Genomic DNA, 72,089 nt, shown 5'->3' with positions numbered 1-72,089 from the left:
AAGGAGTTCTCATATGATACTTGGTTGGAAAAGAAATAACAAGTCAGAGTCTGATCAACCATGTCCCTTGAAATTCTGTAAAATGGTTTCACTGCTGATCATCATGTTAACCAATATTCCCAACTCCTTATACCTCCCAACTGTGAGATCACCAATTGCTACCAATTGTTAGCTCCCAACTTGTTAAGTCTCGAAGTATCCTAATCCAATCTGTAAATATTAGGTCCCTAAGAGTTAGGTTCCAATCATAAACAGAATCGAGACTCGGAGTATCAAGAACCAGTGTTTAGGGATATGGAATGGGATATGGCGTTTTTCTTTCTTCCTCACTGTGAGTGTGTGATTCCATTTCGTGTACCTCACAAGTGTTTCACTCTTCTCTCCACTCATATATACACTCATTCTCACAAGTGTATCACTCCTCTCATAGCTCCAAAATCCAGTTGTACCTGCAAGAAAAATCACCTTAGTCATCCTTAAGGAGGTCACAAGTAGTGCAATGGGAGTTCGCAAATCCCCATCCTCGTTAGACTCGTCAGATGAATCTGAGTCATAATCTACAAGTTGCTAGTTTCCCTTTTAGGGTTCCAGATTTGAACTCTGGGAAGGCAAATAATGATCCAAAGAATTTAGCATAAAGATCAAAGTTCCCTTCTAATGTCTGTGAAGGCATTTCCTTGTGACTCATCAGGTAATGTCTAAATCATTGTCAACAAGTTACCGATCTGCACCTATGTCAGATCCACTATCTGCAGATGCATCCAGGTTTATTATTCCTGGGGAGGTAGACACTGACCACTAACATATGGCTATTGGATCAGTATCCTCTCCTAACACCTGTAAAGGCAATTGGTCCATTAAAGAACCTTGAACAATCGAATCTGACCGTAAAATGGTCGAAACTCTTATTTCCATCAACTCATCCTTTGTGTGTGTAACATTTCCTTGTGCATCAAGAATTTCTTATATTTGAGGTGGTGACACTATATTAGATACCCTGGCCGACAGGAGAATTTCAATAGACGTACCCTGTTGAGAGGATGAATCTAGTAACTATTTTTGTGCCTTTTCAGCCATTACATCTTTTTGAGAAGATGTATGGGGGCTAGCAGTTTCCTCAGTTTTAATACTACTCAACTTTGTAGGAGACAGAGCTGCTGGGTTGACTTCAGAACCTTCCTTATGTGGTGCACTAAGGCACTATCTCCCTAACGCTCATTCATACTTCATTTTAGTGGTAAGAGAGTGTTGGTTGGTTCTGTTTCTGTGTTTGTCTTTACATTCTGAGATAGAAGTTGTGGGTATTCAACCTCATGACTATCAAATGAAAGAAGGCAATTGGAGGCTGAACCTGTATCACAGAACATATGGCAATATAGAGATAAAATGCACTTAAGATCTATAATGAATGAAAATTATGCATTTAATCTTTTGAGAGAAATGATGTACAAGAGTGATTTCAAAATGATTTAAATGAAATAAGCAATCACTAAAGTAGAAAGAAGTTTGATTTTTCTCTTAAAACTGTTTGAGTGCACAAATCTGTTTTTATGCCTAAAAAAGATAAATGATTTGATAAGACACAGACTGATGACCTAGCAGTATTAATAAGAGAAAGAAATATTTGTCTTTTAATATGAATGGGTTATTGTAAAAATATTGATCTCTTAGGGTAAATTCTATGCAATTCTTATTCATGTCAAAAGCTCCATAATCTATCTTTATAAGAATATAATCAACAAAATTGTTTATTGATAAATATCCTTAATAAGACTGACTATGCTGCTGATTTCAAATTGTAGTGAATCTGTCATATATAGCAACTCATATAAATCCACTAAAACTTAAAATCTCACAATTATCTGCAACAAAATATTAACAATATATCATTGTCTGATACATGTCAAGTACTTTAGATACCAATGATTATGTTGCATCTTATTTTAATATTAAAATAAGATATCAATGAATTAAATACCAATTATCTATCAAATAGACATTAGCATTCAATTTCATATATCATACAATTGTTAACTCCTAACAACTGTAATATCTCAAACAATATTGGTTCGATAAATAAAGCAACATTAACCAACATTGTCTTGTTTGCAATCTTAGAAAAATATTCTAAGTTCCATATACTTTGATCCATTGAGTATTGCATTTATTATCAAAGTGTTTATGAATTTGCAAATAAAATATAAAAATTATTCTAACTTGACAACATATGGTTACTTCTAATAAAGCAATCAAACATTTTAACCATAGTTGTACTTAAGAAAAATTTCCACACTTTCTATATTAGTATAAGTGACTGAAGATAAACATTGATTACTTAGAGGAGTTCTAAGTAATGTCACAAATACTAATACTTCACAATTAGTTCATAGTTAAACTCTTAACTAAATATCATTAACTAATATAAGTCAAGAATTTACACACAACTAATTATGCTACAATCATGTTATGATTTCAGTGAATTCTTGAGATATAAGCATTGCTAAATTCACTAAAACCAAATCTCATAATTAACTTATAACACATAAGTTACAATCAATATGCTAGATATCAAATGTTGACAAATTTAGTTATAATCAATCATGTTGCTTATTTATTTTAAGTTAGTTTGAAATATGGAGCAAATAAAATCATTGAATTGCTTCAAATTCCATAATCCAAACAACCCAAAATAAATATTAAATAAATAAATACTAAATATCTATGAGTTAGATACTAGCACTTAAATATTTATAATTATCCTTGAGTAAGCACCAATAGGATATATGCCTTATATATGTGGCAATCACTCTTTGGATAATTAGTAAATTTTAGAAATACTTTATAAGCATATAAAATATCGAGAGTTTTATACACATCACTTAGAAAATACTTCAACTTTGAATATCAGTTATTTTTAGAAATAAGCATTGATTACTTAGAGCAAAAATTCTAAATAATATCACTAATATTAAAAATATCACAATTATTCGTACATGATACAAATAACTATGCTGCATATTATTTTAATATAACTTAAATTATAAGACTGATATAGAATCGAATTGTCTACAGTCATAATTTAAATCAATTAAAATAATATTCAAACTTAATGTTGTAATACTTAACTACCACAAATGTATATGATATTGTAATCATGATAATCAAGATAGTAGCACTAAGTACGAGGTACTAGATTAATGATAAATTCAAAAGTCCTTTAAATATTGAAGATTTAATACCTGTGAACTTATATGAAGAATTCCTTGCAGATGGGATTTCCAGCTAATATGCAATGAACGGTATCCCACACTTACAAACCAGTCTTGAAAAATTAACTTTAATAAGTGATTTAATAAGTGTTTCCGTGACTCTTTGACTAAAAGACATGCTCTCAAAAGTAATGATACCTGGTGTGAAGGTGCCTTGTCATAGAGTGTTCCACAGAGTTGTTGGATTTGAAGTTGTTTCTCATCATAACAGGAAATCAATCTTCTTCCATGAAGTTGACAGCTTCCTAAGATGCTTTTCATGTCACTTAGGTTGACAGCTTCAGAGATGCTTCTCCTGTCTTTCTTTCAACCTACGTAATCTATATCTATATAGCCAAACATGTTAAGCACAATATCTTTAGGGTACTTTACTCCAAGAGTTGATAGTCCCTTAAGATATCTAATAATCTTGTTAATAGCTATACGATTGGATTCTCTAGGATCCACTTGGAACCTTGTACATTGGCATCTTAAGAACATTACATGTTGTATATTAGCATTTGAGTAATCGATTGAGCTTGTCATACCTCTATAGCTTGTCATTATACTTGAGTTACAGTGATCAAGCTTTAGTGGTTTCTGTTGGTAAGTAGTCATGGCATGTTCGGAATCTTCCAAATTTTGTATCTTCAAAATATCCTTAACTTACTTGTATTGCCATCATTCTTTTGGTTTACTTATGCTCCTAAAAGAATTGTTCTTTTGGCTTTCTTGAGTACCCTAAAAGAATTATCTTAATGGCTTGCTTGAAGTAATTCCAAAAAGAATTGTAACATTTCCAACATGCTCCTCCATACCTACTCTGCAATAACTTAGCAAATAATCTTGCACAAGTCTTTGTTAGTAGACCAACATATAACATTATCATTATATCACTGCACATATAAAATCATATGTGTGTGCCTAGTGATAAGAGAGTTATTAATATGACGACTCTACTTGTTCATATTAAATTATAACTTTAGTTAGAGTGCCATACCATGTCCTTGATGATTGCTTGAGTAGTACACTAGTTCATACCAAACTGAAGTGAGATTGTGAAGAAGAGATATGCATAGTCCAATAGATCTGCAACTGCAAAGTCCATGAACTGTGGTGCATTAACTTCCTCTTTTGACTCACCAACCAGGAGTGCACTTGTACACATCTACTAGAGTCCAATTCCAAGTGTAATATGCATCAGGTTCTTGATATGTTGTAATATTCTCAAGTCTCGTCACTTGTGCTATCTGTTAGATACTGCTTCCTGATAATAACCTAGCATCCAGTTTGGCCTTGTCCCTCATAACAATGCCATTGTCATCCAGTATTGACTTCTGGTTATCCCAGTACCAATTACAAAGTTGTCATTTGGTTTGGATACCAGCTTCCCTTTAATTTGCTTGTTGACTAATTGAGCTCATCTTGCTCTGCAATCACCTAATCAATCTGAATCTATCAGAGCTTCTGTACCTTTCATAGTTTCTTCTTCAGATAGAAAACTAGAGAAATAATAATTCATACTCAGTAGCCCTGCTAATCATTACTCCACCATCCGGATCACTTAAGAACTAGACTATAGGAATAATATTAACATCAAACCCTTTGTCTCAGCAGATATGTTCTTCAGTGTCCTCTGATTTTCAATGTGGTGTTGTTTCTGACTAGTTGATCCTTCTTTTGCTCCCCCTAAGCTGTTGTTGGGAATTCCTTAAAATCCCTACCCTTGTTAACTGGCTTTATTAAAATAATGAGTTGTGTTATACACTGCAATTCCACTACTTCTATATGAATCATCAATACCATCAATTTCTCCTGTAACAGCTTGGAGCATTGAGTTGTTGAACTGTGCACTTAGACTTTCAATCATCTTCTGTTGATCAACCACAAATGCCCTGTAGGTTGTAGACTCCACTGATTTTGGTGGTCTTCATGTATACATCCCAATCAAGGCTTGATCTTACATGTTGCAAACTGTTTTGACTACTCCAGCCCTTTGGTATTTAGAAAGTCTTGATTATCTTGATATTTTCCTTGTATCTTTAATCAAGTTCTGGTTCTTCCTTTGTACCACTCCATTACGACACGGAGCTCCCAGTGCTGAATATGTCTCAAAATATTCTTGATACTACAGATATTAATCAGAACTGCTTCTTGAATTCAGTCTCATTATCTAACCACAAGATCATTTCTTTTACAGTTTCTTCCAGCTTGATCTTCTGATATGATCAATCACCATATGTGATGTATTGTCTTGAGAATGCACGAACAATAACTTTATGTTAAGAGTAGTCATCAATCATCACTAAGGTATATCTTTACTTTAATATGATGTTGTCTTTGACTTCTCTTCTTGACATGCCTCACATTTACCATCTTCTGTATTCTAGATAAGGCAGTCCTCTCACTAACCCATTTTCACAAACGAGTTCCTTGAAGTAATGTTCAAGGGTGAGTGCTTCCAATGCCATAGCTAAACTTTTGTCAGATGAAGCTTTACAGTAGAAACCATTGACTTCACCTTTCCTGATAGTCTAGTCACGAGCATATCATTTCCTTACTCTAAGAAGAGCAAGCTTCTCAGTCTTCCTGCTTCAGATGAGACACTAATCCTTCATTGAATTGACATTTTGTTCTTTGATGCAGAACTGTCTGATAAGAGGATTTGTGCCTTGATTCTCCAGCAAGGAAGTTGCTTCAATTGTTATCAATGACTCCAGTAATTAGTTGTTATCAGTGATAGCAATTGTTGAGTCCATGATGACATCCATTTTAAGTATAGCTTGTCCCGTAATGAAAACCTTTGATGTATCTCCAAAGATTATTGACAGAATAGCTTTTGTCAATCACATTTGATTGTGAGGCTCTTTCTTTGATCATGTGCCTTGAGTATGAATTACCATGAATACATATGAATCAATTAACCTGTTATGTCCTGCACTCACAAATGGATTAACAGTTCTTGGTACCCAACTTATCAGTTTGGGTCCAGTTGGATTATAGATTTTACTATAAACAGAGATACCAACAACTGCAACCTTATCATGCTAATTCTTGTCTTTGACTAACTATTTTCTCCATTTTAATACCCTTGAGAGATTTGTCTTAGGCTAGGGGATAAATGGTTCCAACCTTACATAAGGAGGACTAGCAGTCTTTGCCCTATTGTGATCCTAAACATGCTTTCTACAATTGATGCAAATTCTTGGAGAGGCATTCATGGCATAAAAATAAGTAAGTATTGAAATAGGAATACATGGCATTCATTCAGAAATATGACACATAAGAATTAAGCAATATAGGCATGATATGGAACAAATAGAATTAACAAATAAATCACTAATTCTATCTAGTCCAATCTTATTGATGTATCTCATCTAGCTATCTCAATCCAATTATAAACTAACACATCTTAACAAACAATTCAGAATAAATGAGCAAATCATATTATAATAAGATACAGAGAATAAGCAAAAAAAAAGGTCTTAAGTGCTGAAAAACATATATCTCACTAAAGCAATTAATCATGTTCAACAAATATTCAATCACATATTTAAGATCATCTAAAGTAACATGCACAAGTTAAACATCTATCCTAGTTACCAGAAAAATAATCTAGTGAACTAGTTCAGCATTATCTATGTGTGATGCTATCATGCTTGTGCGAGTGTTAAATATTTAAACATTATGATCTTATCATGTATTGAATATTGAGAGAAAAGTATTGCAGTGGTTCAAGAATTTGAAACCTGAGATATGTGAGTTGGACCATTTTCAGAGATTTCTATGAAAGCAAGATATTCATTATTCTCGTCATCTGATCCATCCCAACTCTTTCCCGTGCACTATAAGTTTTGACTGGCTGCTTCCCTAAGAAAACATTCCACCTTTGTCTCAAATCTTCAACTGAATCCCTACTCATCCTTGTTTGTCAAGATTCTTGTTCTGTTGTAGCAAAACCCCTGATAATTACTTGACACATATGTTGTGGCACCCTCCAAACTCGGGTCAGAATTTTGGGGTCCACACACGCACACCTTATTTATAACCTGCTTATAACAATCAGAAAGGTAATAATAATAAGCAATAACCCTACTTACCAACTACCACTGATCGCAACAGGTTAAAGTATGCACACAAGCCACACACACACACACTTATATTACAAACGCCCAAATCCCAACTATTTAAACTTACAACTGAATATTAAACATTATTCCAAACTTCACAAACGTAAACTATTCCAAAAGCTGTTAGCTAGCTTATTCCGATCAACCTGGAATCCTAGCTCTCGCGCTGGATTGGGGATCCTCGCTACCAACCGGTTTCTTCTTAACTGGAAAAGAGTATAAACAAAATCACACAAATGAGCAAACTAGCTCAGTAAGTCATATTGACAATATTGAGAATAAATAATGATCAAGTGAAATGAGTTAAGGTATCAAGTGAACAATGAATAATGATTTAAAATTGGATATTAGATTTTTATTTTAAAAACCAAGGTTGGGCTGATGATCAGTCACACACTAACCCCGAGCAAGGCACACAGTTCTGCTCTAATTACTGGATTCAAGGCACACATTGGCCTAACTTGACCACTAATCTGGTTTGACCACGAATCTGGTTCACAATTTTATAAAACAATCCAATTCTATCACAATAACTGAATAAACCATGTAAAGCAATAAACAGAATCATAAACAACATTGGATTTCCAATCATAAGATGGTTTCAATTTTCACCAGGAAATAATATGGCAATTACAAAGAATGGCTATCAGGTGGTAAAAGAATTGGATAACAAAAGAATCAAAGTTTCAGAGTTATAAGGATTTGGTCTTTCAATGTATAAGGTACAATGGTTTGAGTATGTAAGTAATTCTGGTTCAGTGTTCAGTATTTAGTTTGTATGTATTTATGGAGTAGTATCGTATATCTGTGGTTCGTATTCGGGTATTCAATATTCAATGGTTCAGAAAGAATAAGGTTTATGACTCAAAGATCAATAACTGGAATCAAGGTTTAGGGTTCAGTGCTTCAAAGAACTTGCAATATAAAACAGAACTATCAACTATTCACAGTATATCTCAAGAAAGTTCAGAACACTTGCCTTGTATTAGCTTGCTACACTCTACTAGCTTTCCATCACAACCTCTTATTCCTCGACTACTTGCTTCCCTTTCCTACGCCTTGCCTCTTCTGCTCACATAGCATAAGTATCTATCAATACTCAACTCATATGATTTTACTCGATATAAGCTTCTATATACCCTTCGTTTTACCCAAATCCGATTTACGGATTGAAAGATACGATCAAAACAGTCATATAACGTACACATACGCATTTAACGTGTTAATCACTGCACATATAACACATAACACGTAAGATATTTGATTGAAAATACTTTTAAAAGAAGGTTTGCTGTTAAAAGGATTTTTCAGATAATTAATATGGATTTTTAAACATTTTTCGGAATTTAAACGGGCCGTTGAACCATTTTTAAAACAATAAACAGGGTTCGGTTGGCCGATTCTGGCTTCAAAATAATTTTATAATAATTATCGAGCCTTGAAAATAATTTAGAATAATATTTTAAAACTCGAAACTATTTTTCAGAATTTTTAAATCAAAAATAAATAATTAAATCTAATTAAATAATTAATTAAAATCAATTAATAAATAATTAAATCAATTAATTTTCGAATTATTGACCAATTAACTAATTAATTATTACCTAAATTTAATTAACTAATTAATTCAGATTTATTTTTAAATTAAAAAAAAATTGGAATTAAAATAATAATTTTTAGAATTTTTCATAATTAAAAATGAATTTCTGTAATTAAAATAATTAGAAAATATAATTTTTTAAATATTTTAAAACAGGAATCCAATTTCTGCAAACTCTGGAAAGTTCAGGGACTGAACTTCATCTTTCCCAAAAGTTCAGGGATTAAACTGCAATTTTGCAGTTTAGCCCGCCGGAAAACGACGGGTTCGCCGGAGAACTCGTCTCTGGCATCCTCACACCACCACCTCCAGATATCATCTACTACTGACCAGGAATATAACCCAACAATCAAATTATTTTTATAACCCCAAAACTGGCCTGGAAATGGCCGAGAAACTCGCCGGAGCTTCGATTCGAACAAACCAGGAATCGTCAGTTGTTGTAATATACATGAATCGATTGCAAATTCAACAAGGAACACGATACAATCAACAAAAATATCTAATAACCCCTGGCACAAAAAGCCCCAAATTTCAATTAAAAACATTCATACAGATAAACCCTAATTTTGAAATTCGAAAATTAAACCCAATTTTCAACATGTTATTGAACTTCAAATCATTCATATAATATATCAAAATTATCAGGAAGAAAAGCTCTACAGCATGCAATCATCAAATCATCCAAACAATCATCCGAACAAAAATTCATAATTTTAATCAAAATAATTCGAAAATAAATACAAATATTGAAAATAAACCTTGATTTCTGCAGTTTTGAAACTTGTAGAATCTGAAAGAACACATCAAACCCTTCGTTTTGGTTACTCGAGCTTCTCAAACAGAAATCACTAACACCTTGAAATTGTAGTTTGATTCTTGAAAGGTTATATGAATATAGGTATTTTCTCTGTAAAATTATATAGTTACTGGCTGCAAATGATTTTTTGTACAAAATAAAATATGGTAAGGGCTATTTATATTTACGGAATATTGGTACCCCGTTGGATCATAACGGATATAAAATAGTACGTTTATTTATAAAAACAGATCCAAAACGGTACCGGTTTCGGGATAATTATCCAAATCTGTACAATTTGTACTACGGTCTTGGTCTCAGCGTCTGGTTACACGTATTACGAGGTGATAATTATAATAGTTTAATAAAAAGATCCCGTTTATCGAAAATACGAGTTTTATTGATTTACCGAAACAAATTTTGTATCGAAAATATTGCGCTGGGACCCGCACAGGACAAACCGTACACCCGATCGAAAAAGTCAAAACATGGAAAATGCTCGGAATATTACAATTGGGTTAGGAAGGAGTTCTCGGAAGAGTTTCGGGTTATAAAAACGTAAAAACGGGTGAAGTCGGCTGGTTCCCGATTATATAAAATGATTTTAAAATACTCAGAAAAAGAATTTATTAAATCCACAAACTTTCTATAAAATCATAAATCAACATAAAAATAAATAGAAAGATATGACAATTATCTATATTAATTTTGGACATATAAAAATTAAAATACTCAATTTATATTATTTTTAATCACCCAAACACATATACCACTTAACAAATAATTCACAGAATACATACTGAACATGCATAATATTTATTTATTAACCAAAATAATTACACGATATATCCCAGATATTACATCCTTCCCCCTTAAAAGGATTATGTCCTTAGAAACTCCTAAGAAAACAAATGAGGGTACTTTTCTCTCATATCACTCTCTAACTCTCAGGTTGACTCTTCAACCTTTGGGTTTCTCCACAATACTCTTATTAACTTTACCACTTTATTTCTTAACACTTTCTCTCTTTCTTCTAGAATCTCTATCGAACTCTCTACATATGACAAATCTGCTTGAAGTTCTATTGGCTCATACTCAATTACATGCCTAGAGTCTGGATTATATTTCTTAAGCATCGATACGTGAAAAACATTGTGAATGTGCTCCATGTGCGGGGGTAACGCCAACTCATAAGCTACTTTTCCAACATGCTTTAGAATCCCAAAAGGTCCGATATATCTAGGGCTCAGTTTTCCTTTCTTCCCAAATCTTGTCAATCCCTTCCACGGCGACACTTTCAGCAATACTAGATTTCCTTCTTCGAATTCTTTATCTTTCCTTGATTGGTCTGCATACTTCCTCTGACGGTCTTGTGCTGCTATTAATCTCTTCTGGATAACTTCAACTACTTCCTTTGTCTATTGCACCAATTCAGGCCAAAATATCTTGCATTCTCCTACTTCATCCCAATATACTAGAGATCGACATTTACGTTCATAAAGAGCTTCATATGGTGGCATCCCAATACTGGCATGATAACTGTTGTTGTAAGCAAATTCTACCAAAGGTAAATGCTCATCCCAACTTCCTTTAAAATCAATAGCACAAACGCGTAACATGTCTTCAATTTTCTGGATTGTTCGTTCACTTTGGTCGTCCGTCTATGGATGGTAGGCCGTACTCATATCCAGTCTCGTTCCCAAACATTCTTGAAAACTCTTCCAAAATCTCGAATTAAATCTCGGATCTTGATCGGATACGATAGACACAGGAACTCCATGACGAACTACGATCTCTTTTAGGTATATATGGACCAACTTGTCTAGGGAAAATCTTTCATTTATAGGCAGAAAATGAGCTGACTTGGTAATTCGATCACTATAATCCAAATGGCATCGTGATTGGCTTTTTTCCTTGATAATCCAACTATGAAATCCATGGCAATGTGCTCCCACTTCCATTCTGGAATCTCTAATGGCTGCAATAATCCACTTGGTCTCTGGTGCTCTGCATTGACTCTCTGATATGTATAACATCTGCTAACCCATTCAGCAATATCTCTCTTCATATCGGGCCACCAATAATTTTCCTTTATGTACATCTTTGTACTCACTGGATGGATTGAATACCTTGAATTATGAGCTTCCTGTAAAATTTCATTCTTCAATTCCATTACTGGAGGAATCCAAATTCTAGAAGAGAACCTAAGAATACCTTGATCTTCCTTTTGTGTGCACAACTCTTCACCTACCAAACGATTAATATCATGATCCATTATCTCCTCTTGACACTTCCTTATCTTTTCTAACAACTCTGGCTGGAAAGTCATATTATACACTTTTGCTTCATCAGATTTGCAAACTCTGATCTCCAATTCCGATTTCTGAAAGTCCTTGTATATCTCCTCGGGTACTGATAACACATTCAATTTCTCTTTTCGACTTAACGCGTCTGCCACAATATTTGCTTTGTCGGGATGGTAGTTAATCGTGCAATCGTAATCCTTAATCAACTCTAACCATCTTTTTTGTCTCTGTTAAGCTCTTTTTGTGTGAATATGTACTTCAAACTTTTGTGATATGTATAAATCTCACATTTTTCTCCATATAAATAATGTCTCCAAATCTTCAAAGCGAATACTATGGCTGCTAGCTCCAAATCATGAGTAGGATACTTTTGCTCGTGTGGTTTCAGTTGCCTTGACGCATATGCAATAACCTTATCGTGCTGCATCAGAACACATCCTAGTCCTTAATGAGAAGCATCGCTATAGATTACGAAATTCCCTTGATCATCTGAAAGTGACAAAACAAGTGTCGTGATTAATCTTCGCTTCAATTCCTGAAAACTTTCTTCACATTTGTCATTCCATATAAACTTATCATGCTTCCGTATAAGCTTTATCAATGGTGTTGCAATCCTTGAGAAATTTTGAACAAATCACCGATAATATCCTGCTAATCCCAAGAAACTTCATACTTCTGTTGGTGTTTTCGGCCTTTCCCAATTTGTAATAGCTTTAATCTTTGTCGGGTCCACTTTGATCCCTTCATTACTGACTATGTACCCTAACAACTGAACTTCCTGTTGCCAAAACTCACACTTCGAGAATTTAGCATATAACTTTTTCTTCCTCAAAATCTCCAAAGCTGTCCTCAAATGTTCTGCATGATCCTCTTCTGTCTTTGAATAAATCAAAATATCATCTATAAACACAATAACAAACTTGTCCAAGTATTCCTTGAAAATTCTGTTCATCAGGTCTATAAATGATGTCGGGGCATTGGTTAATCCAAAAGACATCACTAAAAATTCATAATTTACGTACCTTGTTCTGAAAGCTGTCTTTGGTATATCCTCTGGCTTAATCTTTAGTTGGTGATATTCCGATCTCAAATCCATCTTGGAGAAGTACTTGGCTCCTTTCAACTGGTCAAACAAATCATCAATTCGAGGTAACGGATACTTGTTCTTGATTGTAAGCTTGTTGAGCTCTCGATAGTCGATGCACAGTCTCATGCTCCCATCCTTCTTCTTGACAAATAATACCGGTGCACCCCACGGGGATACACTGGGTTTGATTACTCCTTTCTCTAACAACTCTTGCAATTGCTTTGCTAATTCCTTCATTTCGACGGGCGCCATTCTGTACGGGGCCTTGGATACTGGTTCTGTTCCAGGTGCTGAGTCGATTGTAAACTCAATTTCTCTGTCTGGAGGAAATCCTGGTAACTCATCGGGAAACACGTCTAGAAATTCATTGACTACCGGAATATCTTCAAGTTTTGCTGGCTCCTGACTTCTATCAATTACATATACAATGAAATCCTCTCATCCTTGTCGTGGCAACCTTTTAGCTTGGATCATCGTTAAGAACTTCTTTGCTTGCTTCTGGTCCTTAAACATTACTATCCTTTCGTCTGGCATCTTTACAGTTACCTTACTATTACGACAGTCTATCTGGGCATCGTGCTTAGATAACCAATCCATTCCTAAGATAACGTCAAACTCTCTTAGCTTAAATGGTACCAAATCCACACAGAACTTATTACTAGAAATCTCAATTTCACAATTCCCACAAACTTGATTAACATATAAACGTTCTAGATTTGTTAATTCCACAATCAATATTTCGTTTAAATACTCAACTGGACAATTTAACTTACTAACAAAATCTTGATAAATAAACGATCGAGTTGCTCCCGAATCTATTAACACTTTGGCACATAAAGAATTTACATTAAGCGTACCTGCCACAAATATATCAAAAACTCTAGCCCTTGAAGTCTCATTCACTACTGGAGTAGATCCCATAATCCTCAATGCATTACTGACTGGGGCTGGTGTCTTGCAATCCCTGGCTATATGTCCTGGCTTCCCATATTTAAAGCATGTAAATCCAATGGCTAGAACCTTAACTGTTGGATTCCGGGTAGGCTGATCCTTGCTCACTTGCTCTCTTGCTGGCTGGTTGCGGCACTCCCTCAAATGGTGCCCTTTCTGATTACACTTGAAACAAACCACACTCAACTTATTACAAACTCCTCCGTGCTTCTTCCCACATACCTGACAATTTGGAAAAGTTAGCCTCAGCTGATTTGGCTGATTCATATGCGCTAATAATTCACGCAAGTATACGCATTCGCAAGTAATATAGAATGATTTCTAGTTCGTTCCCACAGAGACTCAGACTAATTATGTTCAATTAACACTTACTCACCAATGTATGATTACTTCTCAATGTCAAGACAATAACACTTAAGGTTGATTAACTAATTATTAACTACGATTAACTACGAGAATTAAACACTTAAATTAACACTTGAATTAACAATATTAAACACATATGAGATAATAACTTCATTACTACTTCATCCAATAGTTATAGTTATTACCCTTAGCATGTAACGGTGATGACATTAATCGAACAACACGAAACTGATAAAAGCCAACTTTCGTTGCACAAGTACCATTCTACCAAGCATCCACAATTAAGATAGAAGTTGAATAGGCATCAATTATGTTGAGACCCTATATGTCTACAGAATTTGACAACATAATGATTTAAGCGCAAGTTACTCTTTATGATTACACAGGGTAAGTAAAACGGTTAGAGTTACCCACTAATCATACATACAATACATGAACCTATGCTAGCATGGCAAGTTCTAAATCTCAAGATTCACTGTCGCTTCACAAGAGATTAACAGGCTATCTTATATGTTCACGATGCACATAAGACGAATAAGCACAACCTATGCTAGATATCATACAATCATCACATACCAAGGTATTAAACAATTAAATAAATAAATCCATATTAAATCCGCTACGACCCCATGATCACGATTAGCCCATGATAGAACTCATCGTCACTATGGGTTCATATGAAAACATGATAATAACACAACGATATAAACTAATAAAAATACTTATTAAAACCAGAGTACGTCACAAGAGTATTAAGGTTCAAAGTAAAAAAACTAGCATCCACTGTTACAACGAATAAAAGAATCACAAGATAACGTATGCTTCATCTTCTTCGTTGTGGTGTGCTAAAACGTTCTTCTTAATCTTCTCTCCTTGCTCCTTGCTTGATTGATACTTGTTCTTCTTATTGTGAAACGTCTCTCAAGATTACTTATATAGAATTCCACAAGAAACAATGTCATCAGAAGCCCAATAAAAGTCTAATTATAAAAATCCAGATTCTAAAAATATGACCCCAGGAGGCCGCCTCAGTTCCCGGGCGGGCGCCTGCATCTCCAGGCGGTCGCCCACCATCCCAGGCGGGCGCCTGCACTACTTCTGAAAAAATCATCTTTTTCCTCCTTATTTTGCTGAATTCTTCGCACAACTCCCCCAACTGGTTCCAAGTACTTCCCCAGGCTTATTATGATGAAATCTCCCTACTTACGCAAGTTATATCCTGAAATGCAAAGACACTAAAAAAACACATCAAATACACAAAATACTTGATTTCAAGACATCAATTCAAGCCAATATAAGACGTTCTAAGTGGTATAAAATTCCACTTATCACACCCCCAAACTTAAATCGATGCTTGTCCTCAAGCGTCACAAACTCAAAAATAAAATAAAACATGCATGAATGCAAACTACATGAAATGCAGTGATCCTCATCGCAATGACTAAACCAACCAGCACATGACATCTCAACAAATGCAATTAGGCGACTAAAGATCAATCAAATCATGCAAGCTAACATACAACTAGAAATGTGGTGTGTGCGAATGCTTAACAGATATGCTTCAAAACTAGATCAATTATCATAACTCAATTATCCTCAAGGCAATCACAAGATTATACGAAGAATATATTCTAGACACAAAATAACTTATAACACTTCAAGATCACTGGAGCTTATTACGGAATCATGTTTTTATTCAACACAATAAACAAATGCTTATTTGATCGTACAATGAGTGAGGTCCACAAAATATTTATACAATGGCATCCATTTAGCGAGCGTTAGGTTAGCGGATCCCAGACTATAAAAGCCTTAGGTCACTAGGCACAAAGTCCCCTACGAACTTAATAAATCGAGTACAAAAGAGCTCACTCGTGATCAATTATGCATAAAACAATTTTTTTTTCTTTTTCTCTTTTTTTTTTACTTTTTTTTTTATTTTTTTCTCTTTTTTTTCAATTTATGAGCAAGTGTGTTTCGCTCCATCTTGCTCAACCATAGATTACTCGCATACAATACGAGCCGGCTACTAGCCATTTGACGCCTAGCCACGACTAGCAATGAATTCCAATTTTTACTCTAATTTTATATTTTCATGCCTTTTATCATTAAAAGTCTATCATACATTCTAAGCATAAGCAATAAATTAACCTCAAAAACCATCAAACCATGACAACAATCTAGTCCTTAAGCATACTCTAAGACTTAGTGAAATACAATTGTTTCTAGTATGCAGGCCAACCTAACAAGATTCAACATCACTCTGTCGCTATCACTACACTCACATCAATATCACATATCAATTGGTAAAGCAACACAAAAAGGATCATGGTATATGCATGAGCTATATGACATGATAAATAAAGCTATAAAATAATAATAAAAAAAACTACATGGCAAAAAATATGCAACTATATGAACTAAACTACTATCATGAATATGCAACTACATGACACACACACATATATGTTCCTTAACTACCACCCCTAAACTTAAAATCTTCACTGTCCCCGGTGAAGGTAATAGAAAGGAACACAGGGTATACCTACTCCGAGAAATCATCATCATCACCCTCAGAGGGTGGAGTGTCAGGAGGCAGATAAGCAGATTCCTCACCAAAGATGGTGTAATAACCCCAATTTTTGGAAATTTTTGAAACCCTTATGAATAGTGTTTTTGCTGAATGAGAAAACTTTTCATGCCACACTATGTAGGGGTTCTGTTATGGATATTCTGAGATTTTATTAGTACTCTATATGGTATATAAGTGTATGTAAAGATCGTCAGAATCCAATTCCGAACACTTTGATTTTTCCCGAAAATCTACCAGATACAGAAAGAATTGAGTATAAGGTAACAGAATAAAAAGGATTTAAATTCAAGGATTATAAGAGAGGATCATGAAAGGAATATAATGTATTGAGAAAGGTTAAAGAAACCTAAGTAATAAGATCCCGGGTATGATCCCTCAAACGATAAATGAAAACGAAAGTTAAGTGAACCGTATAACAGATCAGCGGTCATTAGGCAAACAATTAGGAGTTAATCAAGGAGGTTAGGGATGATGATGTCATCAAACCAACAAGGTGTGGACAAGTGGAAGCATTATGACATGTGCAAGATGACATAAGCATGACAAGGGGTTTTGTTTTGTTGGTTGATTTTGGGCCATGTAAAATTTACCATGGTAAAAAGCTAAAACATTATCCAAGGCCAAAAAGGAGAAGCAACCAAGCAAATATCATAAAACACAAAAATTAGAAGTTGACTTTCCCATTTCAAGAAGAAAGCTCTCGGCTAAAACAAACCCAGCAACTTCAAACTGCCATATCTCCTTCAATACTCACTCAAATGTTGTGTTCTATAGCTCGTTGGAAAGGTATTGAGATATCCTACAACTCTTGTTCACAAGTCTCTTCCAAATAAGCATGGTAAGACCCTAATTTTTACAGTTATTTAAATCGGACTTTTAGAAACTTTAAAGCCTAACTTTGTGTTCTTGATTTCTTTGGAAAGATCAAGCTTGTAGGAGGCTCCCTAAGGCTTCCTAGCAACTTAACACCTCCCAAGGAAGGTATAAATCTTCACACCCTTTAGTAATAAGTTTGAATGTTGAAGTTTGGAGATGGTTTGGATGGATGAGTAGTAATTTGAATGATAAGCATGATTCGAGCTTAATTGTTAAGTAGTTTAGTTAAAGTTGGAGATGTTATAATATATGATTGGATTGAGATCCTTGAGCTTATTATGACTGAAATCAGTAGCATTGATGTGTATCTTGAGTTGTTGTTGATTGGTAGTTGGATTGATATGATTTGGAATGGTAAAAATTTGGGAAATCGCGTAAACATAGCCGTCGTAATGTCCGATTTACTTTAGACTGCTTTTGTTCATAATATTAGGACCCGAGAACTCCCTGCTAGGTTTTGACCATTGCCATGTTTAGATAGTTCATGTTATGAGCTTCGTTTTGATATGTGGTTCGTTTGATTCCGATGAACGGTTTAGGAGAAACGGCCGTTTTAAATAACGACGTTTCGCGAACGAACCCTTACCCCTCGCCTTACTTTGAAACATAGGTTAAAGATCTTAAATGACTAATTTAAGTATAAAACATTTATTTAAGGTGTAATAGGCAGTTGGTAAGACACTCGCGAAGGAATCGCCTTAAAACTCGTAATGGTTAAATTATTAAAAAATGGTGGAGCCGAGGGTACTCGAGTGACTTAAGAGAATCAGTAAGCGCAAAACGAGCGTTAGAGTCTGAGTTGGTTAGAGTATAGATTTACAAGTGACTTTGGTTTAATTCCAACTTACTTGTTGTTTATAGGTTACCAGACTCGTCCCGAGCCATTCGTAACCCCCAGTCGCTCAGGCAAGTTTTCTACCCGATATACTGTTGTTGTGATGTAAATATATGTATATGCATTATCTTGTGATAGTGCATGATTGTTATTAGCAAATTTTGCGATATATTGGAGTATGATGATATGGTATATATGCATGTCTGTTTCGTAATCTGGTTATCTATCTGTTGATTTCAATGCTTATAGTTGCATAATACCTATGCTAGAAATAAGCAAGTAGTTGCGTATACCCTTAGTATAGGGGATAAAAGGTGAACATATTTCTAAACCGGGAGTCGATGTTCCCGAGTATATTATATATATATATATTTATATATATGGATATAGTTTTTAAAACTATGGATCGAATAAGGTTTATTCGATACCTTTATTTTACTTAATTGAATATTAATTTGAGTATTCATTCGAGGGCTTATGACTCAGTTTATTTTATTATTTGAATATTATTTGAATATTCATTCGAGGGCTTATGACTCAGTTTATATTATTATTGAATATTACTTGGATATTCATTTGAGGATGTATGACTCCTTTATTTTATGAATATTATTTATAGTATTCATTCGAGGTATTATGACTCCGCTTATTACTTAATAATATTCTTTATTGTATTAAAGAATAAGGTGTCGATAATCAAACTTACTTTTGATTATTCAAATAAAGATATTACTTTCGTATAAGTATATCTTTGATTATTTGCTATTCATTTCAAGTATAAGTTTTAATACTTCTACTTCAATTATTTTATAAAGATTATTCTTTATGGGAATATTATTTAAATAATAATATTCAGACATTTTCTAAATATTCTGGGGACTGATTTACTTCATTAAATCAGCTTCACTCCAAACATTCTTAAAAATGTTTTGCGAGTCTTCAAAATGATTTTTTTAAAAGTTAGAGCGGATCCCAAAACTCATTTTTTTTAAGATCCTCCTTTCGAAGGGGATTTAAATACTCGCTCAAAACCTGAGGGATCCGGCTCTGTGGTGTGTTTTATGTTCGCAACAAGGTTGCTGTTTTGATAAATGAATTGATTACTTACCCAACACTCGGGAAGTAAAATTCTTGGAACAAGTTAATCCATTAACAGGCATCGCCTGGGAAATATCGGTGAGTTCTCCTTTCCAAATAGATACGACTTCTTGGTGGAGCCGTATCAACAAGTTTCTACTTGGGGAAAGTGGGGACAAGCTTTACGTTTCAGAGTCATGGATTTCATCTGAACTAGGAGTGGCGTAAGTGGCCGAGTAGCGCCGGCCCAGCCTTATTATATTGGCCCAAATGGCCTGGAAGTTCCGCTAAGGCGGTCCATTCCTTAGGAGTTCAGTGTTCGGTTGACAAGTAAATCCGACAGGTTCTCCTCTACATGTAGAAAATGGTGGGATTGTACTACTACGACTGATCATCGTAAGTGGTCTTCCTGGCGCGGCAAACTCCCGTAATGAGTTCATCATCCAATTGGATAATTTCTGCAACACTACCCAGAGCACTTCGATAGAAAGGCTACGGTTGGGCGATTGTTGAGTGTTGGCAGGGTCAAGTTTTCAAAATGATGTTTACATCAAATGAAGTATCTCGTAACTTCATTTTATTTTGATAATATTTTAAAGATGTAATCTATTCAAATCTTGCCTTATAGTCTCATCTATGTGATGAACTTTTGAAGCTAATTATAACTTGAACGGTGGTAGTTCAAGTAGTATTTGGGAAAGATATAAGTATATTGGGGTATCTTGTAACTTCATCTTTTAAACTTATATCTAATTAATAATTGTCTTATGAATGACAAAGATTTTCAGAAAAAACGTTGAGACAAGGTTAGATATATGAGATCACCTTGCAACGATATTTTTTTTATACAGTTATACACTGGGACTTTGTGTATATTGTGCATGGAAGAGGACTTCTAATATTTTGAAAAGTATATATGTATATATATATACTGAATATTTTGCGACTTCATCGCATTAAGATATCAACTTGGTTCATTTCTTTTGACCAAGACTTTCATGAGTACTATGAGAAGGCTCATATATTGTTAATCATTATACATATTATTTTGGTGGGCTTGCTGCTCACCCTTGCTTTCTTCTTTCATCACACAACATCAGATAGACAAGATGAACCTTACCAAGCTCCCGATTCGCAAGAGGTTAGGAGACGTTCCGCAGTTTTCTAGAAGCACTGATGCCGCCATAGCTGAGGTAGGAACTACCAATAGGCTAGGCTTTCAACTTTTGATGTATCAGATTATGTATATTTATGAATTGTAATAATGACAAAGAAATGTAAATTTATTCAGAAACCTGTTTAAGGTGTATTGGCATATAATTGTGGAATAAAACGACTTGTGATTATTTTTGGATATTCATCTCTGAGACTATAACTTGTGGTGTGTGTGTTTATTGTGGGGTCACAGTACAGAGTAGTTGATTATTTATTAAGATTGGGTGTTGTTAAGGGAAATGGAACTCGTGACAACCCGGATCCCCGACCCCGGATTTGGGGGTGTTACAGAAATGGTATCAGAGCCAAGCGTTATAAACCTCAGAGATGATGGGACGTTAAGATAATAAGTTCACTAAGATAATAAGAACTCTTGCCAAGTTCATAGTCGGACTACCTAACATAGTACTGACAGTTAAAACCCTTATGGGAACCCTTATAAATGTAGCGATAGAAGCGTAGTTCGTTATCGTATATGGTAGCGGGACTCCGAACCCTGAAGTTGAGGAACATCAACGCAATGATGTTTTATTACTAATTGGAGATCAGATTATGGATCCAATAGAGCGTCCTAACGCAGGACCGGATGATGTTGATATTGAGGATGTAGCGGTTGAGGATGTTGTCCTAGAAGGGATAGTTGCTGAGGAGGATCCCATGGAGGATCCTGACGAGATTGGATAAAGGACCACTGATGAATTGATGACCCTGGTTGGGTCGATACCAGAGGTAGGATTGGCCGGTCACTACCAGAGGTTCGTTCAAGTTTGTAAAGATAGTAGCCCCTTTAACGCGGCTTACTCGTAAGACTGAGAAGTTCGAATGGACAGAAAAATGCGAGAACAACTTTTAAGAACCGAAGCAAAGGTTGGTGACGTTCCCTATGTTGGCGTTGCCGGATGGAAAATGAGATTTTGTGATTTGTAAGTGACGCTTCGCATAAGGAATTAGGGTGCTTCTTATATAGCACAGCAAGATAATCGCGTCTGCGTCAAGACAATTAAGGGAATTTAAAATTCGATATCCCCACCCATGAGCTTGGGCTCGTGGCAATAGTTTTGCCCTAAAGATTTGAGGCACTACTTGTATGGAGAGAAGTGTGAGATTCACAAACCATAGGAGCTCTAGTACATTCTTACGTAGAAAGAGCTCAACATACGCCAGAGGAGGCGGTTAGAGCTAATCAAGAATTATGATTGGGAGATTCTTTATCATTCGGGGAAAGCCAATATGGTGGCTGATGCCCTTAGTAAAAAGGAGAGACTCAAGATGATAATGTCTTTTGGAGAGTTTATAAGAGATTTTGAGAAAATGGAAATAGTAGTGAAGGTAACCGGAGCCGGTACCGAAAAGCTGTTTGAGATAGCAATACAGCCCGAAGTATTGGAAAAGAACATATTGTGCCAGTAAAAGTGATGAATGAAGGCAGAGAGCCAACAAATAGGTATGAGATTAATACCGAGAGTGATGATAAGGGAATAATGAGGTATTCCTATAGAATTTGGGTTCCAAAGGTTTAAGAGCTTAAAGATGAAATCTTAGATGAAAGCTAGTTTGAGGAATAAGAGTTAAAGCAAACCCTGAACGTGATAGTTAGGGAGGTTGCCACCAAGACAAAAGGAACCCATAACATGATGAAGTGGAAAATGAGGATTTAAATTATGTAAGATGACCCCAATTATGGGGAGTAGGAAGAAATATTTAGACTGAGGAAACAAAAGTCGAGTAAGGACAGGAGACCCGAGATGGTACCCCTATACGGCAATTCATGGACCTGTCTAAAGAGAACTTAGACTATTATCCCCAACCACCACCCTGAGGAGACAGTGCGGTGGGAAATTCTTTCATGACCTTTAAGTCGCTAAGCTCTCAGAGTTCCAAGGAACAAGCTGACCCAGTCGAGGCAAGAGCCTGGCTAAAGGAAATAGATGAATCATTTGAGATTCTAAATGATTGACGAACCACAAAAGACTGTTTTGTCACTTACCCTCCTAAGAGAGAGACCACCCGCTGGTGAAAGGCCAAGGAAGGCACGGAGCAAGAGATTATAATAAACTGATTTAAGTTCAGTCAATTGTTTTCAGGAAAGTACTTCCCAAGGTTATGGAGATAGTGTAAAAGCTTTAGAGCCAGAACAAAGGCAGACGAGTATGATGAATCATGAATCTAAGTTGTAAAAGTTGTCAAGATTCGTTCTGCGGACACGAATCCAGAATGACGGGATGTTTGAAATCAATACTTATGTTGTGCTAGTTCATGAAATAATGATAAGAGAAAGGAAAATAAAAAGAAACTGAAGTGGAAAGGAATATAAAGGCAGTAGAGTTTGAGGAATGATAAGGGAGTTGGGTATGAGGAAACCCTAAAGACTCGTAGAAATAGAAATAGAAAAGTAGGAAATCGTCCGGATGAGAGTGATTCACCATGAGTTAAATTGATGGTTGAAGGTATAAGAGATACATATATTTTATCCCCTGTAAGTTGGGAAGATTCGAGGAAACCTTGAGATAATTCGAAGGATAAATAATGAGACGCGGATAGACTGAGGAGACATGAAAGTAAGAAATTAAGAAAATTGGGTGAAGGAAGTGACCTTCAAGAAGGTAAAGTGTAAGACCGGTGGCATGATACCCAGAAAGGGAGACACCAGATATGAAAGATATCCCAACATTGAGATGACTGTTGAAATAAACAACAAAAGTAAATAAGGAATTATTAAGAAGAAGTTCACGTTGAACATGACCAATATCTTCCAGAACATCCATGTTATCATTACCAAATCAAGAAAGAAAAGTGGATGACCATTGTTATCTTTTGGAGGCCATATGGATTGACCTCAATTTGAATAAGGATGTTATTGTGAAATTCGGCAAAAATTTATGCTCCTGGTTGCCCCCAATCCGGATCTGGTGTAATGGATACCAATCCAGATTAAGTAGAATAATTCATAAAAATTTATGCTCCTGGTTGCCCCCCAATCCGAATCTGGATTAATGGATACCAATCCAGATTAAGTAGAATAATTCATAAAAATTTATGCTCCTGGTTGCCCCCCAATCCGGATCTGGCAGAATGGTTGCTTCAAAAATGCATCTGGTTGACAATGATCCGGATTATTGCTATTGATTCGGGTCCTGGGCTGTGGAATTTGAAAAGTATGTAATTTGGAAACGGTTTTGCTCATTTTCCCCCCTTCGAATTTGAATTTTTGGCAGTTACTCCCTAGAAACCCGCCCCACTATCATTGAGGGGTTTAAATGTGCTTTAATATTCATGTATATAAAATATAAATACATGGGCAAACCAAGGGGTTTTTTGCTTTTTGGTTTTGTAACTGATTTGCCAGCCAACCATACCCTGCCACGTGGCAGGGGCTGTTTATTCTCCTTTGGCCTATAAAAGGATTCTCACTTCTTCCACTTCTTCTTTATTTTTTCCTCAAAAAAGAAAACCAACTGTCACAACATTCTTTCTTTTTCAATTCGCTTGGAGATCTTTGAAGCTTTGGGGTGTTTGTTGCCTGGTTTTTCCGCTGCCTTTGCGCCTCTACTTGCTCTTTCGCTCGATAAATCTGTAAGCCGCTACTGCCCTCTCATTGTTCTTTAATTTCGATTTTTCATATTTCCCTTATAGTTTTCGCATGCTTCGAATTGATTGGTGTATTTATGCGTTTTTGGTTCGTTTTTGTAGGGAGCTTGTATATTTCGTTTGTGTTTGTAAATCTGTATGTATTTCTGTGTTTTAGGCTCGATTTTTGTCGATTTGTAAGGTTTTTTCGTTTGATTTTTCTGGGTATTTTGGGGCCGTTCTTCGTGTTCTTGGAGGAAAGTATATGTATGTATATGAAAAGTGTTTGTGTTTTGCTATTTGATTCTCAAAATGACTGTTTGTGGGTTAGGGTTTTTGTTTGGATCCGGGTCGAGGGTAGGTTTTTGGGTAGAATTATATGACTTAAGTTTTTTGTTGGTATGGATCCGGATCTGGGTATTCGCCATCAAGATCCGGGTCCATGGTGGTTTGCTTTTGTGGATTGTAGTCAGCATGATCCAGATCGTTGATGTTTTTCCGGGTTGGACTTGCATTGCTCGTCCGGATCATTAGGTTATGATAAAATAACGTACCTGATCCGGACCACTTAGGAAGAAAAATAAAATCTGTAGGGCCCAGACTAACTGACCTTCATTTTAATAGGTATATGGTCCGGATCAAAGAGCGAGCTAGGAAAGTATACAACTGCTATCCCAACTTTTCTGACGAGGAGAGTGATCCGGATTCGTCTGGTAGAGAACAGATCCGGGGCGAGATGGTTAGAAAGGGGTCCGGGTCCGTGGGAACAATTACGAGCTTCCGGTTCAAGAGGCTTCCAGAAAACTCTGTTATTTTCACCCCGGATGGCCGCTGGTCCGATATTAAATATCACTTTGTTAGAAAGCCACCCGGGTTTGAAGATAGCATATACTATACCCGAGTCAGATACGAGAGGCACGAGGATGGCCACCCGGGCCTTTATGATCAGGGCGCCCTGGAGGCAGCTTTTGCCTCATTTGGGATCAGCCGGGATCATTACCAGCTGAAGGATTTTTATGCTGAAGCTGAACCGGGTGATATGGACAAGGCAATTCGGGCTGCTTTTCAGTTGACTCCTGATATCGCTTGGAGGTGGCCCGAGCCGTATGAGAGGATCTTTCATCGTCCTGCGGATGGTTACGTCCCGGTCTGGCTGGAGCATTTAAGGTCCGGGTGGAGTCCACGCTGCCATATTTTTCTCAAGCACCTGTGTAAGTATGTCTATAGGATATCCCCCATGCAGATAACTCCAAATGGAATAAAGTCTATGACTTGGTTCATAGCTTGCTGCAACAAGGCCGGGCTCATGCCTACCTTCAAGTTGTTCCACCAGATATTTTATCTTTCTAGGTCAAGCCAGAAACCTTTTTACGAGCTGAGATTCCGGGCAGCAGAGTGTGGATTTGGTCCGGGTAGGTCCAAACCGGTTATGCACCAGACTTCTTTGAAACATTGGAATGGGGAGATATTGATGTTGAAGGGGTACGATTTGGAGTATCTTCCTTATTTCACAACTGGGGAGGTTAAGACGAAGTTCAACCCAGAGATCTTAGAGGGGGAGGCTGTAGACCAAATTAGAAAATTTTGTGGTAGTCTCGGGTTCCAGCCAACCCGGGATACGTTTATGAACCATAAACTCCTGTTCCAACTTGGCTGTAAGTTTTTCTTTAATCTGTTCTGTCAGTGATCCGGGTTCTTGTCCATACTCGGGAATCCGGATCACGTTCCTCTTTCTTTTTGCTTGTTTTAGGGAACTGTTTGTTATTTGATCCGGGTCTCTCTGATTTCCCTTATGATCCGGATCCTCGTATATTTTGTTTTTTACTTTTCGCCTGTTTGCATAAATCGTCTTCCCATGATCCGGGCATGCTGCAGTATTTTACTCCCGGATTTGGGAGTACTTGCATTTTTATCAATCCTGTGCTTATAGTTTTCCTTTTCCATTTTTCAGGTTTGCCGCATTACAACCCTGCTTCCCGGGCCATAATGTCTTCTTCAGCTTATGCAACAGCTTTTAACTCATTAGGACTGGCATATAAGACAACAAAAGGGGCTCCTGGGACTGGATCCGGGTCTGCTGACGCAGAGGGTGGAGCCGAGTCTTCGGCACCCCAGAATGTTCAAGATCCGGGCAATGCGCCCTTGGGCAAGGACCCGGACGTCCAGGACATATCTGACGAGGAGCCTCCTTCCAAGAAGAGGAAGTCCGTCCCGGGAAAGCCTTCTCGCGGAAAGGCTGTTGTTGCTGACCGGGTCATATGTGATTCGGAAGGGAAGGGACCGGATGGGGCCCCTATCCGGATAGGGACAAAGAGCCTTATCGATCTGGCTGGGTTCATGTCCAGTATCCCCTCAGAGGAAGATTGGGAGGAGGTTGAGGGCTACAATATGGCTGCTGCCTTGAAGAGGGTCACACGACAATGGGGGCAGGTAACTTCTGAATTTTTAAGCCCGTAGTTCCGGATTATGCCCCCCAATCCACTTTTCTCTTGTAATAATATTCTTCTTCTTTTTTTTTTGTTTCTCAGCTTGGGAGTGCGATGTCCATCTGCTCCGATGTTGCCTTCACTGAGCTCAAGGAGGCTAACAATCGGACTAAGGCTGAGAAGATGCTTTCTGATTCCCTGAGGGGTGAGCTGGAGGAGGCCCGGGAGGGGTTCCGGGTTGTGGAGGCCGGGTTGAACGAGAAATTGAAAAATTCGGAGACCCGGGCCGAGGGGCTGGCCCAGGAAGTTGAGAGGCTCAAGGCCGAGCTTGCTGCTAAAGAGAATCTGAACAAGGAGTCCATCATTGCTGAGTTCAAGGCCAGCGATGTTTATGACTTCGAGGTTGCTCAGGCCGGGGTTCCCGAGGTGCGCAGGTCCTAGGTGGTTGCCGAGCGTCATATCAAAACTGACCCATTTTCTTCCTGGGAGAGCTTTATCCAGGAGTTCCTTGCTGCAAAGGCTGCAGTTGAGCAGGGTCAAGGAGAACCGGAACCCTATGATGGTCCGAGCCCCAGCTTCCTCTAGATCCGGACCAGCTTTGCAAAGCTTCTCGGGCCCCGCCCATGTAATTTCATTTCTAGGATTTCTTGATTTCGTACTTTGATTTGAACTATATGTAATATTTGGATTTGTTCCGGATCGATGGCGATCCGGATCCTGCTTTGAACCTTTCTTCCGTCATAGAAAATATTTGCTTTTCTTTCATCTGTTGTTTTTATTTTTATGAGCAATCTGGATCCTGGCTCTATTGCGCAAATGATCCTGATTCAGGTTGTGGCAATGCCCCCGATCCGGATGGGCTTTATATCCGGATTGTTCCGGGTATGAAGTTGTATCCGGATTTACTGTTGAAATTGTTTTCGATCCGGGTATGATACCCGCTTGGGTTGAATTATTATTTTTTGCTTTATGTACTTGGGGAAATACAAGTGCATAATGGTTGTTTGCAACCTGGATTTGAATGCTAATCCGGGTTGTTTTTTGCTTTTTAATTTGCTTTCAATCCGAGTATATGAACTACCCGGGTTGATATATATTTGTTTTTTTTGCTTTATGTACTTGGAAATTTTAAGTACATAATGGTTGTTTGTAACCCGGATTTGAATGCTAATCCGGGTTGTTTTTTGAATTTAAATTTGCTTTCAATTCGGGTATGTCTAACCCGGATTGGTGATTGCTCCATCTACTTAGAATTTTTCTAAGCAAATAGTGGTTGCTTTCGTTTTTTGCTTCTAACCCGGGTGTTGATTTAAAAGTAATGACTTTCTGAGAAAGGAAAATTCTTTTCATTGATTTGCAAATGTTTTTTTTCATACAAAATATCGGATCATAGATTGGTTGCTTGCCATAGGCTACAAGTTCTGGTTGCTTTTGGTTGCTTTTCTACTGGTAAAACTTTCTGAGCCTGAGTCCGTGCCATGTATTTGGTACTTCAGAGTTATCCATGTTAATGAGCTTGTATGTTCCTGGCCTTAGAACTTCCTTGACTTTGTATGGGCCTTCCCACTTTGGCATTAGTTTTCCAGTGTTTGTGGCGTCTGAAGCTTCCGTGTCTCGAAGGACCAGGTCTCCAACTTGAAAGTTTTTGACCCGGGACTTCTTGCTGAAGCGGTCTCTTGTTTTCTGCTTATATTTTTCCATTCTTGCCACTGCCTGGTCTCGAACTTCATCAATTAGCTCAATATTCGTTCTGAGCCCCTCCTCGTTTGCTATTTCATCAAAGTTGATTGCTCGATGGGAGGGGGATCCTACTTCAATTGGTAGCATGGCTTCAGTTCCATAAGCCAGCTTGAAGGGGGTTTCTCCTGTGCTTGTTCTGGGGCTTGTTCTGTATGCCCAGAGTACATTAGGCAACTCTTCTGGCCATTTAGTTTTGCTTTCCCTGAGTCTCTTTTCTATCCCCCTGAGAAGTATTCGGTTTGTTACTTTAACTTGCCCATTTCCTTGAGGGTAGGCTACTGATGACTTCTTGTGCCGGATGCCCCTTTCTTGAAGGTAGGATTCGAATTCTGAACCAACGAACTGTGGACCATTATCTGAGACTAGTACCCTCGGGATCCCAAACCTCATCAATATGTTGTCCATAAACTTGATGCAGTCTTGTTGGTTTATTGTCCTCATTGCCTTTGCTTCTACCCATTTTGTCATATAGTCAATTGAGACTAGTAAGTACCTGAGGTCTCCTCTGGCTCTGGGAAAGGGTCCCATGATATCAATTCCCCATACAGCAAATGGGATTGGTGACAAGACTGAGGAGGGTAGGACTAGGCTCATCCGTGTCACATTGCTGAAGAGTTGGCATTCCTTGCATTTTTTCACAAAGTCTATTGAATCCTGGTGGATAGTAGGCCAGTAGTACCCCTGCCTTATGATTTTGTGAGCTAGTGCTTTTGCGGACATGTGGTCCCCGCAGATTCCTTCGTGAACTTCCATGAGGCAGTATTGTGCCTCTCCTGGGCCTATGCACTTGAGGATTGGGGAGGAAAAGGTCCGGCGGTAGAGTATTCCCTCTTCCATGAAGAATTTCGAAGCTTTTGCCTTTAACCTTTGAGCCTTCCCTTTATCCTCCGGGAGCTCTCCCTTCTCCAAGTAGTTAATGAATGGAGTCATCCAATTCGGACTGTTTTCTATCTCCATGACTTCCTCAGACTCTGTGCTTGATTTCTGCAATTCTTCGAAGTAGACGGAGCAATCCAGGTCTGATGAGTTTTGAACAAGTTTGGACAATGCATCAGCTTCTGAATTCTCCTCTCTGCTGATTTGGATGACTTGGACTGTTGGTATGGAGGCTAGGTAGCTTTGGACCAGAGCCTGGTAATTGGCTAGAACTGGATCCTTGGCTATGTACTCGCCATTTGTTTGCTTTACGACGATCTGGGAGTCGCTGTAGATTTTGAGATTCTGGATCCTGAGTGTTGTTGCTAGCTTCAATCCTGCAATCAAGGCCTCGTACTCTGCCTGGTTGTTTGTTGCTGAGAATGCAAAGGAGATTGCTGTTTGAATTGTGAATCCTTCCGGGCTCTTTAGGATGAGCCCGGCTCCCGATCTTTCATTTGTTGAAGAACCATCAACTTTGAGAGCCCAGACTTCTGTTTCTTGATCTGTGTTTCTCTCAGGGTCAATGCTCATGGGCGCGGGCTCTTCTTCTGGGAAATTGCATTCTATGATGAAATCAGCTAGAGCCTGGGCTTTGATTGCTGTTCTAGGAATGAAATTTAGATTGAACTGACTTAACTCAACTGCCCAATTTACCAATCTCCCTGAGACATCTGGCTTGTGTATTATCTTCCTTAATGGTTGATTTGTTACAACTCGTATCTCCCTTCCCTGGAAGTAGTGTCTGAGTTTCCTGGATGCTGTGACTAAGGCGTAAGCAAACTTTTCTAGCCTCGGGTACCGGGTTTCTGCATCTTTTAGCACTTGGCTCACATAATAAACTGGTTGTTGTTTGCCATTCTTTTCCCTGATCAAGGCTGCTCCAACTGCCAGTGCCCCTGCTGACAGGTAAAGGGATAGGGGTTCCCCGGGTTGAGCTTTTGTTAACACAGGGGGTTGAGAAAGGTACCTTTTGATTTTTTCAAATGCGCTTTGGCATTCCGGGCTCCAATTAACTTCTCTCTTGTCGGTTGCTCCTTTTAATAGGTCAAAGAAGGGTAGGCATCTCTCAGCTAGCTTGGAGATGAATCTTCTGAGTGTTGCTAGCGATCCTGCTAGCTTCTGCACATCTTTTTATGTTCTGGGAGCCTTCATCTCTTGAATTGCCTTTATCTTTTCTGGGTTGGCTTCAATTCCTCGGTTGCTTATCATGAATCCAAGGAATTTTCCTGCCCCTACTCCAAATATGCATTTTTCTGGATTGAGCCTGAGTGAGTATTTTCTCAAGTTGTCGAAGCATTCTCTCAGGTCTCCTATGTGCCCGGGGACGCTTGTGGATTTTGTAATCATATCGTCCACATAGGATTCCAGGTTCCTTCCAATCTGGTCCTTGAATATTTTATTCATTGCCCTTTGATATGTTGTTCCCGCATTAGTCAATCCGAACGGCAGCATTACATAGGCATAGACCGCCCTGTGGGTGATGAAGGCTGTCTTTAGAATGTCTCTGGGATTCATCTTGATCTGGTTGTACCCCGAGTAGGCGTCCATGAAACTTAGCATCACATGCCCAGAGGTTGCATCGATCAATTGATCAATATTTGGCAAATGGTAGGGGTCTTTTGGGCATGCACTGTTCAAGTCTGTGTAATCGATACACATTCTCCACTTTCCGTTTGGTTTTTTCACCATCACTACATTTGCCAACCATTCTGGGTATTTGACTTCGCATATTATTCCAGCCGTCAGTAGTTTCTCAATTTCTTCATCGATTGCTTTTTGCCTTTCCGGGGCAAAATTTCTTCTCTTTTGCTTGACTGGCTTCCTTTCTGGGTTGACGTCCAAGCTATGCATTGCTATGGATTCATCCAACCCGGGCATTTCTTTCGGGGTCCAAGCGAATATATCAGAGTACCCTTGGAGTAGTGACACCAAGTCTTTCTGAAATTAGCCTCGAGCCCGGATCCTATCTTTATCTTTTTTGAAGGATCGCTCGTGCTGATCAGAATTATTTCTGTTTCAACAGCGGCCTCTATCTTGGATTGATCCGTATCTGATACCATCTTTTGGATCCGAGCCTCTGTGTTCTTTTTCATATAAATCTGAGCCTGGGCTGTCATCTCTTTATTGTCTCTTTCTTCAGTTATTTCTGGGTTGGTTGCTTGCACAATAGGGTTGGTTTGGTCAATGCCTAGGCCCAATTCAATCCCCTTTATGACTTGGTTGCTTTTTTGCTCTTCTGAGCTTTGTTTGGTTGCTTTTGGATCTGAGAGGGTCTCTATGACCTGAACTTCTTTTCTCCCATCATCCCTTGATTGTTTGCGATGTTTCTTTATACTTTGCTGTTTCCGGAGCACGACAGCCTTTCTCTTGTTGTCTTGATGGGTCTCAGCCATTACCAGAGCCTGGCTATAACATCTTTCAGCTACCTCATAGTCTCCCTTGATTTCTCCTACTCCGGTTGGGGTTGGGAACTTGATTTTCAAATGTGATATGGAGGTGATTGCTTGGATCCTGGTCAAGGCTGAGCGCCCAATTATGCCGTTGTAAGATGATGGAGTATTGATCACGTAGAACTTAATCACATGGGTAACTTGGTTTGGGGCCGATCCAAACATTACTGGCAAGTACAAAGTTCCTTGGATCGGGACCAAGTTGTTCCCGAACCCATACAGAGGGTCCTCTTGGCATTCATTGGAGCGTACGCTCCCAAGCTTCATCCTGTCCACAGTATGCTTGAAGAGTATGTTTACTGAGGATCCATTATCGATCAACATCCTTCTTACTTCGTTGTCAAAGATATCAAGTGTTACAACCAAGGCTTCATTGTGATTCGGGTTGACTCCATAATCCTTGCTGCTGAATGAGATCATCATCTCCGGGTAGGATTGGATTGAGAATACCTCATCCCCTGAGCCCGGGCTCCTAGGGGAGAGTACGAGCCTCCCAGGACCACATTTACCACATTCTTACCTTTTCTTGGCCTTTTCTCTCTCTGATTTTTCTCCCTTGAGATATATTGATTGAGGTTGCCTTTCTTGACTTGATCTTCAATGAAGTATTTTAGAGAGAGACAATTCTCAGTCTTGTGTCCATGGGTTTCATGATAGTCGCACTGCCTGTTGTAAGGCCTGCTCTCTGGGGGAGTCTGCATTGGCTTTGGAGGATAGTATAATGGCTTTCCCGTGATCTCCTTCAGTATCTCTTCCCGGATCCTGTTTAGTTGTGTCCACTCTGGCTCTTGCCTAGGCTCCCTTTGCTGCCTAGGGGGACCGGGATCACTTTTGGATTCTGTTTTAGGACCCAATCTTTGGAATATTGGGGTGTTTTGTACAACGTTTGTTTGCTGGGTTTGGTTGCTTTGTTTGAACTTTTTCTCCTGATGGTAACCCCCTTTCGGTCGGTCATCAGAAGATTTGTTCCTGTTCCCTCCATTCCGAGTCATTCTCATTGCCTGGAGAACATCCGTTTCTTTTATGAACCGGGCTGCCATAGAATAAGCAGCGGCCAGGCTTTGGGGTTCCTTGTTTATCAATTCCATAATATATCTCTCGTTGTGTTCTGGATCCAGGTTTCTTCGAAATATGCTTAGAGCCTCCCTTTCATCTAGATTGGAAACTTTGTTGATAGCTTCCTGGAACCTCCGCATGTAGGCTGAGAGTGCTTCGTTATCGTACTGGCGGATTGTCTCCAGGTGGCACATGTGCATTTCATGTGTTTTCTTAGCTCTGAATCTTCTAAGGAAGGCTTCTCTGAATTCTTTCCAGGAGTGAATGCTTCTTGATGGGATTCTGCTGAACCATCTTTGAGCCCCCCTTTGAGGGTCGAAGCGAAGAATCTGGATTTCGTCAAGTCATTGTAATAGTATATCTGGGCTATCTGTTCGAAATAATTGAGGTGCTCTTCCGGATCCCCCAGCCCATCGAAAGAATCGAAGTTGTAGTGTTTGAGATTTTTCTGTCGGGGGATGGCTTCTAGGGAGTGGCTGAAGGGCGTGAGGGTTTCCCCAACTTCCACCCCAGATTCTTTCTCCATTTTTCTCTGGAGCTCGTAGATCATTTCCTTGAGGTCTCTCTGACCCTCATCTTCGTCATCGGAAATGAGTTCGGGGGTAGGGTCCCTCCGTGCTCTTTTTCCTTTTGTTTTAGCTAGGAGTCTCTCCTCCTCCATCTGCATTCTTTTCTGAATTTTTTGCTCCAGCTTTTCCTCCTCCTCTTTTCTTATCTTTTCTCTGATTTCTTCTAGCTTTTTCTTTCTGGTTGCTTCTGTCTCCTTCTTGCTAGGCTCCTTTTGATTCTTTTTTGCCTTAGCCCCAATTCGGTCGAAGACAGATCTCCTGGATTGCTGAGAGTCCCCGGACTCTTCTTTCTCATCATCTTGCTCAAATTCCATCTGAGCCCGGGCTTGTTCATCTCTGTAGAGCCTGATTGCTTCAGCAAGTTCATGGCTTGTTAAGTTAGTCATATGCTCCTCTGCCACTGGGACATTTGTGTACTTGTACTGATTTAGCTCTATGACATTTCTAGCATCCCTGATTGGAGTATGCTGTGTCAGTGGTTGCTCCTGGAAGGTTTCCTTGTCTCCCCCAGGTTCTTGAACTTGAGAGGGGTCTTGATCTTGAATGTGGGTACTGGCGGAGGGCCTACCAGCTGTACTTTTTCCTGCTCTTGCCATTACCACAATTGTACAAACAACTAACCAAGATTTGAGGCTACAAATGTGGATCTGAGGTTGCTTTTTTGAATATTACAGAAATTGTCCAGAATAACAGCAAGCAAACTTTCTGGGTTTTGCTAAAAATAATACCAAACAAGAACAGCAGGCTCTTGAACACAAAAGAAAATACGCAAGCTAAAACAGTTCTGGGTTTTAAACCACCAAGACTATTAAACCCCAGGCTTCGAGATTACCAAGACTATCAAACCCTAAACAACTAAAACTTAACAAACAAGAGCGGGCTCACACAAACACGGCCTAAAGCAAGAAGCTCATACAAACGTGTTCAAAGTGAAAACTCATATTCAAGAAAGGGTTTGGTTGTTTATGTTCTTACAGGTTTGAAAGTGGACTCTCTCAAGAGTTTGCTGATGAAGATGAATCCAGGGGCACCGAGACCCAAGGATGGAGGCCCCCTCCTTCTAGCGCCAAATGATAACTCCGGTGAGCGGGCGGCTCCGTCCGTCGGCGTTCCTGGACCTTCTGTGCGTGAGAGAGGTGTAGCTGCAGGTTGGGCGCCTGCAAAACAACACCGGAAGGGGGGTTTGGCTCCCACGGCGCCTCCGGTGTGAGAATGAGAACAGGCCTTGGAGAAGATGAAGGGATATATGTTTATATATTTTAGAGGCTGCTGTGTCTGTGTGTTTTTATGTGATGGCTGCTATATGTTTTTGAGTGTGTGAGTGCAAGAGAAATTATTTTTTTAACCCCCAAACCCTTCAGCCTTGGGGGTATATATAGCCCCAAGGTAGGGTTTAGGGGTAGTTACCTCTAAATCTGGGCCGTTGGATCTTGGGACCAGAGGACGCCTGGCTTGGGTGGATTGCTTACACGTGTCCAGGGGAGGACCACCTCCAGAGTGTCCTAACGGCCTCTGACACGCGTCGTGCTTGTCTGGTGTGTTGGTTGTTGATAGCTGTCATAGTCACGTGCCCACGTACCCTTGCTTGGCGGGTTGTGGGATGTGCATGTGCTTGCTGGGACCTCCCTCGCTGTGGTTTTGGCCCTGATCCGGATTCGGGTATGCCGGCGGATCCGGACCTGGGGAGTAGGATAGGCCCGGGCCTGGGCTCCGAATAGGATCCGGATCCGGGTCATGGGATGGGCCTGGGCCTGGCCTCTCCATTTGATTGCTCTGGGAGAGGGGGGTCTCGGTCCATCGATCGAGCCTGGTATCCATTAGATTCAAGTTGAATCCTAGTCGGGTCTCTTATACCCTATCAAGTGTATTATGTATCCATTACTGTTAGAGTCCAACTCAAACTACTACGGATTTTACTTTTTAAACTTCTGTATAATTGTTCCTTTTCTGAGATTCTCACGGCAATTTATTTTGTTAAATAGGTAGTCTGTTGAAGTTCTCTGGACCCCGCAAAGAGAAGACGAGACTGTGTCAGAGCAAGAACTCCGTAGAGATTTTCCTCTAATGAAAGTAGTATAATCTACTAAGCAAGAGTCAGGATATAATATCTAGAATATAGCAGTCTTCTGAGCATGTGAAATGTTGAAGCTGAGAAATGAGAGACAAGTTTTTGAAGGACCTTTTCTAGTTATTGGGGAATTCTTCGGCACTCAGTTACCAAAAGTATCTTTTAAGATTAAATATTGACAAGTCAGTGAAATATTTGCAGTTTGTGTTATTTTAAAAAAATTCCTCCATATCTCAAATTCTAAATTAGCTTCATATACATTGCATTTATATTTTGTCTTTCTGTTGCTTGGATAAGAAAATAGACGTGATAGCTAGCTCTAAATGGTCCTCTTTCTGCAGGGAATAGGATATTGTCAATTTCTTCTGAGAAATTAAACACTGATAATGTATTTAGGATAGGATTACAAGTTTACAACTAAATAAGTTGACCCTGCTACAAAATGCACAGATATGTTGGGTAAAACATCTCATCTGAATTGATATAATTTTTAAAACTTCTAAAAAGTAAAAAAATAAATTAAAGGGTATATTTTCCGTCATAGAGTAATGCCTCCCCGCATCAATTTTTAGAGTTACATTTATCGATTAAAGTAATGGATGTTCAGGACGGGACTTGTATAGTTTGCCGATTACAATAGCTTTTTATGGACCGGGAATTCTTAGTTCCCCACTTGTGTAACTGTTGTACAAAACTAGCCCCCAGGGTACAAAGGACATAACTTAATGAAAAAGTCAAACAATGTACCAAAATTTATGGGAGAAAAACTACCAAGAACCACTCATTTTATACCAAGGTCATACCCAACTAAAACATGAGATGAAATATATTAAATTTGTACAAACAACAAGGTCGTAGAAAGAAAGCCAGGGCCAGTGGAGGCCGGAAAGATAGAGAAACAAAGGGAGGAGGGACAGGAGTAGTCTCTTCTTTAGATTCCTAGAACATTAGTTTTTCAATTTTTTTATATATTTGATCCAAAACACATCACTTTTCTTCTCAGTTTGACATTATTTTTATTTGTAATTTCTCTTCTTTGCTCACAATTGTCCTTCTGTTACGTAAAGAAAATAGAGTTTTTCATTTTCTGTTCTGAAGATATTATCAGCCTGGTTCCTGTAGAAATTATGAATCCGACTCACATACGAACACATTCGTCTCCAGACTTGCGCGATTATTCCTCATCCCCAGGAGAGTATGACGATTCTGCTTTAGAAGGTTAGATATATCGATCTTCTAAGTCTCCCATTAAATGCATGGTAAGGAAACATCATAATCGGTTTGGAGCAGTTATGATGTTTTCTTACCAGACATTTCTCCGAATTTGAACACATGACAAAAAATGTCACATGAATGTTTATGTTTAGAAAACAACAATTATTTGCATTGTAATAAATTACCAGACCAGTGAAAAATTTAACAAAGAGGATTGTGTAAATTAAACATAGGATAGGATTTGGGTTTGAATCCACTTTTTATATAGACTCCCTTTCATGTATGTATGATTAAGTTTTTTGGTGGTTGTTTAGGAGTTGCAACAAATATAAAATTATTGCTAAAACTAATCCAAGATCATAAAGAGGCATGCAAAAAGGGGCAAAATGATAGCCGTCGGATGCTAAGGGTGGCTGGGATGATGACAGTTCTTGACAATGTAAGAAACAGAATGCAGAAATGCCAATCATTTGGTAACAAAAAGCCGCAAGCTAGGTTAATGAGATGCAACACAGATATCAGGGTAAATCCCCCACAGGCTGGTGAAGGAATAGTAGATGACGACAAAGCAAAGCTGAAGAAAGATCTGAATGCATGTTTAGTAGCAAGAAAGAGCCTCGAAGGTATGTGTTCAAGTATAGGAAAGGAAAAAGAGATTATGGCTGCAGAATTGGCTAGGAAAAATCACGAGTTGAATGAATTGGAGGAACATGTTAATGATCTCAGAGCTCAAAATGAAACATTGTTACAGAAAGTGAAAGAATTTGCAGTAGATTACGAAGATAAATTTGATAAGGGAAAAGGTAAAGTAGAGGGAAATGCTGCTGATCTTCAAGTACGCAACAAGGCGCTATCTGAGCAACTCCTGACGTCGGTTGATGGTTATCGTTTGATGAAAAGGAAGCTAAGAAATACACAAGAGGAAGCTCTAGTAATGCGCCAAACAATAGAGAAAATGTCAGAGAGAGTTGGAGCTGGACTTCATCATGTTCGTGCAGTAAAACAACAGATTGAAACTAAAAGTGATGCTGATAAATTAGTTTGTTTCAAAGAGGGGACTGAAAAAGTAGAGCATGTTTTCGAGTGTTTGGAAATTATGGTGTCCAAACATGTTCAGCGGAAACAGTAGCTTCGGATCAAACATATATATATATATTTATATACACATGTAAGTGGTATATGAACAAATTTACAGGACCAAATGAATCAAATTTCAATGTAAATATAAAATAGGGAATTCATCAGTTGTGTGTTGTCTCAGTACACAACTTGCAACTTTCAATATAAAAACCATGACCAGAAGAAGCACAAGCGAGATTAACATTATACAGAGACTATCCGGTGTCAATGGCATTGGAATTATATATTCACAAACAATGCAACTTTAAATTATCAAATTTTTGTAATTAACAAAAATAAAACAAAATGAGAATAAAGGGATAGAAAATTTTGAACTGTTCCTGAATTATGATTTAAAATTTTTCCAATATCCTGATGAAAGTTATTGTTTATCAATGCTAAGAACTCTAATATCAACAGAAAAAAAAGCCAACAACCCAGAAACACACCATATACATGCAGAACCAGTAGTAGCTTCTAAATTTATGCTTATCAAATGGTTCCAATACATAACATTTATGCACTATCATCACAAATTACTTATCAGTGTTGTCTTTGAATTTTAACTTACAAGTGGAAATGGATAATGCAATGTTAGCAATGTCATAAATTTAGTTCATCAGATTTTGGAGGCCACTAAAAATTACTCCGTCAGACTCTCCCATTTATTTACACTATTCTTTTTGGGATATCTCTTATAATTGTTTATATTTTAAAAAAAATCAAAAAAATTTTTTTTTTTATAATTTTTAAAATAACTACGTCCACTACTTTTTTCCACGATACCCACTCTATACATATAATATTAATAATTCCCATTACTTTATTCACTTTTTTCACTTTTCTCTACTAATTTATTATTTTTCTTAAATTTCGTACCCAATCGAATGGTAAACATTTGGAAGGGAGTATTCACATAATTCAATCTCAAGTAACTTTACTTGTATAGTTTCTAACTTGTTTGGTGAAACACCTTTTTTAATTACCTGCTTGCATAGACCTCTTCGATGCATAAATTGTTGGAAATATTAACTATTACAGTAACATAAAGACAATTATATAACATATTTAATAAGTCAAGGTCAAAATAATAATTAACGAAACAACATATATAGGTAAACAACATGCATATCAGTTACTGTAAGAACAAAGAAGACCTCTTCGATGCATAAATTGTTGGAAATATTAACTATTACAGCAACACAGAGACAATTATATAACATATTTAATAAGCCAAGGTCAAAATAATAATTAACGAAATAAAATATATAGGTAAACAACATGCATATCAGTAACTGAAAGAACAAAGAAGACCTCTGTGATGCATAAATTGTTGAAAATATTAACTATTACAGCAATATAGAGATAATTATATAACATATTTAATAAGCCAAGGTCAAAATAATAATTAACGAAACAAAACATATAGGTAAACAACATGCATATCAGTAACTGTAAGAACAAAGAAAGAACAAAAAACGTACCAGTGACCATAACTTTAACACAGTGAAAAAAAACAGATTAACAGTGGTAGCCAACAAGTACAACGAAACAAGAAAACTAATCAACCGAGTCTCCATGTCTTATTCGAAGCACTGACTACTCACCTGCTGTGTTGCGATGCTTGCAATACCTCCTCCAGGATAAAACAACTCCGAGTTTGGTGTTCACGGCAACAACAAACTCCACTTCGACTAACACCTCAGCCGATGGAAAAAACAGCAGCTCAGAATAGTGTTCAGGAGAGAAGAGAAAGCATAGAGGAGAAGAGAAAGTCCTCTATTTAATTAATTTCAGAATTAAACTGCACATTTATTAAATAAATCAAAACTGATGATTTTGAATTTAAATAAAATTGTAACAGTTTATATATTTATCTCTCACATTATATCAACTTAAATGTTTTAATTTGAATATATTATCAGTTACAAGTTACTTATCTAATGTCGAGGTTCATTGAATCTGACTCAGCCCAATTCAGAAACCGAACACAGGTCAACAGTAATAACCCAACCCAAACTGATAAATAAATTTTAATTAAAAAATTAAATCACAACTAAATAAAATCCTCGCCCAGGTCGTCTCGCGTACGCGAGACGCCGAGACATTCGCCCAAATCGCCTTTCGACCCTACCCTATCCGATGCAGTGCGTGGCGTAGCGGCGCGCGCGTGAAGCACACAAGAACAAAATGCATCATCTCACACCTTAATAGCTGTACACTACCAATGTGTGTGATACAATATAAAGTCTACACCCCTTTTATTTATTTTCAATGTGGGACAAAATACTTTCTCATTTTTTTCAACTTCTTTCTAGCAAACTCCAACTCTAATTCTTTATGGATTTCATTAAGATTTTTTTAAAAATCATACATGAAAGTTTAAGTTCATATATCATGAAATAACTTTCAATCATTAAATTTTAGAATTATCGTTAAAAATATAATAAAAATTATGATCTAAAATCCATTTTTTCTAACACAAAGAACTTCATCTAATTTTTTTTCACATTAACATCCCAGGTAGTTGTTTATTTGACTTTACAATGTCATGCCATCCAGCCACCAAACACAGATCTTCCTTTTTAATTTAATAAGGATATGGTAAAAATGTTTTACTAGTATTTATGCCCGCTTTGCAGGGTATTTTAAATTAGAGAATTTTAATAAAAAAAAAATTGCTGGCCTTGTGCTTTAAAAAATAAGTTTTATAAACCTACGGCACCAATTTTAAATAAATAATACATAATTTTTAGTCTGGCTAGTAGACGAAATCCAAAGCTAGAATTCGAAAGTAGAAAGTTCCCAAACGTTATTACAAAATTATACATTACATAAGATAAATAACATGACTTGTGTTTAGAGTCATAGAGATGGATGCATAGTTTGACACAGTTCAGATACTTATAACCTGAATTATATAGTCAAATCATTACAACTTGAAAATAAATGATCTGGCTATGAACAAAATTAGAAAATTTAATATCCTTCGAATTATTGCACTGCTAGTTTGATGCGAGGTCAAGATCCGACATAGGTTGTCCAGAGTTTGTGGAGGTTGTAGCTTGAGTGAATGTGGAGTTCGTAGCCTGAGTAATAAAAAAGTCAGTTTAGAAATATTACAATTGCCACCAATGAAAATGAGTGTACATTTTTTTGGGATGATTTTACCTGGGTTGATGTTGCATTCTCTTCAACTGCAGGATGACTATTCTTTTCTTCCCAGTTTATGAATCCAGTGCATATTTGGCATGCCCACTACACATGAAAGGACCTTGAAATATTTATTTCTTTAATGTTGAGTAAGATTATATACTCCTTTCCAGCTATAGCCTTCAAGCATTGTGGCATCTCCATTCTTTCCTCATGCTTTATTTTATAAATATTTTTATATGAAAGTTAGTATTTAACTTAATTATGGTAAAATGACTTATGTATGGTATTAGAATTTTTTGTTAACCTCCTTTAAAAGGTTTCTAGCTCTCTTCATGATCAGTGTCCTAATTTCTCTATCTCCCAGGATTATGTGTACTTCATCAGTGTTATCCTCTGCTAGAACTGAAATGCGATATCTGCAACCAAAAATTAAGTTGACCGTTTAAACTGTTTTGTAAATTATCACTATGGCTTTCGAAGTTCGGAGTTTAATAGTTGACATGTGCAACTCACTTTATCTCTGGGTATGGCGCCAACGTGTTGCATGCTTCACAAACGTGGATGGAGTTTTGTTTGATTTCTTTCCTGCATCCAGGGCAAGCAGAGTAACACCAATTTGTTGTGTCATCGACAAATTTAATTCTCACATGTGTTAACAACTTGTTCTGTTTAGATAAAAGATGTTCGTTAATAATAGATGAAAACAGTTATCATAAAATGCATAGTTTGTTCAAGAAGCTGACCCCGATGTATTCTTTTCCAATTTTTTTCAGCTCAGCAACTTTCAGCAGTACAATATCCGTTTTTTGGTTTTCAGTGAAAACTTTCTCAACAAACTCAGGATTTTGTAGCCTATTTTGTAAAACATTAGAGGGAAACAGATCACAGCGTAATGTAAATTACATTGGATGAAATACTAACATTTTTCTGAGTTGAGCTACAACATGGTGTTTGTAGTTGATGTATACTCTTGTAGTTGGAACATTACCAAGATCAACGACCCCTAAATATGAATTTGAGGTGTTATGCATTAAAGAAAAACCATAATGTGAGAAAAAAGAAAATTTTATACCATTAAACTTTCCCACTCGACAGCATGATATGATCAGAATGACAGGAGTCTCAACAGCTTCTTTCATAACATTCTCAAACTTAATTCCAAATGCATCCCAGAATGTGATATTGACGTTAGATCTACCGAGAAATATTTGGTTACAATTATTCACATAAAACTACACATTTTGGATTAAGAAAAAAATTTAGAGGTAACCTTCCATCTGTAATGACCAATTTTGATTGTTTCTGCTTTTGGCCATGTCTGTTTTCTAGATCTCTAAACTTGTCATGTTTCTTTACAATACCAATTACATTTGGAATAACCAAAGATAAATCATATTATTAGCAAATAAGGTATAACACATAAAAAATTATTATTGTACCAGTTAAGTATGTTGTCTGATTTGATAGTTCTTCGAGCTGGTTGTGGTCATAGAAATCAAAGTAGTCGAGCGGAATGTTAACTTCATCTTCTGCTATTTCTTGCACATATGTGTCTTTTGTGAAAACTATTTGCCGGTCGTTACGTAGGCACCTGAATTTGTCAGTTGGCTTGTAGAATTGGACAGTGAAGTTTCTGATCTTATAGTTTTTACCCAGTTTTAGTACTTGTGCTAGTTCCTCTGCGCTTGAAGTGGGAATGAAAGCATAAATTCTGTAACTCTGCATGAAAGAAGCACACACATTACACGATACGGTCGTAACTAAAGAAATGCTAAAGCTAAGAACTAAAATATTACCTTGCTATCCAACAGAATGACATTGAAAATTTTGAATTCTTCTCCAGTCCTAGTTGCTCCACGCGATAACCTGATGACTCTAACTCTTATTTTGTAGTCATAACTACCAGTACCGAGAGCTTGAATACTGTCGTAATTAGTTGCAGACATTGTGCATCTGTTATGTTTGTTTGGGTATTGAGGTGGTAATTTTTATGGTATGATCTCTTTGTAGTATAAATTTATACAGCAACCCCAACTCATGTACTCTGCATTTAATAGAGAGGCTTGCATCTAATAACAAATAATCATTACAGCAATGACTTTAACTGAAGTGACCAATAGCTGAACGCATCCATAGTAATAAATTCAGGATTTCACAAATGGTGCAACACAAGAGAAATTATTACAACATGTGCTACTGTTTCACAAATAAAAGTACATTAAATATTAGTCTTAGAAAACAGCAAGTTATATCTCCAACTCTCATATTCCAACTACAGTTCGAGATATTGCAAAAGTTGGCCAAACTACTTTCTTAGTTTCATGGCTGCATGAAAAAAAAGTCAAGTCAAGCCATGCCATGCAGTAATAATTTTTTTTGTCATGTAAATTATTTGGTGCTTTCGTACATACTTTCTCCAATTTAATGTTCTTGAATTTTTTTCCCCAGAAGAGTTCTCTGCATTGAAACGAAGTGGCTCCATTTTTTTCCGTGCTCTTGTCTTCATGTTTATAGATTTGCCTGTGTCGGGTGTCTGATTGGCTCTTGCCTCATGTTCCGTATCCTGAACAAACATACAAATGAATTTGTGAGCCGAAAAAAACAAATGTAAAGATAATAAGTCCGAAGATTACATTTAAAACCGAGATTTCTTCCATTTCAGCAACATTCGTCTCCACTGTACGCACTGTGTTGGGATCATGGGTTCCGACAGTTTCCACTTTCTGAACGATATCTTTAGCCTCATATATGGTTGATCCTTTTGTGAGGTTGTCTTTGGTAATCACAAGATTGATTGTGTACTTTTGTCTCAGCAATGTATTTAGGATTTCAGGAAATTTGTCTCCATCTTTTTCTCAAAAATAGAATACAAAATAGCAGATGTAGAATGAGTACAACATAAAATACAAATGTAGTTGATAGTGAAACTGAACTATACATCAGCATAATCTGTTTGCAAATCAATGACAGTTTTGTCGATTATGCGGCTGATTTCATCATCTGGAAACACAATTGCCAGTGAGCCAGTATCGTCGGAACAAAAGATGCATAGTATGAACCTTTCATTTAAATGTATAATATTTAACATTAGAATAGTGAATAAAAACTTTGGGTGAACAATACTATGAAATGACCTTTTATCAGGGTATGGAATAGTTCTGCCACATCCGTTTTTCTGCGAGCAAACAAATTTTCCACCTACATTCTCTAGTTCAAGATCACAACCTGTACACTTCTGGAAATACCAATTATTTTGGTGGCTGAACCGTTTTGCAATTACTTGACAGTAAGCTGAAGGCTGTACAAAGAAACATGTATCACAACCTCTAAGTTTACGCAAATGAAACTACTGGTTATATTTTCGTTCAATAAAAAAAACCGCCAACCTTTTTAAATTCTGCGTTCAGGGCCTTGATCTCCTTGACAGTAAGAAACTTTATAGTTTTTGCTTCAGTTGTTGGTTTTGTAACAGTAACGACAGTACTTGGCAATTCAGCTGTCTTTTTCTTTCCCCAACTATAGCATACATTATTCAATAGGTGAATGAAACTTTTGTAATAATGGATACGGTGTATATAAATTACCTTAGTTTAAGCTCTGTGACGCTGTAGTGATCCGGGTTTATAAAGATTCTTGTAGCGGGGTAATTTGATAGATGTGGCACTCCAGCATTGTTGTAAACGTGTAATGAAATAGTTGCAGGATATAAGTTATTATTAAAAAATAAACTTAAATTCAATCACCTTCGTAGCTACCAACCCTAGCGCATGAGATTATAATGAAAGTATTATCTTTATCAGCCTTGCTAAGTTCCTTCTCAATATGTTGCCCAAACAAATCGAACAATGTCACCTTCACTTTGTAACTGTTTACGAAGAAGTATCTACATTACATCAAAACAAATGGTATATAATTCTACCCCTTTATGTGGCTTTTTAATAACTAACCTTCCGTCGGAGATTTCAAACTTGAATCTGCTTTTCCCGACTTCATCTTTGTTGGTTATGATTAATTCCTGAACATTCTCCACTTTTCCCACCATATCTAAAATTATAAATTTGGTTAGACCGATTGTACGAACCATCCAATATATTAAATATTTCAGACGTTACCAATGAGAAATCGATTATCATTAGCAATTTTCTCCATTTCAGCCATGTCAAAAAGATCAAATGCATACTTTTCAATTTACAATCCTTCCGTTCCATCTTTCACAAATTTAGTGTGAGGGGTGAAAAAAATATGGTTCTTAGTCCTCACGGGCCGAGATGTTTCATCTCCTACATAGTCTTTAACCTTAAAATTCTTCATAATGTAAATGTCTCCCTCCTTTAGTGTTTTGAAACGATCATCACAATGTTTGGAAGATGCAAAAGCATGGATTCTGTTATTCTATGAGCAAAAAAGTAATAGTAATTAGATGTTGCTCCAAATGTAGTACGCAAACTATTACTAAAGCTTTAAAACAATTTTGATGTGGTTACAATACCGAATCATCAATCAGTATAATATTTATTCCCCAGAACTCCTGTATTTCTCTGTTTTGACCTTTCCAAAAGGACTGAACTCGGACTCTACACTTCCACTCATAAGTTATTGTGTCAATAGTGTCCAACGGGCCGTAAATAATAAATTCTATTTACGCACAACTGCCATTATTACAAAGCTAACAGTTTTAGGAAGTAATAGGCTACATATAGGTTATTCAATTCATCGAATAGGCTACATATAGGTAATGTAAAAGCATAATTCGGTATAACTTACAGTTGTTCGCTTTAAGTAGAATTAGATTGAAATTAAGGAGAACAGAGCAGCCAACTTAATTGCAGTTCAGATCTGTAATAATATCAAGCTTGTAATGGAAGAGTTTAATTCAGACAGCCTTTATATTTGAACGGCGTGGATGAGTATATGGGTTTATGTGCAAGAATGAAAGGTTGGGCTGAAGACAACGCATATGAACAATTGTTGTTCTTAAGGGCATATTATTTTTTTTTAATTTTGTTTATTTGACTTTTATTGTATTATTGAAAAAAGTTTTGTTTATTTTTTGAAAGTGTAGTACTTCTAAGATTTTGTCCATATTCATATTTTGTCGTAATAGCTAAAATTATTTCATTAATTTTAGTATGAAATATATTAAAATATATTTTATACTAATTTGATATAAAAAATGATAATTAATTTTGTAAAGTGAACTAAATATTATATGTTGAAATTTTATTTGGATTTAGTTTAAGTTTTTCTGAGTACGCATTATATGGAAAAACAAAACAACCTTATTCGACTATTCAGAAAAATATTTAATTTTGTATTTCAAATGGAACGGTTAATATGTTATTAGTACAACTTTAAGAAAACAACCTTATTCAATGCAATGATCCTCTGCCCTTGTTAATGGAATGATCTACATTTCCCCCATCAGATGTAAATGCAAACATTGCATTGTCTAATCTAATACTTCTTTTAAAATCACGACCTCTTGCTTCATCATTGTAGAGTGATAGCAGGTAATCTGGAGTTTGAGGAGTCTGCGGTAAACTGACTTCACCCTTCTTACAATATATGGAGAAAATTGGAGTCCCTTTGGTAACACCTTTGTTTACACGCTCCTCGTGCCAAAGCTGAGCATGGCAGTGAATACACTTGTACGAAGGAGCACCAAGTGTTGCATACTCTTCAGGTATGACGTACTGATTACCACGTGTTTTCATCTTCCGGTTTGTAGTAGGCCTTGCAAAATGTTCTTCATCTGTAAGGGAGGCAAATATATGATTAAGTAGTTGAATCCAAATCTATATTGATCAGTGGTTAAACTGTATTCTGAAGTCACAGTGATATTACCGCTTTCTGATTCAGAAGAGTAGTCTTGCTGATGGATGGTTGACCCCAGCATATCATCTGCAGCATATAGGTAACATTAGTTCTGAAATCCGATGAATAAAGTTCAGGCTTAAAAAATGATTAAGACGACTTTGACAGACCATCTGAGCATTCAGAATCAAATAAACCATCATCTGAGAAGTACACTCCTTCCATTGTTGTCTCATCTGTAATGCAAGGAGTAAAAATTTCTTGTTCAATAAAACACAAATATTATGGTCTTTTTGCCATTTTGAAAGTTAATACAACCTTTATCATCGTAGAGATGCTTTGCAGTATTAGGCTTCTTACTAAACTCCTCCTCAAAAAGATTACGACTCCAATCTTTTAGCGGTATATTTTCCCAGTCATTGTGAATTGCTTTTCCCTTGCATTTTTCTCTTTTTTGCGGTAACTTTGTAGAAGATGGTATGTTTGTGATATTCGATAGTGGAGTCCTAGTACATGGTTTTTTTGTAGTTATGTCTAGGATGCTTGGTCCTGCAGGTTTTATGTTTGGAATCAATAACTGGTGAGAATTGATCTTAACATTATATGAAGGTGGCCTGATATGTAACATAAAAATAAAAAGGTGGGAAGACCTTGTTTCAGAAGTTCTCTGAGACACTCAAGTGGGCACAACTCGTGTCAAAATAGATAAGGGAGAGTTCTCACTATTCTCAGCAACTTTGTTAAAACTTTCGAGTACGTATTTAGTTTTCGTGTTAACTGTAATTAGTGGCAAGACACATATCAAAGAATCAACCAATGGAAAGCTATATTACAGGGTTCAATAAAGTTTAACCAACTACTGTATTAAACACAACAATTAATAATCAACCAACAGTATTAAACACAACAATTAACAATCTCTGATAAACACTATATATAAATTTGAAATACATAAGCAATCAACTGTTATGTACTCGTTGGGCTGATACTCGAAGGGTAAGTTCCCGGCGTGTGATTGTTCGAACATGTTCTAACATCCTTGTTCATCCTCACGCGTCTTTTTCGCCTTTAAGAGACTTAGAACCTGAAAATGGAGGTCGTTGTTAGAAGCTGGGTCACAGTGTGTGCGAAAAACTATAAGAGATATGGTAGAGAAGTAGCGGAACCTTCTATCATATCCTCAGAAGTGAATAAACGTCACGAACGATCGCTTCGATCATCATCATCCTGAAAGTAAACAAAGCGAAACTCTTTAAAAAACAGTTCAAGAAATAATAAGTAAGAAGGCATCATATGTCGTAGTATAACCTGGTTCATGGTTCCTCAGAGCGGTAATAGTGGAGGCTGGGTTTTCAAATTTGAAAAGAGTAAAACATCTATAAGAAAGATGTAAACCAGGTAAGCTTCTAACATAAGCTAAGTGTCCTTTAATGAATATAATATACAATGGTGGAGGCTGGGTTTTCAAATTTGAAAAGAGTAAAACATCTATAAGAAAGATGTAAATCAGGTAAGCTTCTAACATAAGCTAAGTGTCCTTTAATGAATATAATATACAAAAGACAGGATGGAAACAACACATGGGGGAATGAAGTTAAGTGTAGGCAGCTTACCTCAGCAATGGCATTTCTGTAAAAAGCTAGAACTTTGAGGTCGAATTATTAGGCAGTGTGGTAACTATAGCAATCACGCATCAGGAGCTATAATATAAAGAGATATTTCAAAAATCTTATAAATTTGGTTCAAATATTTGAGTGTGAAAACTAAGAAACAGGCTACAAACTAATTTGAAGATACAAACTTAGGGGTGTATTCTTTCAGATTTTAAAAGATTAGTAATAATTTATGAATTTGAAAGATTTTTGTTGATTATACTTGTTGGTAGATTTTGACGGAATTGATATAAAAATCTTGTACAGTTTTGCTTATTTTGTAAAAAAATTCAGAATTTTTTCAAAATTTCATGTATTCTAGAGGTTTCAAAAAATTAAAAATGAACTATCAAATCCATCAAAATCCAACACTTTTTCAAATAAAAAAAATCCACCGATTTTTGAATACCATCAGATTTTGATGGATTTTTAAAAATCCAAATTAAATACCGTCAGATTTCAGTAAACTTTTTAAATTCTAAATTGAATACACTCAGATTTTAAAAGACTTTTTCCAATCTCTATTGAATATCATCAGATTTTACAGAACTTTTTAAAATCTAAATTGAATATCTCTTGATTTCAAGAATCCAATTTTTTTTTAAATCTTGGTTAAATACAGTCCTCTAAGCCCGGAATTCCTTAATTATTATATCAAAATATAATTCCAAGTTGTCCTAAGTGGTGTGTTTATTAGATAAGTACATTAAGGGAATCAAATTCAGTAACAGTTAGAATGAGCTTTAAAATCAACTTTAGGGATGCTTCTGCCTGAGATTACTATTTTCTTTCTTATAATCTTTCACCCAAAATCTTGCCTATCCAGTGTCACTATGTTAGATATTTTAGTGTAATTGGATTAACTAGTTGACCAATGTGATTGTAATATTTCATCAAACAAGTCGGGAGAGTGCGGAGTGCATGCTTGTTTGAGTTTATTATGATTTTCGGTATTGGCGGGGGTTCGTGTTAATGTGAAAAGACATGTCTTTTAGACACAACCGCATACCTCAAAAGATGTGTCTTAGGACATATCTTTTGGACATGTATGGATGTGTCTTAGGACATGTCTTTTGAACATGTATGGATGTGTCTTAGGACATGTATTTTGGACATGTATGGATGTGTCTTAGGAAATGACTTTTCGACATTTATGGACGTGTCTTAGGACATGTCTTTTGGACACCTATATAATACTTGCAACAGATTTGGTCATTGAGATAGAAAAAAAATAAATGGTTGATACTAGACCGGTCATGGAATAGTATAATGAACTGTTAAGGATTTTGGGACAGTTTGTTCAACACGACATGAAAATGGATGAATCCACTTCGATTTCTAGTGTTATAGACAAACTGCCACCCTCGTGGAAAGATTTCAAACACACCCTGAAACATAATAAGGAAGAGATGACTTCGGTTGAACTTGGAAGTCACTTCAGAATTGAAGAGGCTTTAAGGGCTCAAGAAATTGAGAATAATCCTAAGGGAAAGAATCAAGTCGGCAACTCCTGTAAAGATGGTTGAAGATGGTGGATCTTCTAAGAATTCAAACAAAGACAATGGTAAGAAGAGGATGTTTAAAGAAAATAACAATACATGTTCCAACAAGAAACCAAAATTGGCATGTTGGAAGTGTGGCAAACCTGGTCATTTCAAGAAGGATTGTCGGGTTGGTAAAGGCAAACATAACGCTGGTCCAAGTGGATCTAAGGATCCATAAAAGCAACAAGGTCAGATTTTAGTACAAAATTATAATTCTGGGCAGAATTATGTGTCACTAATCTCTAAGGCATTTTATGTGTAGGATGATAATGTTGTATGGTGGATTGATTCTGGAGCAACAAGTCATGTGTGTAAAGATCTTCGTTGGTTTGAAGATTTTCAACCAATCGAAGATGGATCTATGTTAAAGATGGGAAATGTTGTAACTGAACCAATAAAAGGACTAGGAAATATAAAGCTTGTTTTTACTTCTGGAAAATATGTATTATTAAATAATGTGTTGTATGTTCCTGGAATTCGAAAGAATCTCTTGTCTGATGTTGTATTGAATAATTGTGGTTACAAACAAGTGTATGAAAGTGACAAGTATATCTTGTCAAAGCATGGTACTTTTGTTGGCTTTGGTTATTTATGTAATGACATGTTTATGTTGAATGTTAATGTCTTATTTGATGATGAATCTGCTTGAATGACTTCTAATAGTGCTAGTAATAATTCGAATAAATCTAAATTGTGGCATGCTAGACTGGGACATGTACATTATAAAAGAATAAAGGATATGTCTAAAATGAGTCTCATATCGGTTATTGATATAAACAATGAGAAATGTAAAACATGCAAGTTAACTAAGATAACCAGAAATCCTTTCAAGGACATAGCAGAATATCTGAAGTGTTGGAACTGATACATAGCGATTTATTTGATTTTCATGCTACACCTTTGTTGGGAAATAAAAAACATGTCATTACATTTATTGACGATGCATCTAGATATTGCTATGTTTATTTGTTGAATACTAAGGATGAAGCTCTTGATAAATTTAAAATCTATAAAGAAGAAGTAGAGCTACATAAAAGTACTATGATTAAAAATCTGCGTACTGATAGAGGAGGTGAGTATTATGATCCAGTATACTTTCAATCTACTGGTATAATACATCAAACCACTGCTCCTTATACACCACAACAAATTGGTGTGGCAGAAAGGAAGAATATGACTTTGAAAGAGATGGTTAATTCCATGTTATCCTATTCAGGTTTGAATGAAGGTTTTTGGGGTGAGGCTATGTTAACAGCCTGCTATTTGTTAAATAGGATTCCTACTAAGAGGACTAAATTTACCCCTTATGAACTTTGGTATAAAGAGCCACCAAAATTGAGTTTTCTGAGAGTTTGGGGATGTAGAGCAGTTGTAAGGCTCACTGAACCCAAAAGGAGAAACTTGGGTGAAAGAGGTTTAGATTGTAATTTAGTGGGGTATGCTGAGCATTTCATTGCATATAGGTTCAATGTATTAGAATCTAATGATTATGTATATGTGAATACGATTATCGAGTCAAGAGATGCTGACTTTGATGAAAATAGATTTACATCTATACCCAGAACAAAAGACATGATTCAGAATTCTTTCAGTAGGAACCCGGTTCAAACTGAAGATGTTCATGAACCTTCTGAACCAAGGAGAAGTTTTAGAGCTAGAAAAAACAAATCATTTGGACCTGATTTTCAACTTTATTTGGTTGAAGGTTCAAGAGATGAGGTTGAAATTGAGTCTGAGGACCAATATTGTTTTATTATTGAGGAGGATCCAAAAATATTTAATGAAGCAATGACATCAAGGGATGTTGCATTCTGGAAATAAGCTATTCAGGATGAGATGGATTCTATCATGAATAATAACACATGGGAATTGAGCGATCTACCTCCTGGTTGTAAAGCATTAGGAAACAGATGGATCTTCAAAAGAAAAATGAAAGTGGACGGTACCATAGACAAATTTAAAGCCAGATTAGTTATACAAGGCTTTAGATAAAAAGAAGGTATTGATTACTTTGATACTTATGCTCCTGTTGCTAGGATTTCTACTATCAGGTTGTTGATAACACTTACATCTATACACAACCTTTTAATTCATCAGATGGATGTAAAAACTGCATTCTTGAATGGTGAATTAGATGAGGAGATTTATATGAAACAACCGGAAGGGTTTGTTATGCCTGGTAGTGAGCACAAGGTGTGTAAATTGAAGAAATATTTGTATGGTCTTAAACAAGCACCAAAAGATTGGCATCAAAAATTTGATAGTGTGGTTTTATCTAATGATTTTCTTCTTAACCAAGCAGACAAATGTGTATATAGCAAGTTTGATGCTTCTAGTAAAGGAGTTATAATTTGCTTATACGTAGATGATATGCTGATTTTTGGTACTGACCAAAATCAAGTGGATAAAACCAAGAAATTTTTGTCATCTAATTTTGACATGAAAGACTTGGGAGAGGCTGAGATGATTCTTGGTATAAAGATCAAGCGTACGAAAAATAGTATTTCAATTTCTCAATTTCATTATATTGAGAAGATTCTGAAAAGATTTAACTTTAATAATTGTTCTCCAGTTAGCACTCCTATTGATCCTAGTCTTAAGCTAGTATCTAGTAAAGGAGTTGTAGTATCTCAACTTGAATTCTCAAGAGCGATTGGTAGCCTCATGTATGCCATGATAAACACTAGGCCAGATATAACCTATGCTGTTGGTAAGCTTAGTAGGTTTACTAGCAAACCAAGTTCACATCATTGGCAAGCTTTAAGCCGAGTGTTCAAGTACTTAAAAGGAACCATGGATTATGGTTTGACTTATACTGGATTTCCTTCGATTCTTGAAGGTCATTCAGATGCAAGTTGGATTTGTGATAAAGAAGATCATTCTTCCACGAGTGGTTGTGTATTCCTTCTTGGGGGAGGTGCTATTTCTTGGGCATAAAAAAATAGAGTTGCATTACTAACTTAACAATGGAATCTGAGTTTGTAGCATTATCAACTGCTGGTAAAGAAGATGAATGACTAAGAAATCTGATTTATGAAATTCCATTGTGGCCTAAACCGATATCTCCCATATCTATCAGATGTGATAGTGAGTCTGCCTTGGCTAATGCTTATAGAGAAGTGTACACATGCAAGTCCAGACACTTAGGTGTTAGACACAGCATGATTCGAGAGCTTATCATGCATGGTGTTATATCAGTGGAGTTTATAAGAACTCAACATAATTTAGCCGATCATTTGACCAAAGGGTTGAGAAGAGATCTTGTGTACAAATCGGTTGTAGGGGTGGGATTAAAGTCCATCTAAAATTTCTCATGTTGAGATACGCAATTCCCATATAATATGACATTAGATGTTGAATTCAATACGGAAAGCTTAACATCTAGAGATTGGAACACATTATAGTATCATCCCAAGGTATGTGTTCAGACCTGCAAGTTGAGGAGGTTGAAGTTTATCTTCTTAATAGTTCTTTTGAAAAATTGCATATGCAGGTGCAAGAATAAAAGAGCTACCTATGTGAGCATGAAGTTTAGCCGCTTCAAGAAGTTATGACTTGACTTTATTATGCTTATGAAGGATTAGGACACAAGGCTAGTAAAAGATAGTGTCAAGTGAGAACATTTGAGAATGTAAATTTATGTGTATATTATCTTCATGTATTCATTATGAATAACAGAGGTTCAATCAGTTGTGATAACTTGATATTCGAATATTTGGAATGTGTAATATACTAATATGAAATTCAATCGTCATGATATTTCATTTATGCATAAATTTGTTGTTTGTTGTGATTTTGTTTAGTTAATCATGGATTACGCTAAAATGGGGGAGGATTGTTAGATATTTTAGTGTAATTGGATTAACTAGTTGACCAATGTGATTATAATATTTCATCAAACAAGTCGGGAGAGTGCGGAGTGCATGCTTGTTTGAGTTTATTATGATTTTCGGTATTGACGGGGGTTCGTGTTAATGTGAAAAAACATGTCTTTTAGACACAACCACATACCTCAAATGATGTGTCTTAGGACATGTCTTTTGGACATGTATGGATGTGTCTTAGGACATGTCTTTTGGACATGTATGGATGTGTCTTAGGACATGTTTTTTGGATATGTATGGATGTGTCTTAGGACATGTCTTTTCGACATGTATGGATGTGTTTTAGGACATGTCTTTTGGACACCTATATAATACTTGCAACAGATTTGGTCATTGAGATAGAAAAAATAAAAGGTTGATTGTTGAATTCACACAAAATAAATCATTCTCTGTTCTTATATTCTGATTTTATCCGGTTGAAAAGTTTGGATAACCACCAAATTGTTTCAATCTGAAATTGTTTGTCAAGATTTCAGAATAATCCAAGTTATCCTCCATTTTTCTACAACACACTACTCACTACCTGCTGCTCGTAATGTAGATCTAAACATTGAAAATTTTAACCATATTGTCTACAAATGCAATTTAACAATTGAATGATGGACCATTATCAAACTAATAGGGATTTCATAGGCCTAACTTGTTACTCTAACATATACAACGTTGTGTATAACACTTGCTTATCTATGGTACACAAGCACACTAATTCTATTAGACAAGGGCTTCATACTTGGAATAAACAGACGGTATAATCAAAAGATTGTCCAGAGACATGAATTTCAGGCCTTTGGGGATGGATTTGGGAAATAAATTACAGGGGTAGCTATAGGTCTGCTATGGAGGAAAAATAAATGATACCTAATGAACACTTAACAGAGTAAGTTATACTTCTATGAGGGGAGAAAACATATAACAGGTGAGAAAAAACCAAATTTGATAATGTAGAGAGCTCTTTTCCATGTTTCTATGCATGCAATGAAATATTACTATATTAGCAATGCGTTTGAGAGAGTGAAATTATGTTTCTTACGATTAAAGTTGTTGTAAATCACATTATTGAAAACACAACTTTTCAAAAAAAAAAACTGTAAAAATTTTATCTTTTTGCAAAATCCAAAAATTTTAAACTAATATTTTAAAGTAATAACTAATTTTTTAAAAGAGGTACTAAATCTGATATTTTTTAATTTGGTTTTAAACAGAGAGAAGCTTTAGGTTATTAGAAGCCCATCTTAAATCGAGTCAAGCCCAAGCTGAATCTGTTAAAACCCGGTAATCTTTGTCTTGCCCCAACCCGACTCTCTCACTTCTGGTCTCTCAAAACCCTAGCTAGCTTAACCTCTGTATCTTAATTCAATTCCAACCAAATTAAGGTACTTTCTGCTCATATATTCTTTATATATCCCCTTTTAATCACACTCAGTTGTTATATGCGCATAGATAATCATTTATTGCCTGTTAATTTATATCTGTTATAAAAATTTGTGTTTTTTATTTCTATTTTCTGGGCTTAAAAAGATAATAATTAAGTCGTTTAGGTTGATTTTATGTCTACCTACACATAATTTTATGTTGCCTGCTGTGAATTTGTCGATATGTGCTTTTTGGATATGTTAGAGTTACATGTTTGTGCTTTTAATTTATTTATTTTGAATTTGAATTTGTTTTTTATTATCTATATGCATTTTTTAGGATTTTTATTTGACCCTGTTTTTGATTTTTGTATGTTTCAGATGAATAAGAAATCGGAAATGTCGAGAAAGAAGCACGGGCAGAAAGACGTGGCGTCTTCAAGTTCTATGGATCTAACAAGCCCCAATATGGATATAAGGTCGATAATGAAGGATATTGAGTCTTTTGGTAAATGTTTTCTTCTTTTGTTCTGGCGGTTTAATGGTCACTTGTTTACCTTGTGATTTAATGTTATAAGTCTTTTGTTCTATAACGAGTTTTATGATAGTGAGTATTAGTAGTGAGAAGTGTTTACGACTTTGTTAATCTGGAATTTGAGCTAATGTGTTCGGTTGTTGGATATTTTTAATGATTATACTGATCTGAAGTTCATCTGGCGTCATTATTTAGTATGCGAGAATTGTTTATTGGCCTAATTGTTATGCTTCAAATGTTATACCACAGTAAGTAAGAAACATATGACGTGGAAAGAGAGGAAGGAGTTGGAAAACAAGAAAGTTGTTTCTCTGGGTGGAAAGGTGATTGTCTTATATGTATTCAGGAACTTGGAACTTATCTTGAACTGGGATCCATATTATGTTAGAAACATGTGACGATGCCTATGTTGTTTATTGCATTAGCCTGTGAAGAAGCAGAGATTACCTCTAAGCGTAGCACTAGTGCAAATGAAGAAGCAGAAAGAAAGAGAGCAGAAAACGCTATAAGAGGTCTGTAATCTGTTATACTTCCTGTACTAATGTTGTGTACAGTTTAATGCTACTATTTCTTCATTTGTCTCTAACTATAGCTTAACTTTAGTAATGATATGTTAGCAACTTTAATCTCGAAAATCTTGAAATTCAAGGTTAGTTTTTATATGCTTTTATCTTTTTGATTGATGATCATTTTCATTAGGCTTAGAGTTAAATCTTGTTTAGTTTTTATTGGCCATGCATATGGTGAAGATTTGATTGAATTGATAAATTTTGTACCTGTGATTTTGATTGCTGCATGTCTATGGCAAATGAAGTATGAAATTAGACTAAGTTGCCAAATTTTGCAGTGTTTGATCTTCTTGGATTTCTGTCAGCTTGCCCAATTTTGATATAAATTACATCATGAGGTTTTCGAAATGACCCATGTCAAGATTTCTCAGGATTTCTTGCCTACTGGTTGGGGCCTGAATCTTATTTCTGTAGGTTGCAGGATTTTGAAAATAAATACAGAAGAAATTGGCAGCTTGAATAAGTGGTCAAGATTGGGCATTATCTATTTCTTTTTCTTGGAAAGAAGTCTTTGTGGTCACTACTGTATTAAAGCTGAAGCATTCAATTGTCAGAAGTTTGGGCCATGTAATTTAACATGGTATAATGACTTGATAATTGTAAGGGAGTCAAAAATCGAAAAGCAAGGAAGTTTTAGACATGAAGTTCATGAAACTTGGATCTCGGCCAGATACTTTCCGTACTACTGAGGGTGTAAGGTAAGATAAACATGAGACAATTGTGTTACTGCATAATTTGTATTATAGTTGGTTATCTGAGGCCTGTTTTCGCTGATGCAGGTCAGTATCGTCGGAGATTGTTACTGATCTTATAGTGCAAGTTGAAGGAAGTAGATATATGCTTCACAAGGTGAGGTCTTATCTAGAAGTTCTAAAAGGATTTTAGTTTGGTTAGCTATATATTTCTTAGTTTTGTATGATTTAGCAATTATAGATCTTTTGTTGTACAGTTTCCTCTGCTGTCAAAGTGTTTGCGCCTTCAGCAACAATGCTTTGAATCACCTGAATCTTTATCACAAGTAGTCCTTCTCCCAGAATTACCTGGTGGAACTGAAGCATTTGAATTGTGTGCAAAGTTTTGCTATGGTATAACTATCACTATCAGTGCCTACAATATCATATCATGCATGGGAAGAAGACCTTGGTATCACTAGCAGATGCATTATAAAATCATTTCAGTAAAAAGAACTACTCTTTGCTAGGCTATTATTAGAAACACATCCAATGGCACCAATAATTATATACGTATAACTTATTATAAAAATTTCATGCAGTCTCTAATAATTTAGTAAGTATAACGTATATAGTGAATATATGTGCTCTTGAAAAAAACACATCCCGGTATGCAAAAAACTAAAAAAATTAAGCCCTTCACAGTGACCAAGCCACATATGACTTGTACATTCTTATTGTATCCCTCTTAGAGTTATAGATACTGATTCGAAAAGTAAAAAGTATTTCAGCCTTCATCTCAAAAATATCAAAAGCGTGCAAGACTGAAAGAATTTTTATTTGTTTCCCAGGGAGAGGAAATATTGCCACACTTTTGTCTTCTAAGGCGCACATTTTCAAACACTTTACACATTTTTAAAAAAATATTTCACTCTCTCGGAAAAAACCACTTGTTATTCTTTCACTAAGTCCATCTCACTTGTTATTTTCTCTCCAAGAAACCCTCCCCGGTGTTTATCAATACTCTTCCTCTCCTCTATATACACTCCCACAATCATTTTTTTGTGTTTTCATTCACCACGACTTTTTGAGTCTTTCTTTCCCTATCACAGAATCAAACTTCCTTACTTCTTCAAACGAAGGCCAAAAAATCTGCTCGTAGTTTTTAGAGTCACAGCGAATATCCCAAAATTTTGACTGAAAGCCCTAATTGGATCATGACCAACCTTCTTGATGCCCGTGACAGTCAGCCCAGCTTGATTAAGTCGGAACGATTCGAGGAGATGAATTGCTTTTCCATACTGATGTCAATATCATTGTTCCCGACTCAACTGTTCGGGCTGATTCGTACAAGAAAGGGTGGGTATGTTTTTACTATTACCCGTTTGACATTGGACTTTCCCTTTTTCCAAGTTTATCGTTGGTGTGTTGACTGCCTTGAATTTATCTCCTCGATTGATGTCGCATGGAGGGTTTTGGCCTGTCTTGATGCCATTGAAGAGAAGCACGAGTTGAACATTGATGTCGAGGTGGTGAAGTACTCTTATAGTCTCAAGAAGTTCAGTAATTGCAGGGTTGGTTTTACCAACAAGGACACTGAAAATCCATTAATACTTAACAATGAAACAGTCAGTGACAGAAACTGGAAGAAAGACTACGTCTTTGCTGAGAAGAGGACATTAGGTGAAGATGTCGGTTATTTCCTTGAACACTGGAATAATGCAGGTTATCTCCTTGTCTTGTTCTCTTTCATACACTATTTTTTGTCATTCATTATCTGTTGCACTTGATCGGTTTATGTCTCTTTTATGTTGTCATGTCATTACTTCTTCATAGTATCGTAACTTTATTTGTTGCTTTGTTAATATGCTTTTTATCGAGTCAATACTTAATGGTCTTCTTCTCCCATAGATTTTGACTTTGAACTCAATGAAAATGATGAGGTAACAAAAGTTATTGTTGATAAGATTCGAGCTCTACCAGTCTCTGAGAGACTATGACCTAATTGCCTTGGTCACCCCATCCGAAGTGACGGCAAGGTTAATGTGGATGAGTTTGTTGCTAACATGAAGGGGTCCCAAGTAAGGAGTGAAACTGGTGTTTTGAAAAGAACCGGATCCAAGACTATTGCATATAAGACCAGTGGTAAGTTAATCGTTTCTGCTGCCGTCAAGCCATCTTAGTCGATTCAAAGTTTGTCCTCTCAGGCTTTGGAGAGCCCCAAGAGCGACCAGGACGTTGGGATGAGTACAGGACGTAAGTACGCCAAAGGTATATGTAACGCCCCCAAATCCGGGGTCAAGGGATATTTGTTCGTCACTATGAAACTTTAATCCAATTTAACCTGTTTAATCAACACACAAATGCCAGCGGAAGATATTTGTCATAAATGACCCCAAACTAATCCAAGATCTTTTAAGGTAACAGTTCTAGAAACAAAAATTCCATATTCCATCAATAAATTTTTCACTTTCTTTTAAAACTCTTTTTCAATAAATTCCAACTCAAAACTAAACCCACTAGTATAACTTTGAAATGAAGTATATTAGGCTCAAATAAAATACACAACTATAATATAATATAATATAAACAACTTTATACAATAAAACTTACACTAGTTCGCAAACCCTGGACCAACCACCTTCCAAAAGCTTCTTTTTTGCTTCCTTGAATTACGCAGCTAAACAACGCAAGCTAATCCTCATTGGAGGTTAAATTTGAAAACAGACAAGTATGAGCGAAAGAAATGCTCAGCAAGTTCATTATAGTAAATATCGGGTCATTTTGATATAAAACCGACATCTGCAATAGCGCAGAACATTTTAAAATCATAATTGCTGAATCATAAAATTTTAGTTGAGGAACCCCATAATTGATTCCTTAATTGTATTCAAAACCATTTTGATATTTTTGAGCGAAATGCTTCAGCAATATTTTGAATCTTGACGAGAATCAAACTCGTAAAACAGTGTTTACGGAAATATCGTAAACAATAATAACAAGATATAATGATTATGGATTGAATCATAAACTTTACTCAAAACCGAACTCTTCAAATTATTACTTATTTTGCTGTCATATCAAATTAGATATCAATACGAACTTTGATGCTCACAACACCTATACTGAAGTCAACATCAATCATCTATACTAATACCACCTTTGATATTGAACAACAACGTAAGTATCATCATAAATCAGAAACTGAATCAAAACTGTATTTCACCGTTAATCCAAAACAGAACAGTTGATAAAATATTTATTCTATGAATATCAAAAATGATATGATAATTTGGATTGGGATCATTTTCCGACGGACGTACTATCACATGCTGATCAGCCCGTGTGATAGCACAAGGTCATGATTCGTAGAAACATGTCCCCAAACAGGAGTACTCAAACAAAAAGGCAATATACCTGCCTGTGGCAAAAATTGTGTCATAATATTCCATATGACACTTAGAAATAGCCCTCCGCTGGACCGTCCGTCCCGGTCACTTACGCAATTATGATCCAATCTTAAAACCTTTTATTGAAAAGGGGTCATAATAATTGACACCCAAAATAATTTTATTCCCCCATTCACTTGGGCAGGAATACTCGCAACCAAATCACTTTTCTCAAAATCCAAAACATTTATAAATCCAGTAATTTGATAAGTAAAATCACTTAGCTATTCTGAACATAGAATAACAGAAGAGTACTTGTATAAACAGAATTATTTAATTCAACGATATGTAAAACATTTATCTATTCCGAACTGAGAATAGGGAAAACAATATTTGCATAAGAAGATTTAAAATAAATATCACTTAAAAAATAAGTGATGATAGGGATACTTGCCTTTGGGTTTTAGCAGTTGGTCACACTCGCAACGACACATGTATTTGATATTCTGTCTCAAAACATCACTGTCTTTATTCTCCTAATCATTTGGCCTGCTGCTCATGCAGTGCTGCACTTCAATATTCCATACTATTCAGCTTTAGTCTTCATCCAATCCATCTGGTCCTGATCAACTCGAATGATCCGCATCTATAATTAAAAGATATAGTTTTAATCGTCTAAACGATAATAACTCGATGAACTACGCGACAAAACCCTAACATCTACCCATACGACAACCCGCACATAAAGAAGACAGTCAAACACAAGACTCTTGACCCACGTACGCACATAATTCACATAGCACGTAAACATGTAACTCACATATCACATAATTCATATCACATATGACTCGGTTCGCCAAAAGGTTCGACTCAATACGTTTAAAACGGAAATCGGGTCAAAATATGATTTATCGATAAAAAATTAACTCAGAATGACTTGTAAAACAAGCGACCTTTCGAAATAAAAAGATCTGGGTCTTGAAAGTATTTTTATTAAAAGCGAAATATTTTTCTGAGTCTAGAGGCCTTCGTTTCGTATTAAACGGATGAACGGTTGATTTATTATGAATTTTTGAATATTTTTCGGAATTAAAACGGTCTCCGACTCATTTAATAATTAAATAATAGGGCTCGAACACCCGAAAATAATTTTATAAGAATTATCGAGCCTGGAAAATAATTTAAAATAATATTTTAAAGTTCGAAACTATTTTTCGGAATTTTTAAATCAATAATAATTAATTAAATCTATAAATAATTAAATAATCAATTAAAATTAATTAATAATTAATTAAATTAATTAATCAAATAATATTTAAATTAATTGATTAATTAAATAATTAATTATCAATTAAAATTAATTAACTAAATAATTTGGATTTATTTTTGAATTATAAATAAATTTTCAGAATTAAAATAATAATTTTTAAAATAAAAATGAATTTTTTTAGCAATTAAAACATGATTTTTGAATTATTTTTAAAACTGAATTTTCAGAAACATAATTCAGATGAGAAATTTGGGGGAAAATAAATAAAAAATGGGTCAGTTTAAATCAGAAAACGGGTCGGAACCGGGTCACCCCCACCCATCCGGGCCGGGATGAACACCGGCGATCGAACCCAGCTTCCGGCCATCGCCATTAAGCCGGCAAGGACGAGCTTTTTCCGGCCAAACAACGTTTTCGACGAATCCATTACCAAATCAGACGAAATAAATCGCAAAACACAGCTCATGAACTATACAACAAGTTCATATAATCATAAGCATCAACCAACCTCCATGTATACTGAAAAATCGAAATTTAAAACGAATAAAATAAAATAAGCAAAAACTCGATTCAATCGCTTTAGTAATATAACGAACAAAATAATAGTATAAATCGGTTGCAAATAACATGTAGAAGCTAATTATCACATCAAAATCATTCAAATATTATTCAATCAAAACCCAAATCGGGATATGAACCCTAAAATACGAATTTGAAAATTACCACTCGTTTAAACGAGTTGATTGTTGAAATAGGTAGAACATATCAAGGGCTTCACAACGGTTACAAATACTTGTGATTTGGTGTTCAATAACATCTTCAAATTTGGGTTTGATTCTCAGAACTCTTCAAGAACACCAAGAACACATTTTCAAATGATTTTCAGAAAATCAAACTTCAATTACTACATGATATTGAACTCTATTTTTGAAGTATAATATATGAAATTGACCAGAAAAACATGCTCTACAACATGGAATCATCAAAACACTCAGATAATCACGTAAACACTCAGATAATCACGTCTGCAAAATTTCATATTTTATTCACTTAATAATTCGAATTAAATAATTAAATCAGAAAAATACCTTGATTTCTGGGTAAAAACTGATGACTGGTTCAGAAAGAAGATTTCGACAGCTTCGTTTTGATATGCTGCACGCCCGAATCGGAGTTCGATAACGCCTTCGTTTGTACGATTGATTCTCAGGAACGTATCTGTTTCTAGGGTTTTTCTCTGTATTTACTGTATTTTTACTGGTTACAAATGAATAAATGAAATAAGAAATAGGCTATTTATATTTACGGAATATTGGTTCGTTCTGGATCATTTTGGATCGATAAATTAGTTGCTTAGCCACTAAGTAACTACAAAACGATCCAAAAATTGATTACTTAGCCGCTAAGTAACTATAAAACGATACAATTTAATACCAGAATTGGATAATTATCAAAACCGAGTTTTTTATAAAATACCATATACGAAAATAATGTAAAAATATCCCGTCTCTCGAGAATACGAGTTTTGTTGATTTATCGAAATGGTTATCGTACCAAAAATTTTGCGCCGGGTCGCGCACGGGTCAAACCGTAATCCGAATCGAAAAAGTTAAAATACGGAAAATGTCCGGAATTATCAGATTAGGTTAGAAAGGAGTTTTCGGAAGTGTTTCGGGATGTAAAAACGCAAAAACAGTTGAAGTTGGACGATTCCCGGCTTTATAAAATAATTTTGGTAATTATTCATAAAATAATTAATAAATTTATAAATCATTATAAAATCATATAACAGTCCAAAAATTACCATAAAAATATCACAATTATCTATATATTATTCTAGACATATAATAATTCAAATACTTAAATAATATCACATATAAACACCCAAACATCAATTCCAATTATCATATAATTCACTAAAATTCATATAAAATTACATAAACAATTCCAAACAATAATAATATTAATATTTGAAAATATGGGATATTACAGTATATGTCATTTTCTTTCTTTCATGACATATCTCTTGTTGGCTTTATCTGTTTGGATTCTCTTGTTATCCTGGATTGAGCCTTGTTTTTTAATTGTAGAGTTTAAGCCCCCCATCATTAAGCCCCTTTTGATTCTGGAAAAAACTTGTTTAATAAGAGATCTCGTGAGGAGAAATCTACTGAAATTGAATCATCCAAGGCTCCCATGTTGTCAAGTCCCCTGTTAAGTCCTCCCACTAGCCCTCTGACTAAGAAAGTTCAAGTCAACCCATCTATGACTACCATCAGCTCTGATATCCCCATGCCACTCCTGACTCAGAGGTATACTGTCCATGTCGACCCTCGCACTTTTGCCCACTTTCTTGATGATATGGTGCTTCCCCAATCAATGGAAGAGCTTTCTGCCAAAGAGCTCGAGGATGTTCTTAACAATGCTGCTGGTAACTCTTTTCATATAAGTCAAGCCTTTTCTCTTTATGTACGTTTCTCTTTTCTTCCTTTATTGCATAGTATCTTCTATTAATATTTGTTAACATATGTATCTCCCTATTTCATGTAGACACTCCAATGTATTTTAGTGGCTCGCGAAGTCTACAACCATAAAATGCAAATGGCCAAGGAACTTGAAGCGGAGCATAAATCTTGTGTCAAAAAGCTTGGAGCTACGGAAAACCTCACCAAAGAGAGATTAGCTGGTATGAACGATCTTCAGAAGGAATTTGACGAATTCTCCACAAAGTCCAGTCTATTGAACATGACTTGCGTTCTGATGCTGAGAAGATTGTCCATCACCAAATCATGAGGACCCGGGTTGACACCATGTTGGAGTTCCATAGGAGAGAGTGGAAGACTTGGGACGTGCTTGAGACCGTCAAGATCTATAACAAAGAGTTTCCTGATGACGCCTTTCCGTCGAATGAATTTGAAGTCCTCAGTGATGATGTGGAGATGAAATCCCCAAAAGAAGACAGTTGATATTCTGCTCCTGTTTTGAACTTGTTTTGTCTTTCTATTTCGTACTTTGGTTTTAATCCTTGCTACGATAGATTCCTGTTTCGCCATTTAGGCGTGGAATCATGGTTTTAATTTCCCTTTCGGCATTAGTTTTTATCGTCGAATATTCGTTATTATATCCATCTTGTCAATTTCGGGCCTTATTCGTATTTCCTTGTCATCTTAAATTATTTATTTTCTTGAATTTATTGTTTGATCTACTCTGTCAGACCAATTGTAGTTTCCGTCATTGTAAGATGGCATATGATTTGATAGTGTTTTGTGGATATTTGAATGTTAATCTCTTATTCATTGAATTTATCTATACAACTCTTAGGAAAGAAAGTTGTTAGATTCATCCGGAAAGTAAGATTTATTCCTTTTCGTCATATATGTTTCCTTAAGCGGATTTTCAAATATAGTCGTGTCGTTAATGTACTTCGTTTTATCTTGCCGTCAAAATATGTTATTTCATTACTGTTTGTTTGTTTCGTAATAATTCATTTATGCATGCACTCGTAGGGTGGTTAAAAGGCCTTATTCCCTCTTGAAACACACCAAGTAGTTATACATAAATTCGTGGAATGTTATCACGATATGTATACATCGTAGTTATCGTAATAGATGTCATAGTACTTTGTTGTCAACTACATTCGTCAAGTGTGTTTCATCACTATATACAATTGTATAATAATGTTGTAGAATTTTATGAAAATAGGAGTGTATAATCAAACTGAATGAGCGAGCATAATCCTATATGTATAGTAGTGTAATTCAGAATTTGAATTAATAATTTGAAAATGTAAGCATAATCATATCGCATGGTAAAGTAGCTCATAGCGAGTTGAACACAAAATCGATCTTTCATAGATAATTCATCAAAAGCAAATAATGAAAAATAGCAAACAATGTCATGCCAAACATAAAAGACTACCAACAACTAACTATGTCCTAATCGAATTATTGATCAACGACTTCTAAGAACAGAAACTTAAAAAGATGAGATAGAAAACTTACACGTGATAAAGTTTTAGATGCAAAGCATTTCAGCTTCTCGGTACTTGTGTCCCTTCCATACTTAAGACAATCGATAAGCCCCACGTCCAACGACGACATCAATGAAGTAAGGACCTTCCCAAGTGTCAGCAAATTTCCCTGTCGTCACGTCCATAGTGTTTTGGAACGTTTTTCTCAGCACCATGTCGCCAAGGAAAGTTCTTATGTGAACATGTTTGTTGTAGGTATTATCCACCCTTTGTTGATAAGAAATCAACCGATTTTTTGCCATTTCTCGCAATTCATCCACAGTGTCTTTGTCATGTGACAACTCTGTGTTGTTCACGTCACTCGTCAAGAGACCATATCTTGTTGTTGGTATTATGACCTCTGTTGGTAACACGGCTTCAGTGCCATAGACTAGACTGGATGGTGTCTGTCCTGTAGATGTTTTTGGAGTTGTCATGTCCGACCACAACACCCAAGGCAGTTCTTCAGCCCACTTTCCTTTGCATGACGTCAATCGTCACTTTAGATTGTTGATCATGATTTTGTTGCTTGACTCAGCTTGTACATTGGCTTAAGGATACCTTGGTGTCAACTTAATCAGATTAATGTTCCAACATTTGCAAAACATTTCAGTTTTGTCACTTATGAACTGCGACCCATTGTCACAAACGATCTCGGATGGCACACCAAACTTACAAATAATGTTTCTTTTAATGAATGCAATTACCTCTTTTGACGTCACTTGCTTGAACGCCTCCGCTTCAATCCACTTTGAGAAATAATTAGTCATGACCAACATGAACACCTTTTGTCCTGGTGCACGTGGCATTTTTCCCATGATATCCATTTCCCACTTCATGAAAGGACAAGATGGAATGGACATGGTAAAATGTTCAGACGGTTGATGTATGAAAGGTGCATGTCGTTGGCAGGCATCACATCTTTTTGCGTAATCTTGGGCATCCTGTCTTAGTGTCGTCCAATAGTAACCCAAGCGTATAATTTTTAAAGAAAGATTTCTTCCGTTAGTGTGATTCCCACATTCTCCTTCGTGTGCATCCCTTAGTACCATGTCTGCCTCATGTTTTTTCAGACATCTCTGTAACAGCCCCGTGGAGGAATTTTTGAATAATTCCCCACTATGATCGTAAACCTTGACGCCTTCATCCTGAGGATCCTTGCTTCATTGTTGTTGGTTGGCATTGTTCCAAACTGTAATAATCCTTGTATGTTTTCATCCAACTGTCTGCGTCTTCGCTGGTATTATCATCACGTTGATCGAGAGTCATTATTTCTGATTCCGGAAACAGTCTTCCCATAGCAGGCTTCATGATATGGACCACTGGGATGTTGTTTAAATCTAAACCCTTGGACACAGCTCCCAATTCGGCTAATGCATCAGCTTATACGTTATTTTCCCTTGGAACCTGTTGTATGCTGAAGTTCTCGAAGTGATTGGTTAACCTATTGGTAATGTCCAGGTATGCGACCATCTTGGGATCTTTGGATTCATAAGACCCCTTGACGTGATTAACGATATGTAGCGAATCACAGTTAACGTCAATAGTTTTGATCTTCATGTCTTTAGCAATTGTGATTCCCATGATTAGTGCTTCATATTCAGCTTCATTGTTTGTGGATTTAAAGTCACAGCATATTGACTGAGCTATCATATCCCCCTGTGGCGATTTGAGGACAAGCCCCAATCCCGTTCCATTGACATTTGATGCTCCATCTGTGTACAACATCCAAGGCTTCACGTCTACTCTTGAAAGAACTTGCTGAAATTCTTGCTCAGCGTCTGTCATTTGGCTTTGACTAAAATCATCCACAAAGTCAGCTAAATTTTATGACTTTATTGTAGTCCTCGTGTCATACATGATGTCGTAAGTACTTAGGCGTATTGCCCACTTTGCCATTCTTCCCGTCAGATCAGGTTTACTCAAAACATTCCTCAAAGGGAAGTTCGTCATAACATGTATTTTGGGTGACTCAAAATAATGTCTTAATTTAGTGAAAGTCATAACTAATGCAAGTACTAACTTTTCAAGATATGTGTACCTTTTATCCGCATCTACCAAGATCTTGCTGATGTAATACACAGACGAATGGACACCTTCACTTTCTTTTACAAGGACACCACTAGTCCTCTCCTTGAATGGGCTTGGACAAGAGTAGTGGTGTAGTTAGATAACTTTTCAAGTCATTCAAAGAAGCTTCGTGTTTTTCTGACCACAAGAATCCTTTGTTCTTTATCACCATGTCATCAAAAAGTTTGCACCTGTCCGACGAATGCGAAATGAACCTGTTAGGGCTGCAACCCGTCCTGTTAGTTTTTGGACGTCTTTGACGTTTGATGGACTTTTTAATTCGAAAATTGCCTTAATTTGTTCTGGACTTGCTTCAATTCCTCTCCTTGTCACCATATGTCCAAGGAATTTTCCTGATGACACAGCAAAGTTGCATTTTGATTGGTTCAACTTCATGTTGTATGACCTTATTATATCAAATACTTCTTGAAGATCAAGAACGTGATTTTCTGCATTGACAGACTTGACAACCATGTCGTCAATGTAAACTTCCATTGTCTGCCCTATTTGGTCCTTGAACATTTTGTTGACAAGTCTTTGAAATGTAGCCCTTGCTTTTCTTAGTCCAAAAGGCATGGCTAAGTAACAATATATCCCCATGTCCGTTATGAATGCAATCTTCTCACAGTCAGATGATTTCATTTTAATTTGATTGAAAACACTGGACGCATCCAAGAACTTTAGCAACTCATGACCAGCCGTCGAGTCTAGGGGAGAGCGCGGGTCGGATCGGGGCGGTTTTTGAATAAAATCGAAACCGCATGTCCTCGGTTTTTAAAATTTAAAATCGAAACCGCAACCGAAACCATCGGTTCGGTTTCGGTTTAGAAAATCTCGGTTCGGTTCAAGAGGATCAGTTTCGGATTTAAAACCGCATCACATAAATTTAACAAAATAAATATGATTTGTATTAAAAACAGAGAGAGGAACTGCTAAGTAGTGTATGCCAAAGCAAGGCACATGTCTTGACACAAAAATAACAATTTATCCTCACCCTATATATTACAATCAAATATCACTGGTTGGCTAACTTAGAATGATTTGGTTATAAATAGCCCCTTGATCTAGAATTACTAATCAATATAATTTAGTAAACTCATGTCTCTACAAAGAGTAGAGATCATTTTTCTACTTGATTGAATCATCGTGTAATCTATGTGTTTAAAAAAAAATGGAAGTCTTATGACCAGTTAGCATTATACTCTGAAACCCAAGTACTCAAATACTAATAAACCTTCAGTTTTTATTACTTGTATTCATAATAAAAATTATGTATTTATTAAATTTAAAAATTATATAATTTATTTATTAATTTATTAATTTATTTTAATAGCCGGATCGATTTTGGTTCTTTTCGGTTCAGTTTTAAGGTATAACCAAAACCGCGCAATCGGTTCCGGTTTCGGTTTTTAATTTTTCGGGTCCGGTTTCGGTTCGGATTTATACGGTTCGGTTTTTATCGGTTTTTAGTGGTTTTCGGTTTCGGTTTCGGTTTTGTCGGATTTTTGCTCACCCCTAGTCGAGTCTACCATTGTGTATGAGGTAGTGGATAGGGATCTTTAGGACAAGCCTTGTTTAAGTCCGTGTAATCAACACAAACTCTCTATTTCCCATTCTTCTTTTGGACTATGATGACATTTGCTAACCATTCGGTATAGTCAACTTCTCTAATCATTCCAGCTTTTATGAGCCTTTCCACCTCGTCGTTTATTATCTTGTTTCTTTCTGCTGCAAACTCCCTTCATTTTTGTTGAACAGGTGTGTAATTGGGATCAACGTTTAGCTTGTGTGTGATGACATTTGGATCTATTCCTGTTATGTCGTCATGTTCCCATGCAAAAGCATCCAATCTCGTAGTTAGGAAATTCACCAAGTTAGCTTCAATTGTTGGGGAAAGATCTTCTTCTATTAACACTTTATTATCTCCCATCTTCAAGTCTACTTCAGCTAGGCATTCTGGTCCTGTAATTGTAGCTACAGGCGTCTCATTTCCATGGTGTTGGGAGGTTGGATTCAGACATGTCATGTAGCACTCCCGAGCCATGTTTTGATCTCCTCTTATTTCTTGAGCTCCCCATGGTGTTGGGAATTTCAGCACTTGGTGATATGTTGATGGAACTGCCTTCAAGTTATGGATCTAGGATCTTCCCATGATTATATTGTAACTCGAGTCTACATCTATTATGCAGAATTTTTCCAAGAGGTTAACACCTTGCACATACATTGGCAATGTGATTTCTCCCAATATGCGTTTTGTTTCACCACTAAACCCCACCAGTTTCGTCGACTTCTTGATCATGTCACTTTCCGCCAAGCCCATATGTGTCAAAGTGCCAAGCATCATGATGTTGATAGAGCTCCTATTGTCCACCAATATTCCTTTGATCAAATAATTTCCCACAGGTAGTGAGATAACCAGTCTGTCTTGTTGTGGTTCACGTATGTTTCTTTTGTCTGACTCGTCAAACATTGAGATGGCAGACTGTCGTTGCCAGCTCCCACATGTGTAACTCGTATGTCTGTTTCTATAGACGCTCTTTTGGATTGCGAATATGTTGATCCACATATCTCTGATCCACCCGAAATGAAGTTAATCACCTTGTGATATGGTGGAGGTGGTGGTTGTCTTAGTGGTGTCATGTTGTCCTTTCTAGGTGACACATCCTTCCTGGCATAAGAAGTTTTCTTTAACGTTATAAACTCTGTAAGATATCTTTTCCTGGTTAAAAATTATAGTTCTTTTAGCAAAGCTACGCAGTCATAGGCCTTATGTCCGTAGTCTCCATGATAGTCGCACCATAGTTTGGAGTCCGGGTTTGTTTTAGGCTTGTTTTACTTCACTGGCCATTTTGAATATACCTCCCAACTTGGTAAATTCCTTCATCATGGCTGAAGGCTTTATTGTGAATTCATAGCTTTCATAAGTTGGTGGCAGGTTAGGGTCCTTCCTTCAGTCATTGTGTTCTTCTCTTTTCCACTCGTTAGATTCTCGTGTCGAGTTAACATAGACTTCATCCCTGTCAGGTCTCGTATACGGTTTGTATTCCCTAGAGCTTGGTGTCGTAATATTTCTTGATGGCTTGTAGTACTTCCCGTCATCTTCCATTATGTCTTCTTCCAATCTCACTTGTGCCATAGCTTTGTCTTGCACGTCATCCATCGTTCTGCAAGGGTATTTTGTCAGCTCTTCGTACAACGGAGATTCCCGTTCTAAGCCCCTTCTGAATGCTTCAATAGTCATAGGGACGTCACAGTTGGTGATAGTTACTTTTTCTCTGTTGAATCTTGTCAAGTAATCACGTAATGGCTCCCTATTTTGTTGGACGATTTTGTATAAATCGCTGTTGGTTTTTTAGAATACTCGGCTGCTAGCAAATTGCATGTTGAACGCGTCTACCAAATCGGCAAACGTCTTAATGCTTCCATGTGGAAGATTTATAAACCATTGTAAAGCCGGTCCTGACAATGTAGAACCAAAACCTTTGCACATACAAGCTTCCTTCAAATCATGCATAATGGATACCGTGAACATTCGTTGCTTATATTGTGCAATGTGTTCTAAGGGATCACTAGTTCCATCATCTGGTCTCATCTGTGGCACCGCGAAGCGTTTTGGTATTTTTACCAAAGCAATGTTGTCATGGACAGGCGAGTTAGCATAGCTCGTTGGAGTCGCCTTCTCTAATGGTTTCGGCACGCCAGGAATTCTTTCGATCAAATCTCTCACTTCTTGTAATTCATTTTTGAATTCTTCTGCAATTTGATTTCGGGATCTGGTGCTTCTGTGACGTGACCTTCTTCTGTCAGTATCCCCTTGTCGATCATCACGATCTTCGTATCGTTGTTCATCTCATTTCTTTTTCATGTCATCATCATTGTTTGGCACATCCTCCATGTCTTCAATGTCAATAATATCATCTCCCCCATTCGTTGGCCCTTCACGTTGGTCGTACTCATCTGTGT

The 72,089-nt window shown here is 36.5% G+C and overlaps 3 protein-coding genes across 3 annotated transcripts; 1 reads left to right on the top strand and 2 right to left on the bottom strand.

Moving 5' to 3' along the window:
* Positions 1 to 36,723: 36,723 nt before the first annotated feature.
* On the top strand, positions 36,724 to 38,336 carry LOC141672675 (uncharacterized). The gene is made up of 2 exons (XM_074479328.1): positions 36,724 to 37,095; positions 37,407 to 38,336. Exons 1-2 carry the CDS (start codon positions 37,005 to 37,007, stop codon positions 38,219 to 38,221), a joined length of 906 nt encoding a protein of 301 aa, XP_074335429.1. The 5' UTR covers positions 36,724 to 37,004; the 3' UTR covers positions 38,222 to 38,336.
* A 27,773-nt stretch (positions 38,337 to 66,109) lies between these two features.
* LOC141673761 (uncharacterized) lies at positions 66,110 to 66,493 on the bottom strand. Its single transcript, XM_074480503.1, has one exon. The coding sequence runs from the start codon at positions 66,491 to 66,493 to the stop codon at positions 66,110 to 66,112; it is 384 nt and encodes a 127-aa protein (XP_074336604.1).
* Positions 66,494 to 70,263: 3,770 nt separating this feature from the next.
* LOC141673760 (uncharacterized) lies at positions 70,264 to 70,692 on the bottom strand. Its single transcript, XM_074480502.1, has one exon. The coding sequence runs from the start codon at positions 70,690 to 70,692 to the stop codon at positions 70,264 to 70,266; it is 429 nt and encodes a 142-aa protein (XP_074336603.1).
* Between the last annotated feature and the right edge of the window lie 1,397 nt (positions 70,693 to 72,089).

The sequence above is a fragment of the Apium graveolens genome, chromosome 7, assembly GCF_009905375.1.
Source record: "Apium graveolens cultivar Ventura chromosome 7, ASM990537v1, whole genome shotgun sequence".
In the NCBI taxonomy this organism is placed as follows: domain Eukaryota; kingdom Viridiplantae; phylum Streptophyta; class Magnoliopsida; order Apiales; family Apiaceae; genus Apium; species Apium graveolens.
This window is presented reverse-complemented; position numbering and strand designations above follow the sequence as displayed.

Bases quoted from the DNA above. Each gene is read 5' to 3' on its own strand.
- LOC141672675 (XM_074479328.1), top strand. From the start codon at position 37,005: ATGAATCCGACTCACATACGAACACATTCGTCTCCAGACTTGCGCGAT. The intron at 37,096-37,406 runs GTTAGATATATC...GTGGTTGTTTAG, and splicing joins TGACGATTCTGCTTTAGAAG to GAGTTGCAACAAATATAAAA.
- LOC141673761 (XM_074480503.1), bottom strand. From the start codon at position 66,493: ATGACAACTCCAAAAACATCTACAGGACAGACACCATCCAGTCTAGTC.
- LOC141673760 (XM_074480502.1), bottom strand. From the start codon at position 70,692: ATGTGGATCAACATATTCGCAATCCAAAAGAGCGTCTATAGAAACAGA.